The 72,089-nt window shown below is 38.2% G+C and overlaps 2 protein-coding genes and 1 long non-coding RNA gene across 6 annotated transcripts in view; 2 read left to right on the top strand and 1 right to left on the bottom strand.

Annotated features, from left to right (window-relative positions):
• Nucleotides 1-608, top strand: part of LOC132128999 (uncharacterized) — a 12,844-nt gene extending 12,236 nt beyond the window's left edge. The window contains exons 15-16 of the mRNA XM_059540409.1: nt 73-220; nt 341-608. Coding sequence (XP_059396392.1) covers nt 73-220; nt 341-608 — 416 coding nt within the window. The remainder of the gene's footprint in view (nt 1-72; nt 221-340) is intronic.
• Nucleotides 609-36,200: 35,592 nt separating this feature from the next.
• Nucleotides 36,201-64,528, top strand: LOC132129414 (regulator of G-protein signaling 20-like). Of its 4 annotated transcripts, XM_059540993.1 has the most exons (7): nt 36,201-36,339; nt 42,882-43,035; nt 44,680-44,785; nt 56,995-57,134; nt 60,209-60,292; nt 60,472-60,706; nt 64,340-64,528. In XM_059540993.1, exons 3-7 carry the CDS (start codon nt 44,771-44,773, stop codon nt 64,526-64,528), a joined length of 663 nt encoding a protein of 220 aa, XP_059396976.1. In that variant the 5' UTR covers nt 36,201-36,339; nt 42,882-43,035; nt 44,680-44,770. The 4 variants fall into 4 exon arrangements, with proteins under 4 accessions (XP_059396976.1, XP_059396977.1, XP_059396975.1 ...); XM_059540994.1 differs by lacking the exon at nt 42,882-43,035 and having other exon boundaries at nt 36,212-36,339; nt 44,675-44,785; XM_059540992.1 differs by lacking the exons at nt 42,882-43,035; nt 44,680-44,785 and having other exon boundaries at nt 36,215-36,339; nt 60,221-60,292.
• On the bottom strand, nt 58,609-64,400 carry LOC132129415 (uncharacterized). Its single transcript, XR_009428513.1, has 4 exons — nt 63,960-64,400; nt 62,641-63,867; nt 60,089-60,619; nt 58,609-59,436 (listed from the first exon to the last, which is right to left on the bottom strand). It is a non-coding gene; the product is annotated as an uncharacterized LOC132129415 (long non-coding RNA).
• Nucleotides 64,529-72,089: the final 7,561 nt, after the last annotated feature.

Below are 72,089 nucleotides of genomic sequence, written 5' to 3'. Positions count from 1 at the left end.
TAATTGACTGTCTGCTCCAGCCCCCTGTATTAGCATTCCCTGACTTTTCACAGTCTTTTGTCCTGCATACAGATGCGTCAGCCAAAGGCTTGGGTGCAGTATTGTACCAGAATCAAAATGGAAAACTTCGTGTGATTGCCTACGGATCTCGTACTTTATCTGCTGCTGAGAAAAATTACCACCTACACTCAGGCAAGCTGGAATTTCTTGCTCTGAAGTGGTCAGTCACTGAAAAATTCCGTGATTACTTGTATTATGCCCCAACCTTTACCGTTTATAGTGACAACAATCCCCTTACATATGTCCTGTCAACTGCTAAATTGAATGCTACAGGCTGCAGGTGGGTGGCTGAATTAGCAGATTTCCACTTCACAATCAGATACCGCCCTGGCCGAGAAAATATTGACGCTGATACACTATCCAGAATGCCCCTTGACATCGGAACTGTGATGAATGAGTGTTCGGAGGAGCTGTCATCAGACGTGATAGGTGCAACAATTCAGGCAGTAGAAGTTCAAGAAGGACCCAGCATTCCATGGTCAGTCTCGACAAACTGTTCCTCATTGAAGTCTGTTCAGCAGTTCCAACCATCACCCCGTTGCCTGTAAATGAGATAAGAGAAGCTCAAATAAATGACCAAGAAATAAGTCCTGTATACCAATGCAAGTTGTCTGAATTAAAACCACAAGTGAAACAGCTCAAGACGTACAGCCTAAAAACAAAATGCCTTTTTCGTGAATGGAGAAAACTTACCATTGATAAGGATGGTGTCCTCTGCCGAACCACTCCCACCCGCACACAGTTGGTCCTGCCTGAGAAATTTAAAGAAACAGTCTTGCGAGAGCTTCACGATGAAATGGGCCATCAAGGTACAGAGCGCACTCTCTCACTCATTCGTGAACGTTTCTTTTGGCCATACATGCAGGCAGACATTGAGCATTATGTCACAAAAACATGCACATGCCTAAAGCAGAAGAAGCCCTGTTATGAGACAAGAGCCCCATTAACAAACATTGTTACGACCCAGCCCTTTGAATTGATCTCAATTGATTTTCTACACTTAGACAGCTGTAAAGGAGGTTTTGAGTATATTCTTGTGGCAGTGGACCATTTCACCCGATTCGCCCAAGCATATGCCACTACCAACAAATCAGGTAAAACTGCTGCAGATCGCATCTTTAATGATTTCGCCTTAAAATTTGGCTTCCCCTCTCGCATCCACCATGATCAAGGTGGGGAGTTTGAGAATCAATTGTTTGAACAGCTCCAAAAGTACTGCGGCATCACAGGCTCAAGGACAACCCCATATCACCCTCAAGGTAATGGCCAAGCCGAACGTTTTAATAGGACACTATTACAGATGCTCAGAACACTCACAGAAAGTCAAAAGTCTAACTGGAAAGATTCCTTGAATAAGCTGCTGTATGCTTACAATTGTACCCGCTCAGAAGTCACAGGGTTCTCTCCTGTTATATGGGAGGTCTCCGAGATTGCCTGTTGACATGCTGTTTGGGTTAAATTCAGAAATGCCTTCCTGTAACCAAAGAGAGTATGTCGAAAAATGGAAACATGGAATGGAAGAGGCATATAAAATTGCCAGAGAGTGTGCTAAAAAATCTGCAGACAGGAGCAAAAAGAACTTTGACAACAAAGTGAGGAGCACCACACTGCAGCCAGGTGATCGTGTCCTGGTAAAGAACTTAACACCGCGAGGAGGCCCGGGAAAACTTCGCAATTTCTGGGAAGATAGCATCCATACAGTTGTGCGACAGATGGGTGGTGAGCTTCCAATTTATGAAGTTAAGCCAGAAAGGGGAAAGGGACGATCCAGAGTTCTCATTCGCAATTCATTAATGCCTTGTGACCACTTACCTCTCGAAACTGCTCAACATCCAAAACCCAGACAGAAACGTGAGTTGTCAAAGCCTCAAAGTAATGATACAGAGTCTGATGAGGGGAGTGAAGATGAAATGGACTTGCATTATGTGTCTCCACAAGTATTCCAATCAGACTTTGCTAATGAACCTGAAAACCTTGAACCGCTACTTACCTCAGAGTCCGATGAGCATCCAAATGAGGTCCTGGCACGGGTCCCTGAGTACATGTCTTCTGTGGAAAATGACCAAGAGGAACAAGTGCCACCTGCAGAGACTTACAGTACAGAACAAGAGTTTAATTTACCGGCTGATGAACAAGTTCCTGCTCCCATTTCACCTGCTGAAAGTGACCAAGAGAGTCAAAGCGTGCAAACTTACCAGCTGCCTAAAAGAGAAAGATACCCACCAAGAGTATTAACCTATGATGAGCTTGGTACACCGTCTTATGATGTCAAGCAACTAAATGGAATCTTGCAAACACCACAACAGAACTTACTTTACATGCCTGCACAGTGCCTGTCGACATGGTTGCCACCTGTTCAGCAATACTGCTACCAGTTGCCTTTGGTGTATACAATTCACTAAATAAGGACCATGAACAGTAGTTCATACGAGACTGTGTACTTGAAATCTTGAAGACTCTTTGCATTGTAGACTGTTACAGTCTGGCACTTTGAAAAAAAAAAGATGGACTGTTTTGTCTGAGGATTATTGCCTTGAACAGTTTTGAACTTTGACATTTTGAAAAACTATGGACTGTTTGCCTTATGGACTGTGAGTTTGAGAGGCTGTTGAATTCCTAAAATCAAATAGAAATATGGACTGTTGTTTCATGCCTCTTTAAATTTTTTTTTTTTTTTTTGCTCTGTGATACACTCATGGACTGTTCTTTCTGAGAAACTCTTGTTTTTCCATAAAGTGAACTATTAAGTCCGGAACGAGGCATGGACTGTGAAAAGATTGAATAGAAAATTCTTGCACAAGAAAATGTATTTTATTTTATGCAACTTACAAAAGGTACTTAAGAGACTCTTTAAAGAGAATGTCGAGACGACATTTATTTTGTAGGGGAGTGTGTGACAGATTGAGAATGAACATGTACATTTAAATGCATAAGTCTGTGTACACTGTGATATATAATTATATATAATAAAATATAAATATATTCACTATTTACAATACTTAGAAAAGTCTATAAAATATAAATGTTACTTTCTAGTTATACTTAGTTAGTTATACTTAGTTAATCTGTGATCAGTTTATGGGCACGATAAGTTGGACGATCGATTGTTCTGGTCTGCACTAGGGGGAGAGCTCGCAGTTTTTTCCATTCTACATAAAGCTTCCAGTGGAGAAACTGCGCGAGAAACTGTGTGCATTAATCTTCTCCCCCTTTTCAGGTATTAAATGTGTGATTATTAGTTTAAAATACTTTATTAGGATTAATAATATGTTTGAGAGTATAGAGACGCGATTATTATATTGATTGTGTGTCCGAAATGTTTAAAATATGTAGTTTAGAAATGCGCGAGCGCAGGACTCCATTTTGTGCGCGTTGAGAATAGCGTTAGGTCTATATAATGGCGCGAAGCTCGTGTATGTTCAATTTGTGTATTTTATGTGTAATCCTGTTTTTATAGTGCTGATTTGTCGACTTGTTTCAAAGATGTGTAGAGTAAAAGTGACTTGAGAATGTTAGGCTAAAACATCTATCTGAAATTGTACATTTACATGCTTATAACTGATTTGCCATAGAGTTAATATGCATAGATGACTAAAAAGAGTAAGATTTAAAAGAGTTGAGTCTCAGGTAACCGTTAAATGCTTTAAAATGCTTTATTGTATTTCTGTATGCACTTTATAGTGTCATGAGTCTCAAATAGCCTTTTATATAAGAGTGTACTCATGTAATGTATATGGTAAAAACTGCTGAATACTGATATGAAAGATGTCAATGAAGTTCATTTGTAATAGAAATGTTTAATTGTGTGTATACAAATGATTAATTTTGATTACATTCTACATAAAGCTTCCAGTGGAGAAACTGCGCGAGAAACTGTGTGCATTAATCTTCTCCCCCTTTTCAGGGGTACAACAATACCACGTCCTTGTCAGCCATGTCGCGTGAAGTGCTTTTTGCAGAGCTGGTCGATAAGAGAAAAATAAAACGTTATGAGCATTTGTGAGCCATACCATATATCACTGCTGCACACAAACAGACACAAAGAGTGTGTACAATGACACACAAGAATACACAAAAATGAAAAATTGCCATATAGAAAACAAACGCAATGCATAGGCACAACAAGCATTGTCTTTTTAGTGCACTTCTAATGGTTTTCATGCACTGAAATCATTTGATTTATAAGACACCATATTAAAAGAAACAGACAGCTGCAAGGTGAGTTGCAAGGTCTGTTTGTGAGAGTTTTTACACGTCACAAGAGACGCCATAGATGTGTCTTTTGCCTGAGCCGTCAGCAAAGTTAAGGGACATTCACAAAGTATTAAAGACATCCATCATCCATGGTAAAACGCACAAAGAATTTAAGATCATCCAAAACGAGGGGTGTGTAGCAATCTATAAAGCAAACCTATACAAGAAGCCTCAAAGTGATATCTAAAAAGCCACTGTTTACATCAGAAACACAGACACAAACACTGTCCAATTGAACTCTTTTTGTGAAGAGCGCACTTGCACAGTAGGGTGGAAGATGAAAGACAGAGCGTGATTTATGACCAGATCTCTTGACAGTGTGTGATGTTATTGCATGTCACTTATCAAAACTAAACTGAGACTAAAGGGCTCCAATAAATAGACTGTCTCCTAGCAACACCTGGACTGGTGACCCTCCTTCTCTCACTGGTTCACCCTCAGTCAGGCACTATTGGGTGGCATGGGGGAGAATGGATATGTACTTGCTCCTCATGTGTCTCCTATTTTGAGGCAGATGAGATGTGTCCGTCCACAATGAAAGCGAGAATCCTCTGTGACATGACACAGTTACAGCCATTCAGAATGTTTTTTCAGGATTTTTAGACCGATTTTCACAATAGAAATTATAGATGCTGTGAAATACAAATTCTGGTCACTATGATAATACAGTAAGTATGTTTAATGTTATGGCTGAAAGTCAATAAATGGGCAATGTGAACCAAATCAACCAGTTACGTAGCCTAGAAATCTAGAAGCACCCTAGCGGCAGCAAAATGTATTTCGCAGCCTAGAGTACAGTCTAGCAACTCTCAATACACCTTCTAGCAGCAAAAACCCAGATTGGGTCAGGCCAATCACGTCGTGTATAGAGCAGGCGGGGCGGGGCGGGCTTAACATATGACGACAGAGAGTTGCGATGGCTGCCACTTGAAAACAAAGAATGGCGGCTGCAGCTGTCGAACAACGATCTTTTGAATCGGCTTTGGCCGCGACCAAAGTTTCTCTTTAAGAAAAGAGCAAAGAACGGCACTTAAGTCATTTTTAAAAAAGGAAGATGTGTTTGGAGTTTTGCCGACTGGATACGGAAAAAGTTAAATATACCGCTCTGACTACGTCACCTTCTTCGTTGCTCTGATTGGTTGTAGCGCTATCCTATTGCGTGCAGAGGGATTTTGAGAGACAGCCGTTTATCCCGCCCCTCGGAGTAAGCCTTGTCTATGGAGAGTTTCCAGACTAAACATCTTGATGTAAGTCTGGCTGGCCAGGCTACCAGTTACGAGGTTAATCACAAAATTACAAATTAGCAAAAACTATTTGAAAATAAGACAAAAAGGTGCAAATTTGACTTTAGGGGAAAAGAACCACAACCCCATAAAGCACTGCGAAGGACAATCAAATTAATGTAGAAATATAAAACTATTGATTTATTGATTTAAAGATGTTGATTATATAAATAAATAATATGTTTCATTTACAGCTATATATAAATGTGACCCTGGTCCACAAAACCAGTCTTAAGTCGCTGGGGTATATTTTTAGCAATAGCCAAAAAAAACATTGTATGGGTCAAAATTATCTTCTTCTATGCCAAAAATTATTAGGATATTAAGTAAAGATCATGTTCCATGAAGATATTTTGTAAATTTCCTACTGTAAAAATATCAAAACGTAATTTTTGATTAGTAATATGCATTGTTAAGAATTCATTAGGACATCTTCAAAGGTAATTTTCTCAGCACCCTCAGATTCCAGATATTCAAATAGTTGTATCTCGACCAAATATTGTCAGATCTTAATAAACCATACATTAATGGAAAGCTTATTTATTCAGCTTTCAGATGAAATATAAATCTCAATTTCAGAAACATTTACACTTAAGACTTGTTTTGTGGTCTAGGGCTCACAAATATTATATATTTTATATTATCATATGTATTATAGGGAAGCACAGTTTGCATTCTAAATATGGATGCACTTCCAGTCTCTGTACGCCAACAATTATTTTTATGATTAAAAAAATCTAAAAATTATCAAAACACATCATTTTAAAACACATTCATATAAAACATAACACATACAATAATATCAATATAATATAATTATCACAGATCAATGTTATAGAACACAAAAGCGCATGCAGACTTAATATTTAATAATTCCACATGCAAATAATCCTCAAAAGAGTATCCAATATTGAAGAGACCCAACAACAATGAACAGAAACAGAGCAACTTTAATACAAAAGCAAACAAGGATTATTAACAACACACACCTGAACAATATGACAGCTAAATGTGTATTGTATAGCCAATATTGTAACAATAAATCAGGCATCCATAAGCGAAACCAAGTAAAACATGAAAATTTATGACAAGAGAAACAATAAATCACTGTGAACCTCTAGAATTTCAACACCTCCATGATGCGCATGAGCCTCTTTAATAATTACCACATACATTAAAACAAACTTATAAAATATCTAATTATTTTCATGTAGATTTATGAGTCATCAATAGTTTAAGAGATCGGAAGCTGAAAAAAATCCTTAGACGTGCCATGAAATCAAACATAGTGCAGGTGGAAAGGCTTGTCACTGACATTTAGCTTGTATTTATACAACTCTACTCTGCAAATCTGATGGATGGAAAGAATGAATTAAGACGAGAGAGGGAAGAATCGCTGTGAGGAAGAGATAAATGATAACGTAATGCAGCAGATGGCTGACTGACAGAATGAAAAGATGATTGAAGTTAGCAATGCGTTGCAATTTTGTTTTGACAAAGAAAATGCTTTATGTCCATGGGGTGCCATCTCATCTTCAATGGAGAAATTCATTGGAGAAATTTTGTGTGCATTAATTGTGCATTGATTATAGCTAAAACTTTTACAATTTTCATTCACGCTATTGCATGACAGATCAATTATAGCAATTAACTGCATGTGTGGAAATTGTACACTGTGAAATGTCAGATTTGGCATCTATTTACTCTGTTTAGGCTTTTCCCAGCCATTGGCATCTCTCTCTGGCTCTAGTCTTTGCCTCCTGTGAAGTCCACATGAGTCTTCTCTTTAAACACCCACTTTGCAATGTTTCATTTCAGCTATTTAAATTTTTTCTCAAGCACAGAATAACCCACACATCACACAAACAATTATCGCTCACAATGCTAGATATCCAGCACAAAAAATCCATCAGCAGTCTGATTGTTGCTTGGGCTGTATCTCTTGTTTTAGGCATCAAATTGGCTCAAACTGGCCTCTTCTCATCCATGAACAACACGTTTTTATTTTCAAAAGTAATGGGCGTTATTAAAGAAACACAAACAGAGGAAGTTTCAGTGTAATTTTCCACTGAATTGAATACATCAATTTATACTTTTATGGATTTATGTAAGACTTCAAACAGAATTTTTTATCATTTCACAAACCTTCCCAATGGGGGTTTATGAACAGGTTTCCCAAACACTCTGAAAGTCTTCATTTGTTCCACAAAGAGACAGTCCCAATCCAATATTAGATCACTGATTGAGCCAATGTTGTATTGTTGAACAATGGATTGCAGTGGATAGCTCTGTTAGTGTGGTTCATAATGAATAAGTGTGAATACTGCCATCCGGCATTGGTGTGCAATAAACAAGTGGGCTGACACCTGAATTTTCTCAATCCACTTCCAAACTCTGGTGCGGTCCAACTACATGAACATAACACGCAATAAAGGTATCTAAACAAACCAAAAATAAGATGTGATGTCACAAAACGTGTCCCTAAAAAGGACAGAGTACACAAGCTGTTTTTTTTTCATAATAAAAGATACAGTATGTTGCTAGTTACAGTGTGAACGCTAACCAAAACAAATGAACCACAAGAGTTGAAGTACCCTTAAAATTCACAATGAACATTTCATTATAACTGCATTCTCAAATTGCTCTTGGGGATCTAACTGCCTACTTACTAGAGTTCAGACCCATATCTAATCGAACACACATGAATCAGCTAGTCAATGTCTTTGGGTTTGCTTTTAAAGGGTCGGTGTGTTTAATAGAGGGGGATTGCACGTTAGCAGGAAAGAAGCGTGGCTGAGCACCCTTGATCTAGATTCTAGATCATAAGTTTGGTTGGATCATTGAGCTAATGTGTTTGTTGAGAACATCTGAAGACTGAACAGTGCTCAACCCCAGGGAACTCTAAGGTTGTACAAACCAGACAAGCAAATCACCTCCAGATCGATACCTTGCCCCTGAAGCCTGACAAAACGCTGAGAGGTAATATAAATCATTAAAAGCCACAAATGGTAAACATGTGGGAGGACCAAGGGCCAGCTCAACCGTGATCCAGCATTCCTGATCCTTAGAGTTCAATCATAAAACACAAAAAACAAGTTAAAAAAAAAGACTCAAAGTCACTGTTTAACAGTTCTGTTCTTATTTATTCACCATCCTGATGATCCAAAGGTATGCAGCCCTCTTTCTGTGGGACACAAAAACTACATATTTGAGGAATAACCTGCCCACTTTTCGATAATGATAATGAGAAAAAAAGTCAGTTCCAAATTGACAAAAATGCAGTGTAATATTCTTGCACAATATCCCAAGTCTTCTTTAACTACATCCCAAGCCATACGGTAGGTTTGTGCAATGAAAACATCAAGACTTAAGTCCTTATTCCATGAAAATGTTGACTTACAGACTAGCTCTCCTTGCTGAACTCTCCAACTTCATTTTATGATCTGATCCAGTGTTGTGACAAAATGGATCCTCTCTTAAAACCAGGTCTCCGTTAACAGGTAGCTACAAAATATACGGATAATATATTTATTCAAAATATGTATATGTCTATACAGTGCATGATAAAAAAATAAAAAAATAAAACAAAAATTTACTTATTGTATTTAATAGCAATATTGACAAAATGTGTGTAGGGTGTGATGTATAAACTACGCTATCTGGCTAAGGGAATATTTGAATGCAGTGCTAGTGCATAAATGGTCATTATAACATAAAGAGGATAAAACCAAAGCAATGATAAGGCCATCTCTGGCAACCAAATGACAGCATTATTGATCATCCAGATCAAAAACATGTATAACTATGTGATTCCCACACATTCTGTTGATTTAAAGGGAAATAATCAGATTTTAACCATACAAACCAGCTACAAGTTTGATTCGAAACCATAACTGTATTTTAAGCAATCAGGCTTACTACTTCCAGTCAGAAAAAACAGGGAAGCCAATAACAGGTATATGTTTATTAAAAGCTTTGTACAGTGATACTCTAACGATAGCATCAACATCAGCACAGTGAAGCACCTGAGCAAAATTTGAACTTTGCTCACTGACGCTGGGTACAGCCAATTAATCACTGCACACCCAGTCATTATAGAGCCTGTTTTAGACAAATAACTACTACAATTACATGGCCTATGTTTTATATTTGTCAGAAAGGTTATAAACGTATTATCTGGTTTTGGAACAGCAGTAGAAAATCATTCTGCGTTCTAATCTTTGTGTAATAATCTCACTCTATTAATCACATCACGCTGACACACACACGCATGCACAGGCAAACAAACAGACAAGCTAAAAGATAAACAAGGAGCAGCTGGCAGATAGAGAGAGTTCTAAAGTCCAGACAGTTCAGGGTGAAAGAGGACACAGCACATCATCTTTTCAAATTTAATTTTACAATCTTAAAATACCTTTGTGTGCCACTGAGACACTGTGCTACTGCTGCCCTTGTTTCTGCTATTCAAATTCTCCCACTTTTCTGATCTATCCATCCACATAAACAGCTGCTCAAAAGGGCAGGATGCAATTACAGCAAAGCCAGGCATAATGTTGAAGTGAGTGTTAAGACGATGCAAAGAGATGCCCCAGGCTCAGTTGAGTGCCACTTGACCGTCTTTACATCTTTAATAGTAAGCTATATCAAGATGCTTTATAAATATAGAAAGAGGGGAAACAGAGACAGTGATAAGGCAAGACAAGTTTATTTATATAGCACATTTCGTACACAATGGTAATTCAAAGTGCTTTACATAAAAGAAAGTAAAATAATCATGAAGAAAAATAATAACAAAGATAAAACAAGCAATTTTAAAACTTTTAAAATGATTAAAACATTTACTTAAAATGAATTTAAAAACAGCTAGAAAATGATTTTACATTAAAAAAAACAGTGAAAATATAGTGCAATCAGTTCGGACATTGCACAGTGCTCATTCAATAAATGTACGGCTAAACAGATGGGTTTTGAGTCTAGATTTAAATGTGACTAGTGTTTTAGCACATCTGACCTCTTCTGGAAGCTGATTCCAACTGCGGGCAGCATAGTAACTAAAGGCGGACTCCTCTTGCTTTGTGTGAACCCTTGGTATTTCTAACTGACTCGATCCTTGTGATCTGAGTGGTCTGTTAGGTTTATATTCTGTGAGAATATCTGCAATATATTTCGGTCCTAGGTCATTTAGTGACTGATATACGAGTAAAAGTACTTTAAAATCAATCCTAAATGTAACTGGAAGCCAGTGTAAGGACCTGAGGACTGGTGTGATATGCTCAGATTTTCTGGTTCTAGTCAAAATCCTGGCAGCAGCGTTCTGGATGAGGCATGAACAAGTTTCTTCAAGTCTTGGCTGGAAACAAAACATCTAATTTTTGCAATGTTTTTTAAATGATAGTATGCTGATTTAGTTACGGCTTTGACATGACTACTGAAACTAAGGTCTGTCTCCAGAATCACACCAAGATTCCTTGATTTTTAGTTGTTTGACCCCTAGAGTCAAGGTATGCATTCACCTTGAGAACTTCATCTTTGTTTCCAAATGCCATGACTGTTCCTTGTTTAATTAAAGAAAGTTCAGGCACATTCAACTATTAATTTCATCAATGCATTGGCAGAGGGAGTCAGTGGGGCTGTAGTCATTTGGAGATAAGGCTAGGTAAATCTGGGTATCATCAGCATAGCTGTGATAGGCAATTTGGTTCATTCTCATTATTTGACTTAGTGGAAGCATATACAGGCTAAACAAGAGCGGTGCAAGAAATGAGCCTTGTATAACTCATCCTGCACCATCTTTGTTAAAAATATGAACGATACCACAAATTCCAAATCTGATTATCGTCTCGCAGGAGCAGAACGTTTGAAAGAACCCACAATTACCCTCCCAACTTTTTTTTTTTTTTTTGCCTTGCAAACTTTTTGAGTTCTTTTAACTTGAGCCTGCAGCAAACACATTTTAACCACCCAGCAAGCTATATAGCAACCACCCAGTCATACCTCCCTAGAAACTGCATAGCAATGTGCTAAAACCATTTAGAAGACCTTGGCGTCTACATATCAACACCATGACAATCATTCAGAACACTCTAGAATCATGCTAGCAAAATCAACAGACATTTTCTTTTACAAAACATACCCCATATACTGAATACTTCAAGCAATACAAAAGCATGATAAGGAATTCACATTACTTTAAGCAATTGATTAAGTCATTGTCTCCATTAACTAGAGAAAGTGGTGAGGGTGAGAGAGTGAGAGAAAGGCCCAAGGCTGGCAGTTATTGTGTGTGTTGTGTCTGCACTCGCTCAAGCAATGGCAGACCTTGTCTGTCCTCATATTTATCATCACTTGCATTCAGCAGCAAATGAAAAGAGAAAACTGGACACATAGCTTTTGACTGCCAAGGCCAAAAAGCAGTTGGAAATGGCTTTAATTGTGTCTTGTCCAGTCCATTTTTCCAACCTCCTTTTTCTCACATATTTGGCAGGCTGGTCGTTTGGAGTCTACAGCAAGAATAAGCCAGAGAACAGAATTACTGTGGCAAAGCCACTCGTTGCTTCTATCAGGGTCACATTTCACCTTAAGGGGATCAATTTGCACATTTTAAATTTACATTTTACATCAGTTTACTGGCATGCTGCTGCTTGAAGGATAAGTGAAGTAATTAAGGAAACAGAAAATTAAATAATAGATCATTTTGAGTGGAATTTGCTTCTCTTAAATACAATAGACAACTGAACAAGTTTAAAATGCTTGTCTTCCTCCGCCATTTCATATTTTCTGCATCCTGTAGTCTGTAAATCATTACCTATCTCTGTTCTCTTCCTGTTCTCTTCCCGAAGGTCAATGGACTAATCAGGAGGCAGCCCATTAAAACAGAATAGGAGTTTCTGACATTTAGTCCATGTTTAGCTGCGCCATGCAATTGTTTTTTTGTTTTTTGTTTTTTTTACATCATCTTACATTTCATAGATTTGACTAGTGACAAACATGCAGGGCAACAACTCACTGCATAATGTAGCCTCTAAAATGCAGTTAGTTGCCCTTCAAATTTAATATAGTCTCATTCATAAAGAGTGCCATTTACTTCATTCCTGAATGAATCAGCAGTTTGAATGAATGAATGAATGAATGAATGACATCCTCGTAAAGACTTTTAGGGTACTGACACCTACTGGCAGTTTTAGATTATTGTGTATTGTATCATTTCATTAAAATAAATAAATAAACATAAAGTGATAGCTAACCAAGCTGATTTGGTTACTAATTACTTTTATCTTATGAACAAAAAATACTGAGATATTTCTAAAATGATTTTCTTTTATACAATGGTCTGTCTGAATACTCGATTCTGATTGACTGGAAGGTATGCATTACAACCATTTAGTTCTTAACCAGTGAGGACTTTCCATAGGCGTATTGGTTTTTATACTGTACAAACTGTATTTTCTATCACCATACACTACTGACAATTTAAAAAAAAGAAAAAAAGAAAAAAATGTTTTGTATGTTTTAAAGCCTTTTGTTTTGCGGGGACACAGGAAGTGTCCTCATAAACCATGTTTATATTGTAGTACCGTGTCATCAGAGGTGGAAAGAGTACAAAAATATTCTACTCAAGTAAAAGTACCATTACATTAATGAAATTTTACTTAAGTACAAGTAAAAGTACCAGTCTAAAAATCTACTCAAGTAAAAGTAAAAAGTAGCTCATTTAAACTTTACTCAGAGTAAAAATTACTTAGTTACATTTTAACAGTGGGAGGGAGTCAAAATGGGACAGGCCAAGAGTGTCAAACTCACTTCCTGGAGGGCCACAGTCCTGCACAGTTTAGATATAACCCTAATTAAACACACCTGATCCAGCTAATCTAATCATTTAGGTTTATTTGAAAACTACAGGATATGTGTGCTGGAGCAGGGTTAGAACTAAACTCTGCAGGGCTACGGCCCTCCAGGAACTGAGTTTGACACCCCTGGGATAGGTCTATTAATCTCAAACTAGTTGTTTTTAATTAAAGGAATCAGTTATTTAGAATAATAAAACATTTGGGCTGTTACCAGGCAAATCAGTATCAACAAACTCATCTTTTAATGCAGAGGAAATGCAGAAGATTCATTGGAAGTGGCATTTAGATGTATTACACTGTTTAGTGCAGGACAAGAATGCATTTAACCTGCAGTTACAAATGCTTGAATAATGTTTTGATATACAAGACATAAAATGTTGAATACTCATTTGAAATGATAAGAAATTAATTATTAAAAAAAATCAAAAGATACTTTAAATGTGAAATTAAAATGGCCAGTATGTGTCAGCTGTTAATAAGTGAGTCATTGCGATTGAACCGAATCATTTAAACGGTTGATTCATTCAGGAACGAAACACTGTCACGTTGCTCAGAGACGCAAAACTGTGCTTTGGTGGCTGTGTTTGGAATTATTTTCTGTTGTAGAAATAGAGCTAAAAAGGCAATATGGTGTCTAAAACGCAAGTCTCTTAATTAACTTGTTTACTGAACTGTTATATATATGTATGTATATATTCATGATGATTTTTGGAGGAAACGATGGCATTCTTTGTGTGATTTTGATTTAATATATGAAATTATATAAATATGTGAATTTTGTACCAACTTGGCAGTTTGCTGAGTCTAACTGGCGGTCTCTGCACCATGAGGTGAAGAGTTTCCACCTCAGGGCATACAGTTTCCTCGTTGAGGGAGTTCTGGATTGGAGGAGGGTCTCAACAACCTCGGTTGAGAGACCAGCTGCTAACAGTTGTGCCCCCTCAGGGGCCACACCCACAGCTTCCACAACTCCGGGCGAGGGTGAATTATCGTACCCTGCACCTGTGAGAGTAGGTCTGTCCTGATCGGTATCTCCCACGGAGAGCCATTGAGGAGCGAGACTAGATCTGCGAACCATACTCGGCCCGGCCAGAACGGGGCTACTAACAACAGACGGACCCCGTCCCGGCGTACTCTCGCCAGAACTCCCGGGAGCAGAGCAATAGGGGGAAAGGCATACAGACGAAGCCTCGGCCAGGTCTGTACCATAGCGTCCAGTCCCAGAGGAGCTGGATGAACTAGAGAGAACCAAATGGGACATTGTGATGTCTCTTGAGTCGCAAATAGGTCTACTTGAGCCCTGCCAAATACTCTCCATATCTGCTTCACCACCTCTGGGTGAAGTCTCCATTCCCCGGGCCTCGGCCCCTGCCTCGACAGTATGTCTGCTCCCACATTTAGTTTCCCAGGAATATATACTGCTCTTAATGAGAGGAGTTTTCTCTGGGACCGAGCTAAAATCAACCAATTGTTGATGTAGTTGAGAATGCGGATGCCCTGCATGCGCAGGGGAACCAGAGCCGCGTCTACACATTTTGTGAACGTGCGGGGTGAGAGTGCAAGGCCGAAGGGAAGTACTCGATATTAGTAAGCTTCGCCCCCAAAAGCGAACCTCAGAAACTTCCTGTGTTGTGGAAGGATGGATATGTGGAAGTATGCGTCTTCGAGATCTATTGTGACAAACCAGTCCTCGGACCTGATCTGAGCTACAACATTCTTGATTGTGAGCATTCTGATTTAAGACCCTCAAGTCTATAATCGGACGCAGCCCCCCATCCTTCTATGGAACTATGAAATACCGGCTGTAAAATCCGTACTCCCTGTCCTGAGGAGGGACCACCTCGATGGCCTCCTTCTCTAATAGGGTTTTCACTTCCTGTTCCATAACCAGATCCTGCCTGGGGCGGACTATCGTCGGGATGACCCCGTTGAATATTGGCGGCACGGAGCCGAACTGAATACGGTAGCCTTTTTCTACTGTGTGCAGGACCCATTGAGATACATTTGGCAGTAGTTTCCACGCTGCTAAATAATCTACTAAGGGAAAGGGCGGCGAGCGTGTACTGCGGTGTGTACCGCTCTACCCCAGCAGAGGCTGCCTTCTGAAACCCTGGGCTTTTGGCGTCAGGGTTTCTTGGCCGAGGACTTCTTAGCTTCAATAACTGCCCTCAGATCTTGTTTAGGCTTAGAAGACCTCGGCCGAGAGCGAGAGCTCTGTTTTTGGGCATCGCGATACGAGGAGCTAGGGTGCGGCTGGGGCATCTCCCGCCCAGATGCCCCGAGGGAGCGACGAGGAAGGAACTTATGGAACGCTGCCGCCTGTTTACGGGCCTCCTGAAACCTGTCGACGACAGAATTGACTGCGTCACCGAACAGGCCAGTAGGCTGAATCGGGGCGTCCATGAGGCAGACGCTGTCCCGCTCTTTCATATCGGACAGGGTCAACCATAAGTGCCTCTCCGCGGCCACCATAGCTGCCATGGACCGCCCAATCGCTCGGGCGGTCTCCTTGGTGGCGCGGAGGGAGAGATCAGCAGTCCTTCTTAGCTCTGAGATATCATGGGACTTGATCTCCTCTCCCTCGTCTAGCTCTTTAAGCAGGTCGGCTTGGTACGCCTGTAACACCGCCATGGTGTGCAGAAACGCACCAGCCTGACCTGCAGCCGCATACCCTTTGCCCACCAAAGCCGAATGTGTTCTGAGGGGCTTTAAGGGCAATGCCAGGGCCTTGAGAGACGATGTCGCGCCGGGGGACAGATAGCTCGCGAGCGTCTGTTCCACCCGGGGCATCACTCTATAACCGTGCTCTCCCATCCCCACCACATTTCCATAAAAATCAGATGAGGGGATGTAGAGGCGGGCCAAGATTGGGCGTTTCCACGACCTGGTGATCTCTTCATGCAGGTCGGGAAAAAGTGGAAGGCCCCGGCTGGGAAGTGGCTGACTCGCGCGCAGGAAGCGTTCATCGAGCTTGCTTCGCTGCGGTTTGGTTGTCTTTTCGGCGGGCCAATCAATGCTTAACTTATATTAAGCCACCGCTCGAGTAACCACCTCCAAGAGCTCCTCATATTGCGGCGAATGGGGTGGCAAATCCCTGTCCACCGACTCCACATCAACCTCCTCGGAGGAAAAGAGGCGGAGCGTCGACCCCTCTCCCTGAGTGGAAGGAACCGCAGAGCATGCTTCCGACTCTAGGGATTGGGTGCCGGATCTGGCGGAAGTGGAAGGAGATAGGGACTGGCCCGTCTCCATTCCCTCAACCAAATCCACTTGCGAACCCCACGAGTGCAGCCACCGTTCTGCCTCGGCAGAAGCGGGACCAGCACTGCGGGGAATGCTGGCGAAGGCCCCCTCCTCGAAGAGGGCCCTCCGGGAACGAAGCAGCCGCACCGACATTCGCTCACAGTGCGGACAGTCGGCCCCCTCGAGAGCCGACTCAGCGTGCTTCGCTCCCAGGCAAACCACGCATAGGCTGTGTGTATCCCCACCCATTATATATCGCGGGCAGGGAGGAACACACAACCTATAACATGATTTGGAATCGCCATCAGAATACTTTACTTTCGCCTTGCTCTTTGGCATGTCTAGGAGCTCTAACTGGACAGACAACAGTAAATAAGACTCACAAGACAAACAATTGACATTCACACACAGAGCGCTTGCTGAAAGACGCGAAGCTGACGCCAGCTGCGCAGCACGTGCTTTTATAGCTTCCTGGTCGCTTACGTCACCCCGCCTGTGACGTCACGCTCTTCCATTGGACTGATTACACACAATATTCAGAGTTGCTCACACTGGGTGCGTTCCCCAAAGCGCATTTGACGCAGCTCGAGTTCCTGAAGAGGAACAAAATATACTAATTATATAGCTAATTCTGCATATGTAATTATATACAGTTATTTTCCTTTTTAACCAAAAAGCTGACGATGTCATCTCGACTGCATGGTATATACAAGATTTTGTCAAATAAAATGCTCTCTGGAACCACATGTTCCCATAGTCCTAATTTCCACCAATAATTTGGTTGCTTACATGAAATAAGGAAATGATCCTTCCATCTGGACATGTGCGTCCTCCTATATTGCTGAAGGTGAACCTTCATCAGAACAGTCACCCTCACACTCAGGTTCCAATAATCGCAGGTTAATTTTCTTCTTCATCGCTCTCTGACTCTGGCAGGTCTGCGAGACGAAGGTTGTGGTGAGAAATACTCCACAGCTGAATGTTAATCTTCTTTGCTTTTCAGGGTACAAACTTGCCCTGCTGTGATGTTAACTACAGGCTAATGGCTATGTGTTTGTTTGTTTGTTTATTTGTTTGCTTGATTGTTTTTAAAGGACAAAAAATATATTCAATATTTACCATCCTAAATGCCCACAAAGACACACTCAGCGGTGCATAAATAAATGTCTTGCTGTTAAAGAGAAATATGTCATATTTCCTCCCTCTCTCACTCTATTAAATACAATTACTAAGCAGCATGAATTACACTCAAAGAGTGAGTGTGTCAGATTATTGCTGGAAATCTGCATGCACATTTTTCTACAGTTCATACTGAAAGTTAACTTTTTGTAATATATATATATATATATATATATATATATATATATATATATATATATATATATATACAGTACAGACCAAAAGTTTGGACACACCTTCTCATTCAAAGAGTTTTCTTTATTTTCATGACTATGAAAATTGTAGTCATACTGAAGGCATCAAGGGCTTTTTGACCAAGAAGGAGAGTGATGGGGTGCTGCGCCAGATGACCTGGCCTCCACAGTCACCGGACCTGAACCCAATCGAGATGGTTTAGGGGTGAGCTGGACCACAGACAGAAGGCAAAAGGGCCAACAAGTGCTAAGCATCTCTCGGGGAACTCCTTCAAGACTGTTGGAAGACCATTTCAGGTGACTACCTCTTGAAGCTCATCAAGAGAATGCCAAGAGTGTGCAAAGCAGTAATCAAAGCAAAAGGTGGCTACTTTGAAGAACCTAGAATATGACATATTTTCAGTTGTTTCACACTTTTTTGTTATGTATATAATTCCATATATAATTCCACATGTGTTAATTCATAATTTTTATGCCTTCAGTGTGAATCTACAATTTTCATAGTCATGAAAATAAAGAAAACTCTTTGAATGAGAAGGTGTGTCCAAACTTTTGGTCTGTACTGTATATATATATATATATATAGTGGATTTCCAAAGATTAATATAAGCATCCTTAGAGAGACTGTGAATCATTCCTTTCAAGAGCTTTCAGGGCATTGATGGGCTCGCCAAACAGAGAAAGCTCTTAGAAACACATTTTTCAAAACTGATGTTGTGAAAGAGATGGACAGGTTGTCCTCCCTGTACAAAGCAGTGATAGTTTCATTCAGGGTTACTTAAGTTCAATTGACTCCTTAAATAAAAAAATAAAAAAATTGTAAACTTATAAAATAAAAGCATTATTTGTACTTATTTTACAATGGTTAAATAATGATAATAATAATAAAACTATTCAACTAAAAGTGATGTGTATTTGTAATTCACACATAATGAAACAATTGACAATTACATAATATAGTACCTACAAAAAAAATTTTTATAATGACCATAAACACAATAACCATCTTTATATACCGACCTCATTCATTTGAAATAAATCCTTCTTGCGAGCTTTATTTGAACCAATTTGAGTTTATTAAAACTGTAATATCTGAGCTGTAAAGTTTTTATCATCAATTTATGGTTGTCATAGGGTTTTGTCCATTGTATCACCATGGAAACTAAGTTGTATAATGGTATATAATGTATTGCTAAGAATTTCTTTTCATATAGTTCACAGATTACAGCCGAGGTTCAGTGTGGTACCACAGGATCCATAGTGATGGAGAACATTGAACTTTGCACAGCATGCTGAGATCAATGTTAATCGCATGCTGACATGAGCAGCCAGTCCAGTTTGCCTATACTGTAGCATCTCATGCGGTGCACCAATTATAACCAACAGAGGGAGGTGAGAAAAGACAGTTTTCAGGAAGTGTGTGTATGTTTGAATTCCTGTCCTCATTTGTTTACTCATTAAAGAACATAATGTGAACAGACAGCATGTATCCCGTCCAGTGGCGGACTGGGACAGTAGATCAGGCCGGGAATTTGACTCCACCCCAGGCCACCTCTGTTGCTGCAGTCACCACCACCCAATTCATGTGTCCACCGGACTGCTAAACTCTTTGGCTCTTTCAGCTGTTTGAATTGGGTTATACTTAAAAAATAAATCAAAATCCTTAGACTGTGGACGGGCAAAATAATCAAATGAAGTATCAAGAAGTATCAAGGCATTCACTGTCTCTATCATCTTTACTTTAATCCCTCTCTCTCTCTCACTCAGCACATTGAGTTTCTCTGCAATATGAAATAAGCACTTTCAATAATCTATATTAATTATCCAGCCATCAATTGTATGTCCCCGTGATCACAGTCCTACTACTGATGATCTTATAAATTATAAAAGCACATATTTTCTAAGAGTATAGCCAGCATGTTTAGTTTTGCTAATAGCTTAAACTTTACCTGAAGGTTTCCTGCTCTGACTCAAATGCTGAAGTCCACCCCCTCTTGTTCAACAGCAGGAGCACTAGCAGCACTAGTCCTACTGTTGCTTCCTTCGTCACCTTCAAAATAAATACGCATTGTACTCTAGGCTACATATTGTAGGCTAGAAATGGAAAATCAATTTCTGGTCAATTTTGGCACTAAAAAATACTGTATACCCATATGTAAAACAGTGTGCTAGTTTGTCATTAAGATGCTCTTTTAAAACATCTATCATTATATACATTTGTAATATATATATATATACACATATATATATAATTTTTTTTTTTGTTTTTTTTTTTTTAAATAGATTTTGTCTATTGTAAGTCACTTTGAATGAAAGCGTCCATCTGCCAAATGATTATGTAAATATTAGGGTGGAAAAGTTAAACTTTTTCACAGTTCGGTTTGTTTCACGGTTTTAGAGTCACAGTTTCGGTACAGTTGTATTTGCTATGTTTATGGAAAAACGTCTCAAGGTTACGTATGTAACCCTAGTTCCTTGAAGGAACGAGACGCTGCGTCGAAACGCTTTTGGGGAACGTCCCTGACGAGACCGACTCTGAGTATCGTGTGCAATCAGTCCATCGGAAAGGCGTGACGTCACGGGCGGGGTGACGTAGCGACCAGGAAGCTATAAAAGCACGTGCCGTGCAGCTGGCTTCAGCTTCGAGTAGGGAAGCAAGCGCCGGCAGGGGTGCCGGGAGTATAGCTCTGCGACGCAGTGTCTCGTTCCTTCAAGGAACTAGGGTTACATACGTAACCTTGAGACGTTCCTTGAAGGAACGAGACGCTGCGTCGAAACGCTTTTGGGGAACGATGTGCCCACGCTGCCAGACTTCCAAATCCCTGCCTAGTGTGTAGTCAAAAGAGCACAGCTAAGACGAGAGAACAGAAGAGCCCGGCGTGGCTCGCATGTCAAGATCGTAAAATCGGACAAATGTGGAGGGCGTGGACCACCCCGCAGCGTTGCAGATGTCCAAGAGGGACACACCTGCTGAGAAGGCCTTGGAGGCCGCCATACTCCGAGTAGAGTGAGCCTTGGCCCCCAAAGGAGGGGGAAGACCAGAGGACTCATAGGAGACGTTGATAGCCTCGACTATCCAACGACTAAGGGTATGCTTGGTGGCAGGAGAACCCTTGTTAGAAGGACCGTAGCAAACAAGCAATTGGTCTGATTTTCTCCACAGGGCAGCTCTGTGGACGTATGCGTCCAGTGCTCGCACTGGACACATACAGTTTAGCTTCTCTTGGTCTGGCTCCCGAAAGGGAGGAGGACAGAAGGCCTGCAGTACGATAGGTTGTGGTGTAACAGAGGGAACCTTCGGAACGTAACCCGCTCGAGGGTATAAGAATGCTTTGGCCATACCAGGGGCAAAGGCTAAGTAGGTAGGGGCCACCGAAAGGGCCTGAAGATCTCCAACTCTCTTTAGTGAGGTGATTGCCAGTAACAGGGCAGTTTTAAATGTCAGATGTCTATCTGAGATATCTTGTATTGGCTCGAATGGAGCTTTACAAAGAGCTTCTAGAACCACAACCAAATCCCAGGGGGGAACACGGGATCGTACTGGAGGTCTCAGCCTCAGCGCACCGCGGAGGAAACGTGTAACTAGGGGGTGTCTACCCACTGACTGACCATTGAAAGGGACGTGGAAAGCAGCTATGGCCGCCACGTAAACCTTTAAGGTGGAGTGGGATAACCCCGCAGAGAGCCTGGCTTGTAAAAACTCCAGAACTGTACCAACTGGGCAGTCTGCTGGGTCAAGCTGGCGGTCTCTGCACCATGAAGTGAAGAGCTTCCACTTCAGGGCGTACAGTTTCCTCGTAGAGGGAGCTCTGGATTGGAGTAGGGTCTCAACAACCTCGGTTGAGAGACCAGCTGCTAACAGCTGTGCCCCCTCAGGGGCCACACCCACAGCTTCCACAACTCCGGGCGAGGGTGAATTATCATGCCCTGCGCCTGTGAGAGTAGGTCTGTCCTGATCGGTATCTCCCACGGAGAGCCGTCGAGGAGCGAGACTAGATCTGAGAACCATACTCGGCCCGGCCAGAACGGGGCTACTAGTAGTAGACGGGCCCCGTCCCGGCGTACTCTCGCCAGAACTCCCGGGAGCAGAGCGATAGGGGGAAAAGCGTACAGACGAAGCCTCGGCCAGGTCTGTACCATAGCGTCCAGTCCCAGAGGAGCTGGATGAACTAGAGAGAACCAGAGGGGACATTGCGATGTCTCCTGAGTCGCAAAGAGGTCCACCTGGGCTGTACCAAATACTCTCCATATCTGCTTCACCACCTCGGGGTGAAGCATCCATTCCCCGGGCCTCGGCCGCTGTCTCGACAGTATGTCTGCTCCCACATTCAATCTCCCAGGAATATACGCTGCTCTGATCGAGAGGAGTTTGCCCTGGGACCACAGAAGGATCTGGTGTGCCAGCTTGTACAAGGGGCGCGAACGCAGACCCCCCTGGTGATTGATATAAGAGACCACTGATGTGTTGTCGGTGCGCACCAACACATGGTGACCTCTCAGGTCTGGGAGGAAATATTTCAATGCTCGATAGACCGCTAGTATCTCTAGGCAATTGATGTGCCATGTTAGATGGCGACCACTCCACAGACCGCGGGTGGCCGCTCATGACCGCACCCCAACCGGTGAGGGACGCATCTGTCGCTAGCGTTACACGGTGACAAGGAACTCCCAGCACCGGGCCCTGATTCAAGAACCAAGGTTTCCTCCACATGTCTAAGGCACGAAGGCACCGCCGCGTGACCTTGATAACTCGACGTGGATTTCCCCTCGGGGAAAAGCCCTTGGACTTGAGCCACCACTGTAGGGGTTTCATGTACAGCAGGCCAAAAGGTATCACGTTGGACGCAGCTGCCATCAGCCCTAACAATCTCTGGAATTGTTTGACAGTGAGTGACTGGCCTTCTTTGACTCTCTCGACTGATGTGAGGATCGACTCGATCCGAGCAGGAGACAAGCGTGCCTGCATCGTGGTCGAATTCCACACTATGCCTAGATAGGTGGTTCTCTGAACTGGAGAAAGTACACTCTTCTTGGCGTTTAGTCTCAAACCCAGCTCCCCCATGTGTGCGAGAACGACATCTCGATGTCGAGCCGCCATCTGCTCTGATTGAGCTAGGATCAACCAATCGTCGATATAATTTAAAATGCGGATGCCCTGCATACGGAGGGATACCAGAGCCGCATCCATACATTTCGTGAACGTGCGGGGTGAGAGTGCGAGGCCAAAGGGAAGTACTCGATATTGATAAGCTTTGCCCCCGAAAGCGAACCTCAGAAACTTCCTGTGTTGTGGAAGGATGGATATGTGGAAGTATGCGTCTTTGAGATCTATTGTGACAAACCAGTCCTCGGATCTGATTTGAGCTACAACCTGGTTGACAGTGAGCATCTTGAACTTCAGTGACATAACTGAGCGGTTCAGGAGACGTAAGTCTAGGATCGGACGCAACCCCCCATCCTTCTTTGGAACTATGATATACCGGCTGTAAAATCCGGATTCCCTGTCTAGAGGAGGGACCACCTCGATGGCCTCCTTCCTTAATAGGGTATTCACTTCTTGTTCCATAACCAGAGCCTGCTGGGGGCCGACCACAGTCAGTGTAACCCCGTTGAACTTCGGTGGTGGATGACCGAACTGAATGCAATAGCCTCTTTCTATTGTACGCAGGACCCATTGAGATACATTTGGCAGTAGCTTCCATGCTGCTAAATAATCTACTAAGGGAATCAGTCTCTCGAGACTGACCTCTGGTGTAAGAGGCCCCCGAAGGGGCGGCGAGGATCCCAGCTCCGCTACGCTCACGGGCGGAAGTAACTGGGGGTGGCGCTCGCTGGAGGCCGCTGCGCCCTGAAGCTCTGGCAGGGTTGGCAGACCGACCTCCTGAGGGTACTGAGGTGAGACGGGCACCGTGTAATGAGGTGAACCGTGCTCTACCCCAGCAGGGGCTACCCTCTGGATCCTGGCGTCAGGATCTTTTCGTCGAGGACTTCCGGGCTTCGATGACAGATCTTAAATCGGTTTTCGCCCTAGAAGCCCCCGACTCAGAGCGTTGTTGCCCTCGGTCCCGACGTGGGGGAGCACGAGTGGCGACGCTCTGCTTTTGCGCTTCCCGGTGTGAGGTCATCTCCCGCCCAGATGCACCACGAGAGCGACGAGGGAGGAAACTCTGGAACGCCGCCGCCTGCTTGTGTGCCTCCTGGAACCTGTCGACGACAGTATTAACTGTGTCGCCGAACAGGCCCGAGGCTTGAAGCGGGGCGTCCAGGAGGCAGACCCTGTCTCGTTCTTTAATTTCTGACAGGGTCAGCCACAAATGCCTCTCCGCGGCCACTAAGGCTGCCATAGACCACCCAATTGCGAGAGCGGTCTCCTTAGTGGCGCGGAGGGAGAGATCAGCGGTCTTTCTGAGTTCTTCAATATCTTCAGACTTAATCCCCTCCCCCTCATCGACATCTCTCAGCAGGCCAGCCTGATAAGCTTGCAGGACTGCCATAGTATGAAGGCACGCCCCAGCCTGACCTGCTGCCACATAACCTTTGCCCACTAGCGATGATGTAACTCGAAGCGGCTTAGTGGGCAATGTCGGAGCCTTTAGAGACGAGGCCGAACCGGGTGACAGATAGCCCGCGAGCGTCTGTTCAACCCGTGGCATCGCTCTATAACCACGCTCTCCCAGCCCCATCACGTTGCCATAATATAGTGAATCAGGGCCAAAGAGGCGGGTCGAATATGGGTGATTCCACGATCTCGATAACTCATCATGGAGATCGGGAAAATACGGAAGGCTCCGACGTGGAGGTGGTTGCTTCGGCCGCAGAAAGCGTTCGTCTAATTTGCTTCTCTGCGGCTCAGTCTGTTTTTCAGCAGGCCAGTCGATTTTTAATTTATCTACTGCACGCGTGACCACCTCCAAAAGCTCCTCATACTGGGGCGACAGGGGTGGCGAATCCCCAGCAACAGTCTCCACATCGACCTCCTCGGAGGACGAGAGGTGAAGAGCTGATCCCTCACCCTGGGGGGAAGAAACCGACGAGCGTGCTTCCGAACCCAGGGCTTGGGCGCCGGATCTGGCAGATGAGGAAGGAGATAAGGACTGGCCGGTCTCCATTCCTTCTGACAGATCCACCTGCGAACCCCACGAGTGCAGCAGCTGCTCTGCCTCGGCAGAAGCAGGGCCAGCACCGCGAGGAACGCTGGTGAAGGCTCCCTCCTCGAAGAGAGCCCTCCGGGATCGAAGCGTCCGCATTGGCAAACGTTCGCAATGCGGGCAGTCGGCCCCCTCGAGAGCCGACTCAGCGTGCTTCGATCCCAGGCAAGCCATGCACAGCCTGTGTGTATCCCCGCTCGTAATGTAGCGAGGGCAGGGAGGAACACACAATCTGTAACGTTGCTTGGAATCGCCCTTCAAATGTTTGGTCTTTTGCTTCTGCTTAGGCATATTGAGCTGTTTTAGCGATCTTTTTAAGCTAAGGGACAGACAACAATAAATAGGACCAACAGGACAGACTTTTGACATGCACACACAGAGCGCTTGCTGACAGATTCGAAGCTGAAGCCAGCTGCACGGCACGTGCTTTTATAGCTTCCTGGTCGCTCAGTCACCCCGCCCGTGCCGTCACGCCTTTCCGATGGACTGATTGCACACGATATTCAGAGTCGGTCTCGTCAGGGACATTCCCCAAAAGCGTTTCGACGCAGCTCGAGTTCCTGAAAAGGAACTATACTTTCAAAAAATATATATATATTATCATATTATAAAGAATATTACTACAAGCAACAGCACAAATAAATACAACAGAGTAAAGATACAAATAAAATAAACTGACTTCCAGGGGTTTTTTTTTTAGGTATTAGGTATTGCATTAGTTTTTATGTACAGAAATTAAATAAAGTAATCAAATGTAAAACATTGCATTTTGGACTATAAATTAAAGATTATTCTTTATTAAAGTAAAAAAGTGTTTTAATCAAGAGCAGTGAGTGATTTCTTTGTTGTTGCTGTTCGATTAATATAAAGACTGTCACATTAAGAGAATGCACTGATACAGTGTTCGAATTAGAATTGAACAAGAGTGAATTTTTGAAGAGTGAAGTGTTTTTTTTTTTTTTTTTTTCATCGCTGTTGTTATAATGTCTGGGAATCCAGAATGCGCATCCATCAACAGAAAAATATATTATTTGAACCCTGTTTGTTTTACGTGTTATTTATAGTAAACCATATTGCAGATGCTTTGTCAGATTTAAGTTGAACAGCAGTCCCAGCGTGTGACGAACCGTGTGTGGACTGTGGGGAACTGAACTGTTCGGTTTTTTCAGTGAATCGTCCCATCCCTAGTAAATATAAATGTAATTCTGACCGACCTGGGGGGTATTCCAGAAAGCAGGTTATGTGACATACCCGGGTATGTTTAAGAGTAAGTAAATGGATAACCTCAACTTTCGGTTCCAAAAACGGAGGTAACTTTCAGGTTATGTTAGTTGTCATAGCAACTCACTCTCTGAACATAACCTGCTCCAGAGCAGGTTATGTTCCAGGATTAGTTCACTTCAGCGAGCCTTCAGTGGGTGTGACAGATACCGCACAACATTATATAATATTAGAATATGAAATATAGCCTATTATATATATATAATATATATTGTATATGTTAATGAGGAAGCGCCAATATAAGTAATAAATAAGGTAATATATTATTCTAATATGATTATTTGTTTTATTGGCATATATAAGAGTTATCTGTAAATTATGTATTAAGAGGTATGTATAAATTATAAAACACTATGACAAGGTAATGTTTAACTTATATATATTTATATATTTTATTTATTATATGTTATATCTCACTGCATGGAGTGGCATTTTTCTATAATGTCTAAATTCTAAATCAAAATACATATCTGATATGACTTAATGTATAATTAGCATAAAACAAACAATATAATTCACATTCTCAAGTATTAAAGATTAAATGGAAAAAAATAAAAATGATTGCACAGCCATCAATTAGGTGGCGATATGCTCTAAGCATGTAAACAACTAATTAACAAAAGAAGAAGAAAGAAACAGCTTTTTCTTAGCGCCCGTTTCTATAAATTACTCCCGGACGAGTTTTTGGAACCACATACCTTGAGTAAGCAAGGTTTGGGGTTAATCAACCGAGAGTTCAGGTTTTAGTTCACGGTAAGTTAACCCTGCTTTCTGGAATACCCCCCTGCTCCCTTAAGGCTGGTTCACACGTCAGGATAATTAGGCCGATTTTAGCCCCGATTGACACCTTCCGACAATCTTAAGGATGCTCCGATTATCTTAAAATAATCTGATCAGATATTCCTCCCGTGTGTGGTGTGTTAAGACTGCTCTCCTCTGCTCGGAAGGATGTTGGTACCGCTCCGATCTCAAATCGATCTCAAATTTTTTTGGCCCGATTTCTTCTCGTGTGTGGTGTCCCCCCAGGACAAATGATCATGCAGCCTGTGGACTGTGGCGTGTAGCCAATCAGAAAGTGAGGTGACGAGGCGGCGAGGAAGTACCGGGAAACAAAATCAAAACAGCCGGCGGCATGGCGCACCAGAAAGTCCGGTGGACGTCGGAGATGGAGGACTTTGTCTCCACTTCTTTGACCATCGCCTTTTCTTTTTTTTCTTATGTTTTTTTTCGGTTACAAACAAAGGACAAACTATGGCCACTGCATCCTCTTCGTCCGCCATGATTGTTTACTCTGAAGCCACGTTTGATCTCGAGGGATTTTGCGAGATTTCCCGTCTGACCTGGGAATGCTCGGGAGTCGAATCGGTTCGTATGTGATGTGTTGATTTTGCCGTGTGGCTGCACACCACACACTGTAAGACCAACACTGTTAGACCCGTGATTTTTTATCGCCGTGTGTGGGGTCTCTCAGGTTTGGAAAATCGGCAGACAATTTTAAAATCGTCCCGTGTGAACCAGGCTTTACTGGCGAACATGGCTGGGATTTTGCAGCAATTAGCTGCGTCTGTGGCCAGGGCTTTTCTCCTTTTTATACGTTCCTTCTCTGCTCCTCCTTTGCATTTACGCTCCATTTTTTGCGCGATTTTCTAAGATAAAGCCTGCCTCTGGATATAGCCAATTAGGCAGTGCTTCGCTGATGTTTGGTCATGTGGTGGTGTTATTTTCACTCAGCGATCGCCTGATTCGTAGATTCATAAATCCGTCAATTAATTTGCAGTTGCATACATTAACAGCCTATTGCCCGTCAGCCTGATTGACTGCACAGCGGCAGCCGGCAGGACAGAATGATGGCCAGTCCGCCCCTGATCCCGTCTCTCATCTTCTAAGCACCTGTCATGAGGAGGAGCTGGGACGTGCCAATCGTCTGCTCCTCCCTTTACAGAAACATATTAACCAGCCAAGTATCTAACACACATGCAAATTACTATTATTTGTCTATTTTTGGATGCAGTTATTGTTCACTTCATCTGTTTCATAACTTAGTTTACCTTAACATATGCCATATAAAATCACTTAAAATGTAGTCCCTACTACTTTGGTACCGTGGTGTCAAATGGGAATACTTTTATAAATAACATGGTACTGAATGATTAGCAGTTTCAAGTACCATGATGTGTATCCTCACTGTTCAAAAACTAGTGATAGTTGAACATTTCTATTTTATTTTTTTAATTTTAAACAACTTTTTAATCATCTAGAATTCCTAAAGAAGTATCACAGGTTATAAAATAAATATTAAGCAGCATTTCCAACATTGATAATAAGCATATTCATGGATCATGTGTGGCTGATCAAAATTCAGCTTTGCATCACAAAAATAGATTTTATTTTAAAGTATAGTAAAATTTAAAACTATTATTTTACATTGTAATAATATTTCACATTATTACAGGTTTTCTTTTTTATCAAATAAATCCAGAGTTGATGAGCATAAGAGACCTCTAACAAAAACATTAAAAATAGTAAGGTGTCCAGACTTTTAACCGGCACTGTATAAGTAAAAATATACAACATTTAAAATGAACTGTATAAATAAAAGGGTTAGGAATCAAGTGTTTTTTTCTGTGGGGGGTCTCCAACATGAATTTTGCCTGTAGGGTCTCCGAATGTCTAGAACCGGCTCTGTTGAACACTATAATATAATGTCTGCACGTGCAAGCTATTGTTTAAATGAACTAAAAACGCGTTTCAGACTGTAATGGGATCCGAATACTACAATATCATTTCACACACTTTCATGATACAGAACTCGTTCATTGCTTTCGTCTACAAGACAAAGATCAGGTCACCATGACGACTTTAGTAAACAGCAAAAGTTTACTTCTGTGACAAAAGGGAGGAACTCCTTTGGGTTTTGTGAGGTAAAAAGTTTTAAATTAATCTTAAATACAATTCACACATCCTATATACAGCAGTTTTATGTTTTATTCAGAAACCTGGGATGTTTATATCTAGAGAAATGAGCAGAGATGCATCTAAACATGTTTGCTTAAAATGTTACGATGAGGTTTTTAATTGATCTCAGTTACTCAATCTTCTGAAAAAGTTCACCAAAAAGATTCTTCCACTGGCCTTTCTGCAAGTTATATTCGTTTCGCCAGCAGGTGGCGAGAAGAGTATCTTTTGTGCGTTATGAATGATTGATTCATCGAATCGCCGCCTTATTCAACCACATTATTCGTTTTTACTAATTAAACGTTACATTTAACATTTTAGAAACATTTAAGTCCACAGTGTTTATAGTGTGCAAGAGAGAAGTGAATGGGTATAGGCCTACGCTGAAAAAAAAAACAATCTGGCGGATTAACCTAGGCCTACTTTAAAACCGTTTTCACTCTGTACATTTCCTAAATAATTAGAAATAAACGGCAAGTAGCAAGTAACAAACCATAATAAAAGAGATATTTTGAAATAGTATAACCTTGAAAAGTGCACTTCAATAATAGTCTATTTGTTTTAGCATAAAAAAAGTGAACATGATAGGCAAACCAAGCAAACAACATTCTTAGAATTTTGACTAATGTTCCTTCAAAGTTACGTTCTAATGTTAATACAATGTTCATTCAGTAAATAATAATAATAATAATAATAATAATAATAATAATAATAATAATAATAATAATAATAATAATAATAATAATAATAAAATGAATGTTAGCTGGACGTTTGAAAAGTTTGTTCGTTTGTAAAGTTTGTAGCCTACATTTTGTTATTGTTGTGTATGGAAAAAAAAAAAAAAATTATATATATATATATATATATATATATATATATATATATATATATATATATATATATATTACTATATTACTATACACTGCTGCTGTGCGTCATAATCAACTCACAGCGCAAATAAAAGCAGCCGAGGCAAGGAGTCGTGTGAGACAACTCAGACAATACTACCAAGTATACTACCACATTTTATTATGTGAAACACATAAAGGTGCACTCAGTAATTCCATTTTAACGTTAAACTGGCCAATAGCAGCTGTTTTAGCTGTATGATTTTTGTGCATAGTCAGCCATGATTTAGGCTATTTATTTCTTACACATGTAATAGTCATATTTAGCTGATCGTGTGATCTTAAAAGTTCTACCCCATGAGGCCATACACATGCAAAATAAAACTGCTTCGCTGGGTTACTTGTAATGCATACTTTTAAAAGTGGCTTCTTATTAGGAAATACTAAAAAAGATACTTAAGTGAGACTGAATCTACTTTAATATCATTTCTACTGAAACTTATAAGTCATGTATTTAAATATATTTATAATTATATATTTATAATGATAAGGTTGCAGTTAAGGACATTTAAAATATAACAACAGATAAAATGTATTGCAAAATACACTTTTTTTTTTAAGTGTACTAAAGTGTGTAAAGAAACATAGTCATGCAAGTGTACTAAGTAGCCTACACTGTAAAAAAATTGTGCCGTTAAATATATATATTTAAAATAAAAATTAATAAATTAAAAAAACATGACCCCCACAGTTAAGTGTGAACAAATGAATGATATAAATCTCACCCAAATCTTCGGAAGGAAATTCAATACAGCCTTTGCCTCCTTGATGCTTCCCTAAAAGTCTAATCTCTCTCTCTCTCTTCTGCAAATGTTCAGGAGCAGGAAATTAACTTAATGATTTCATGCCAGTCTAATGCACAGAGGGCTGTGCACCTGGAGCAGCTACTCCCCATGAGAGAGAGGAAGAAACAACACACAGACTGCACCTATTACAGATGGACATATTTGCCTAAAACGTCTTAAAATCCCATAGATAGCCAATACTTGTATTATAAATGAAGCAAGGTAAATGCCAATCAGGCCCTAAAATGTTCTTCGACAATGGAAGGAGGAGCAGATCTTTGCTTCATTTCCCCTTTCCGTCTGCTGTAATGTTGTAGTAACGATAAGCAGCTCCCAGTTGACAATTTCTCATTGACCATCACCATCATGATGTGTATCTCCTAAATTAGCACGACCAGAGAAAAAGAGAGAGGATCTGCTCCAAATCTCCACATATTCTAACAGGTGGAGGAATGCATTCCCATTATCTCCCTCAGCAGGTGGATATTTAAGTGACTACTTCTGTTTTGTCTAAACCTTTATTTTTCCCTAAAGGGTTCCTCAATGAAAAAAAGAAAAAAGAAAAAGCATTTATGAGAATCATGACAACAAGGGTCCTAATATGTCCTTTCAAAGTCATGTTATCTTTAGATGGAAAATGTCAATGGAGTGTCAAGTGTCATCTGTGTAACATTGGGATACTTGGTTCAGCAGCTGCCATGTGAGACTCTACAGTGATGGGACTGACATTACTGAATCATAACATTCAGTGTGTTCAGAGATTCAGAACAAGCTATTGTGTGATTGGCTAGAAAAGTGCACACTCAAATATAATGTGCCTGAATCATTGGTCTCTATAAGAACTTTGGGGCTTCATCAGCTGTTGGTTTTACATTAATGACAAGTGACATCAATGACATCATATGTACTAATTTTGTATTATGTTCCAACTCGTTCCAAACCTGTACGACTTTCTTTCTTCTGTTGTGCATCTTAGTGATTGTTTGTTTGTTTTGTTTGCACCCACAAAGCAGTTCTATTTATTATTATTCACAGTTTATTCTATTATAGTTTTATTTTACAATTTTGAATAAACTTTTATATTTTCAGTTTACGTTTATAATTAACTTTTGTAATTTTGTTATGCTTTTGTCCTTTTTATTTTGTATTGGTTTTTAATTTTAGTTTTTAGTAAGGTTTAAGTTTAGTTTTCAGTTTTAGATCAGTTATTTATTTCCAGTTTTTAGTTATTCAACTTTTATTATTATTATTATTAGTTTTTTGTTTATATTTCTTAGTTAGCTTTTTATTACAGTTTTACTAATTTTAGTCCTTCAATTTATGTCAGTATACTAAGGCAACGTTTAAAATTTTCATTCAGGTTTTAAGTTCAGGTTTTTCTATATGCATTCAATGTAAAATGTATTGTATATATATTGACCAGGAACCTGTATACAATATCATGTATTCTAAATTCTGTTAATTTTTCAGAAATATTCATTCATATTTAAACAGTATTAGATTAGAAAACTAGGACTGCTATATAAAATACATGGTGCTGCAGTTCCAATAACCAGAAGTCTAAACCTCTGATCTTATTATATTGTATTTTATAGTTTCTCCTATGCCTCAAAAGTAGCTTTTGTTTCATGTGGAAACCAAAGGGGGATGACAAAGTGGAGACTGGATGTTCAGTAATCCCATCTCAGCAGATTATGATCGAGAGCAAAAACCCATCTAGACAAAATGAAAGTCTTCAGCTGAGGCACAGAGGTTTCCAGGGTGAAAAAAAGCCCAGACTGACATTACCGTCAAATAGAAGTGAGTGTAAAGAACAGGGCAGCTTGCCATGTCAGTAGCAGTCAAACACAGATTCCTGGCAGCAAGGCTTTTTTTATGTGTGAAGTGTCTGTGAAGCATCAGGGGGTGAACCTGGCAGCAGGAGGTCAGACTCTGAGCAGATGATGAGTCTGTATGTGTGAGTGTCCGAGGAATAGAACTGCCCTCTAATAACCTTGCAGATTGCTTATGTTATGATAGAAAGTGAGCTCATAATATCCTTGTGAATCCTTGTGAATGGGCCTTTGTCTTTATACTCTGCAATTCTTATAACATAGTAAAATTATAAACTTTAGGTCTGTTCACACCGAGAACAATTAACTATATCTACACCAACATACAATAAAACTAAATTGTTGCCTCTGCTTCAAATTCTAAAGCTCTTATAAAGCAGGATAGATTCAGATTGGCTGTCATTTTTTTCATGCAAATATGGTTTCCCTGTGCTGTTAGCTGTAGTTATGTTGTGGACTTTCCCAGCAAACACTGAATGTTCCCCCAGTGATTCCCATTTCTGTTTTATTTTTGTCATTATGTTCTCTGTTGGTTTATAGTTTTCATAAGCAAAAGCTAATCTTGAGTTTTTTAAACCTGAATAGAAAGTGCCCTAACTAAACCAAATGTGGAAAAAAAGAAAAAGAACAAACGATACAGTCTTAAAAATAAAGCTGGTTCATGATGCCATAGAAGAACCTTTTTGTCTAAATGGTCCCATAAAGAACCTTTAACATGTGAACAACCTTTCTGTTTCACAAAAGCTTCTTTGTGGCGAAAGAAGGTTCTTTGGATTATTAAAAAAAAGTAAAAAAGAGGTGTTTTTAAAGAACCTTTGACTGAAAGGTTCTTTGAGGTTCCTCTATGGCATCACTTGAAGAACCTTTTGAAGCACCTTTATATTTAAGAATGTAACTTCAGATAACTTTAGTGTTCACACCAACGCATGATAACACTTTGTTTACTGTATGTGAGCATTGCATTTCTTATTGTCTGCCACTTCAAATGATCTAAGACTTTAAGTGAAAGTGAAGTGACATACAGCCAAGCATGGTGACCCATACTCAGAGTTTGTGCTCTGCATTTAACCCATCCAAAGTGCACACACACACACAGCAGTGAACACACACACACACAGCAGTGAACACACACCTGGAGCAGTGGGCAGCCATTTATGCTGCCGCGCCCAGGGAGCAGTTGGGGGTTCAGTGCCTTGCTCAAGGGCACCTCAGTCATTGTATTGCCAGCCTGAGACTTGAACACACAACCTTAGGGTTAGGAGTCAAACTCTCTAACCATTAGGCCACAGATTCTGATGTCCTGTCAATGAACAAATCATTCTGAAAGTGCTTCCAACTATACATCTCTGTGTGTCGTTATTGTTATAGTTGTGTTGTTGACTCTCCCAGAAAACACAGAATGTTCCCCTAAATTTTTTATTAAATTTTGGTTATTTTTTTGTTTGTTTGTTTTGTAGCCAAAAGCTAACCTTCCCAGAACATAAGAAGGAGTTCCCTAGAGCGTTTCATTAATGGTTATTTTTAGGTTTTATTTTTATAATAATAATAAAAATAAAAAAAACCTTCCCAATGTACTGGGAGCCAAAAATTGTTAGTGGGGTCATTCTTTTACATTTAGAACTGTTTTGAAAACTATATTTTGATATTTTGTTGTGGTTAAGGCCTGTTCACACCAAGAACGATAACTATAAAGGTAACCAACTATATTAGCATCCACACCAATGCATGATAATGTTCTGTTTTTATAAGTGCACTGCAGTTATGTCGTTTGATGCTTTAAATGTTCTAACACTTTAAAGCATTGTGGATTCTAATTGACTGTCAATAAGAAACATGTTGTGAAAGTGATTTCATTAATGCTGTTACTTTTAGCCATTATCATTATAGTTGTGGATTATAGTTGTGCTATTCTTTTAAATTCTGAATTATATATATATAAAAAAATAAAAAAAAACCTATCTTTATCATTACAGTTATTGTCCTTGGTGTGAATATACCTTTTCACTCTGAGTGAATGTTTCGGTTCTCCTCATCAGAGGCAGGTAAACTAAACCAGAATTCGACCTACAGTAACTGTATGGTTTAAAGTCATTATGTCAGCATTGCAATTAGAAAGGAGGGAGGATTAAATTATTTAATTTACTTCAGGTCAATTTCATGTCTTATATTAAAGATGGGGATGAAGCCAAAGATGACAGGAAGCAGATAATACAATTAGCTGAGCTGCTACTTAAAGGAAAGAAAATTTCCTGTAGCCTTAACAACATAGACTACAATTACTTATACCTAAAAGGAATTTAACTACCAAATGCTTTTTAAAGACATTCTTATAGCTCCCACTAACGAAATGCCCAGCAAAGTAGGTGCTTTTAGGAGGGATAAGCATTTAATCTTATGATAAATCAAACTGGGGGCATCTTAATGGTGTATAGGGTTTCAGCCAAAGAGCCAGAGAGCTTTACTGACACCAAGTGGCCATCACACAGATGTCCCCTCGCAACCCTCAGCCATCACCTAAAGGAGGCCTATGCTTACCATGTAACTGCTGAAGTAACTGGAGCTTTACCAAGAGAGATACAGAACTTCATGCTTTCCAGTATCTGGTGTAGCAATGCTGCACTCTATCAGTAAAAGCATGCGGAATCTTGCAATGAAACTACTGTCGATTATGTAAAGCAATGACATGTGAGTATTAACACAGCTGAGTTGCATTTCTTTGATAGTGAACAGTTCTATCTTAAAGAATCTTGCAGAAATGCTGTTGGGGCAACACCTTAGTGTTTGGCGCCCCCTGCTGGATATTTACAAGATTTGTTTAAAGACATGATTGTGAACTATGAAATACTGATCTGGCTACTGATGATTAGATTGAAATAAATTATATGTAATTTAAACCCTCAATAAACTGTAATGTTCCTATAAACATATCATAAGCAAGTTAAGTGAATGCTAGGGTTGTTCACATGTATTAGAGAGAGAGAGAACACAAAAGGGAAATGATTGTCAAGATATAGGCTGCATAAAAGTCAAGTAATACAAAGCCTTTATACAAACACTTTTGTTGTATTGTTTTAATCAAGACATTGTGTGCTAATTCAGCTGCCTGATTAAAGGAAGATCAACTTGAAAAGTTCCACTGGAAATGACTATTATTGAGGAAGTCCTTCGTCAATCGACTGAGTAGAACTGTCTAAATCAGCGCATGCGCAATTCATCCCCAGCCTGTCTCAGTAAGGGTGTCGATTCTCAAGCTGGAACATTGGAGGAAAACATCTACTGTATTCTATCCACAAAACAGCCCCAAAACAAACGGATGTGCTTCAGAAAACGAAACGGCTACCGCCCTCCAGATCATTTTAATGCCAAAATTGTAAGTATTGTCATCCTTAGCGTTTTCCAACAGCATGAACGTTGAGTTCGCCAGTGGATGGTGGGTTCTTTCCCGTTTTTCTCTCCCGAAGAATGGGGTCGTCCTCCGTAAATCCTAATCTTCTGCTTCTGCTTCTGCTTCTGCATTTGTCTTTTGTACAGTCTAATGGGCAGGAACTTACTTCTATAGCTTGGTGAGAACGAAGCTTTCCTAGAAATAAAGCGCTTGAATGTTTTCAAGATAGATAACAGCGCGTATTCGCAGTCGAGGAGGGAATGCCGCTTATCTTCGCGTCTCTGTTTCTGCTCGTTTCGCTTTATCAGGATGGGATAGACGTGTGGTTGGAAAGCTAAACTGAGTTGTCATCTGCTGTAAGATGTATTTAGTGAGCCCCGTGTAGCAGTCGTGCTCCGGGAGTGATGTGTTTTCAGGTTACAGTTATTACAGGAAGACCGAGTGCGCCCGGTGTGTGTGTGTCACGGGCTTTACGGGCTTAATTCTTTCATCAAAACAAATAAAAATAAATCATAATAATAAAATAAATCATAATAATAATATAGGCATTGCGACATATTCTAGTTTCACCTCAGTCGATGTTTTAATTCGCTATACGTTAAGCAGTAGGCTAGCTATGGCTGTTTATTTTTTGATGGTTCGGGGGTATTTCGGTGCACCGGAGAGTGAAAGCTGATGCACGGATTATATCGTTGTATGATCGGAATATTTTCAAATCAAACATCTAGGAAGTGTGGGGGGGGGGGGGGGGGGTAAAGCTCAGGTTATCATCTGTCACTGCCTTGATGTTTTTATAAAATAGCCGCGTATTTTTGGTAAGCAATTAGAATAAATCCCGAACGCCTTTGTTGTGTGTGTTTGCGTGTTTTCATTTGGAAAGATGATGTTCTTTTTTTCCCCTTTAGCTGGCTTTGTAGTAAAGCGCGTTCGCGATGCACGCGCGGGACCTTCGGGTGAATGAATTCTGAGTGCGCGTACTGGTCGCCGCGTTCGGGAGGGAGGGGTTGAGGGGGCGGGGCCCGCGGTGTCGCGTGGCGGCGTAGAGCTTTGAACGCATTCGCGCGTGTCGCTGCGGAAACGGAGGGGAGACACAGGGCTCGAGCAGTTCTGACGTCAGAGAGAATTCCCGAGGTTTAGAGATATTTATGTCTAATCAATGACTATACGTGACCTTTTGGTTTCTCTGAGGAAGTCAAGTCTGGATTTTTTTATTTGTATTTTTTGACCGCATCCCAGGCATGTCTGACTAGAAATCATAGTGTAAGTATGTAGCCTTCTTAATTTGTGGTGACAACAATAAGGTCTATATTTAGTATAAAGAATGACATGTTTTTAAACACCAAGCAAGCTTCCACGTGGGCATGCCAGTCAAACTCCAATAGCTTTGATATCTTCACCACCTCTGCTGCACCAGGGATGAGATTCAGTGAACTTACTTCGTTTGTTCACACTCTTTAATTTACAGAGAACCTTGTGTTTGCATTGTCTTTCTTGTGGTGCATTTGTCATGAATTAAATCAGACTGTCTGTCTCATGAAAATGTGAGCAGAGATAGAGTGCCCATGACCAGTAACTTTGCTCTTGTTAGGGAATTAAAGCCTTAAAAAAAAATCGGGGCCCAAAGAGATTAATATTAGTAGTAGTAGTAGTAGTAGCGCTTTATGGAAAAAAATAAATAAATAAAATATTTGTTTTTGTTTCCTGTGCTGATGCAAGTTTAAGCAAGATAATTGGACGGACTTTTTCTTTTCTTTTCTTTTCTTTTCTTTTCTTTTCTTTTCTTTTATTTCTTTTCTTATCATTAATCAGTGTACTTTTATATAGAGTTACCCTTAACCAATAAACCAGTCATAAGGGTAAATGTTTTGAAATTGAGATTTATACATCATCTGAAAGAAAAAATAAGCCTTCCAGTGATGTATGGTTTGTTAGGATCGGACAATATTTGGTCAAGATACTATTTAAAAGTCTGGAATCTGAGGGTGTAAAAAATGCCTTTAAAGTTGTCCAAAATGAAGCTCTTAGCAATGCATATTACTATTAAAAAATAATGTTTTGATATATTTACAACAGGAAATCTTCATGAAAACATGATCTTTAATAACATAATGATTTGTCCAATCATTTTGTCCATTAAACCCCATCCCTTCAATCTCACATTCATCTGCCTCCACTTTCTGAGTGCAACACCCACATCTCAAATACCAATCAACGACTGATGCGCAACGCCAAAGAAAATGTCTGTGCTGCTTCCAATTCATTGCGATTTCAAAAGATTTAGCTCATAAGAGTCATTTGAATCAGACTACTCTGGTCATGTAGTATGTTTGTTTTGCATGCAGCCCAAAGAACAGCTAAATAGAAAGATATGTTTTCTTGATGTTATTTCATTTTATCAATTTATAAAGTGCATATATAGATGCCCTCAGAGTTTATAGGCATCAAGTGAAAGCCACTAAACTAAAGTTTGATTTTGTGGCATTGTTGCACTTTTCTTTTCATTGCTTGTAATGCTTTCATTGCTTGTAATGTCTCATTTTTATTTACAAGGATGTGTAATGTAGACAGGAAATCATGCATTGTTTCTGTTTACACACAAGTACATATTGAGTACTTTGGTACTCAAATCTCTGGATTGAAAATACATGTCCAAATATAGTTAGACCTTTGTTAGTTTAGTATAATTTTACAGTTACTGTCTATTAAAGACAGTGTTTAATTATCTACAAATGTGCATTGTTTTTGCATATTTGCATATTTTTGCAAAAAAAAAAAAAAAAAACTATGAGTTCCAGTAAGGTTTGCAGAGATAGACATCTTAAACCACATCCTATTGCAAAAAAAAAAAAAACTCATTCTGTCTGCTGTATAGGCATTATTCAACAGCAGTTCCTGAATGAACAAAACCAGAGAAAATAGAAAAGCAATGTGACCAGTCACTGGAGCAGAATCCTGAATAAATGATTCCCTTATTCAAGGCCTTCAGGGTTGTGTAGGGTTCATAAGGGGCCAGTCGTCCTCTCTGAAGCCCTAATTCAATCAGAACACTGTTTAGCAAACACAGCTCATTTTGAATCCAAACGGAGTCACCATTGCAAGTTGCAAATGTGCCATTTTTACATTATATACAAGAAGCTAAAGTTAAACAACTGACTGTAGCATACTGTAGCTTTTGTGAGTTGCTATTGATCAGAGACCGGAAACTGTTATTTATGTATTTATTTATTTATTCTGCAGGTAGTATTAGGGTGTGGGACATTCTCGTTCTAGAGAACATTTGGTTGGATAAAAGTATGTGTACAGTAGTTTAGTCATGACCTGTCTTTGTGTTGATTTTGAATTCAAATATGATCCAATGTGTTGTTTAGAAGTATAATAAGGTAAAAAGATAATGAGCACGTCTTTCTATTATCTTTGCTGAATGCAAAAACAAACATACAGAGCGCTCTGGCCAGGGTAGTCGATTCGTCAATGAATGACTCTTCTGATGTGTTGAACTTTGTGAATAACGGGTGTGCCAATGTGTTGTAGTTTTTAAATTGCACACGAATCACCATTTTTTGGCTTCTAGATAGACTGTTAGATGCATTTTTGTATTTGAGAAAAATGTCAGTTAAATGATGAATTACTTAGGTATAGTAAAAGTGTTTGGTATTTTTGACAAGCTTTATGTGTAAAACTGGTTATTGATCAATAAAGATAAAAAGGGGAGGATTGGGTTGTTAAATTGTCAGAACATTGTTAAAGGGACAAATGCTGTCTGGGAACAACCAAGATTGTTTTTCATGATGCTGCTTGTTTCATGATGAAACACAGTGCCGGTATCATTGCCTGGCAAAACCTAGCCTCGACATGAACCATCTTGCTTGTCAAAATAATTCATTGTATTCACATTATATGCCGGGGTAAAACTTGATGTTGGGAAAGTGACGTCATTTTGCCAAAAGGTCATCTGTGAAGCAAACATTCAAATAGTTTAACAGAATTTAAATTAGAAGTTGAATCAGGACCCATTACTGATAAAGACAGGCATCGTGCATAGTTTTGTTAAAGGTTTTCAAGAATGAGGTCATGTAAAGAAACTTGTGACTCAAAAGGTTGACTATAGCAAGTGAAAGACGGATGTGGGTCAAAATAACATCAAGTTTCATTGGATTTGACCCAGCGGGCACCTTTGTGTTGAAAAGACATTGATATCAAACATTGGTGTCAAAAAACAGGTCAAAAATTCAAATCAAACTGACATCAAAAACCATGTCCATTTGATGTCCATACACTGCTTTTCTTTCGAACATCAAAATAATGACACAAAAGCAATGCAATGAAAGAAACGTTTTATTCAACAAACTTTATAATCAGTAATACAATTATAAATTTAAAAAGAAATGCACCTATTCTGATTGTGAACAAAGATCACAGAACAACAGATGAACAGCTACTGACATTAGTCCATATCACCATCTGAATTTGATTTGCTGTGCAGCGCTACTTCCTGATTGTTTATTTCAAAATTGGCCAAATTGTGTGACATTTCGCATTATACAGTGAATTGTGGTTTTATGCCTGGATTTTGCAGTCCTTTCTGTGTTGTGTGCATCGCAGAAATCATATAGGTCTCTAGATATATGAACAGTGTTGCCAGGAAATGGGTTTTAACTGCAAAATGAACCAAGTGAAAAAGTGGTGTCTCGTATAAACCTCACACACAAAAAAGCGATTGTGTGTCATGCACATGCCAAACTGTGTCGCATGCATGCTTCAGTAGTAAATGTAATTTTTGTTCTTACCACGTAGTACACCCATGCATACTCTAAAACTACTAGAAATAGTCACAGCACAAAGTCGTTAAAAAGTTAAAGCGTTAAAAGTTGCAAAAGAGAACTTGTCTAACATTACATGACATGCCCCCCCACACCTGAGAGTAGAGACACAAGGTCAAGGTTTGTTTTATGGTTGTCAATGCTTTTGAAGCAGACCGTCACTACTAGCATAGCGCCATCTACAGGCGTGGTGTTAAACAGCAGAGAAAGCTTTGTCATTGAATGGGCATTAGAAAGGACACAAGTATGTGGATGTAAAATGGACATCAAGTTTCTGACGTCAGTTTGATTTGGATATTTGACCTGTTTTTTTTTTTTTTATGTCAATGTTTGATGTCAATTTCAGGTCTTTTGAACTTGATTTGCCCACATGGACATGTTTCAAAAAGTGATGTGGCAAATTGATGCTGTCTGAGACCTCAACTCAGAAAAATAATGCTATTAATAATACGATGGATGAGACCATTCAGTTTACAACTTGTAAACTTCAAGTGTACAAAAAAACAACCTGTGTGAACAAGAATTTATTTCACCATTGTTGCTTTGTGGGTTTTGGTTTGATTGAAAAGTCTGGAGTGCAAATCCCCAAAAATTAGCCTGGTGTTGTTGTAAGAAAAAACTATTTTAAGGAGGAACCATGATTCACTTTGTCATTCTGTAGGTGTAGACATTTCTCTCTCTGTCTCTCTTTCTCTTTCTTTCATCATACTACTCTTTCCGCTTTTTGTCTTTTTTCTCTTTCACAATCCTCATTTTTTCACTCTTCTCTGTCTGCCACTTTCCTCCGTACTTCCTCTTTATGTTTCTCACTTTACACTAAATTTACTAAATAATTGCAACCATTCCAATCCATCATGTCTTGCAAAATGATTTACTCACCTCTCATGTCCTAAAACTGTATGACTTCATACTGATCACTATTTTCCATGCAATTACGATAATTAAGCTTAAGAAAGCTTAAGAAAAAGGTTGCAAAAAAAAGGGTCCAAAAGTGGTGCGTACAATTCTTTTGTAATACTCCAAGCCTTCTGAAGTCATATGATTCCATTGTGTGAAAAATAGGTTGAAATTTCAGTTGTTACTCAAAAAACAACTTAAAATCCCACTCTTTTCTTACTCATGCATCTGATTTCTGAACAAACCATAAATTTGAGTAGGATCATTTCAGAAAATCGGTTGATTCTGTTCACAAATCAGTCTGAATGGTTAGTTTATGAAATTGACAGATTCTGTTTTAGAATTTAACTCACTGACTTAATGATTCAGTAGCAGTGATTCTCAAATGAACACAAATTTGTAGATTAAAATGTTAATTATCTCATGTGTGTGCGTGTGTATATATATATATATATATATATATTTATATATGCTCCACAGAGGAAAGAAAGTCATACACGTTTGGAATAACATAAATGAAGACAGACCAAACAATTCTTAACTGTTTGCTACTGAAAAAACAGTTTGGTTATGCCGTTTTTCAAGTTTCCAAAATGCCATTGCATAATACATCACTGAAACATCACATTGTGTCTGTAGAGGCTGGCTAACAGAGACCAGTGCCTCCTACTTTAAGCGCTCATGTTTTTGCTTTCCATCTCTGCTTTTTCTTACGCATGTCCTCGCCAATGTCCGCTTTTCTTCCCCAGTCTTCTGTTGACTGTTTCCTCTTTTCATGTTTAGCTCCCCTTCCTCCTCTCTCCTTTACAGAGTCAAAAGGGAAGTAGGTGATTTTGGCCATAGCAGATTCAGCAGTGCCTTTAGTTCCCTATGTAGTCACAAACCCCTCTCCAGAAGATCTAGTAGAGGTTAGTTGACAGCCCAGAGATATTTATCTACCCCACAAAACCTGCAGCCATTGTAAGTATCAGTCTACCTGATCTATAGTGAGATTAAAAGTTAATTGATTTTTAGAGAGAATATGGGGGAAGTAACATTATATTTGTCCTCCTTACAATGATATTAGTAGTAGTTTTTGTAGAAGCACTATTATATGCATTAATAGTGACATAAATATTAAAGGAATATGATAAATATTAATAAAAGTAAAAAAAATTCTGTCATACCCAAGATCATATGCCAGCTGGCTGAACATCTGGGGCTGATGTAATCTTGATTTGTTTCCGAATTCTAGCAGATCTTTATTTCACATTTTAGACACATTTAGACAAGTGATGCATGGTGATTTAGAAATGCTCGATAGTGGTTTAGTTCTCAATATGTATTAGACCGTAGATGTACTAGACTTTGATGTTTAGCAGAGTAGATTTGATTTCATGTCATTTGTATGATTTTTTTCTGTACAGTATTGGTTTAGAGGATTGGGTGCCATATTTGATTCGATGTGAATTTAATAAAAGGCTAATGTGCACATTGATGTAAATAGATCAACCAACAAAACATTGAAATTACGTTTAAGCAAAGCTTTCCAAATATAGAAACTCCAGAAAGCACTGGTTGTGAAAATCAGATGTGACCTATGACATTGAGATGCAACCTACTGAACAGACTGTACTTTATTTCCCGCATTCCCATGGTCCTGGAAAACATGGAAATACCAAGGAATTAAAAAAATAAAAATAAATAAATAAGTGTACATTTCCAGTCCTAGAAAAGTCATAGAAATTAATAGAATCATTAAAAAAACCCATTGAAAAATCATGACATTATATATATTTTTGTAATTATGCTCAGTATTGCTTCAATCTTTGTGAGTGCAGTCTCTATAATGTGATTTTAACATTCCTCATCTAGTCATCATGAACATGAAAATTAATTAAGCAGCACAACTGTTTTCAACATTTATATTAGTAAGAAATGTTCCTCGAGCAGCAAATCAGCATATTAGAATGATTTCTGAAGGGTCATGTGACACTGAAGACTGGAGTAATTATGCTGAAAATTCAGCTTTGCATCAGAAATAAAATTTTAAAACATTCTCAGATAGAAAACAATTATTTCAAATTGTAATATTTCACAAAATTACATAATAGTTAATGTTGAGGAGGGATTTGGAACAATGGAAGGCAAGTCTAACCGTGTTGCATTATTGCATCATATTTAGTTAGGACACAGTGTGAAATATTTTTGTAAGTTTGAGAGTTTTGTAAGGCTATTTTTTCCATGATTTATGCATTTATATGATAAAATTCCCATGATGGACTGGCCATCCATCCAGAGTGTTTACTTGCCTTGAATTTATTTAGTTGAAAAAGTTTTTATTTTAATCTCTCCCTTAATAATTATTTTAAGTTTCACATTCTGCTACCAAATGCAAATTTTAGTAGATGATTAAACTTAGCATACCAGCCTGACTAAATTAGCCTAATTCATAAAACACAAAGTCAAAGATTTAATTGTGAATATTTGCTTGATACAGTATAACTAATATAAAGTCTGTTTTTCTTTTTCTCCCTCTCTGTGTGTCTGTGTGTGTCTTAATGTTGCCCTATCTGTGTGGTCCTGTGTATTCTGGCCTGTGCTACATGTGTTTGTGTGTGAAGGAGAGATCCGCAGCCTGCAGGGGGATGACATGCATGTGTCCAGGCATTTAACATCATTGAGGACTTTAAGACTAGTAGGCTGCCCTCCGCCAAGCCATGATGGACATTCTGGTAACTGGCCTTTTTCTGTCATTGCTGTTTGTTTTTGTGGTGGTTTATTTGCATGTGAATGAATTGAAGAGTGTTTTGATGTGCACTGCTTTGTTCATTTTGGTTACTGTGATGTCCTGATAAGATACTGATGAAAACTGTGTGATGAATCCATGTCCACATGGAACTGCACTCTTAAAAAGAACCTTTCAGTGAACAGTTCTTAAAAGAATCTTTTTTCTTAGAACATTTAAATAATCTAAAGTGCCTTTTTCCAATATAAAGAACCTTTTGTGAATTTGAAATGTTCCGTGGAGGTTAAAGGTTCATATATACCAAAGAAACCAATAAAGAACCTTTACTTTTAGAGTGGAATTGGAATGCCCATAATTCACAAGTCCCTTTGCTCTCATGTCGTTTCAAACCTGTATGAACTGTGGAAGTTAAAATATATTCTGTCAAAGGTCACCAAAATTTGGTTACCAAAATTGTTCAAAATGTCTTATTTCATGTTCCGCATAAGAAAACAACATGAAGGAGAATAATGTTGAAGAAATTTTCATTTTTGGGTGAACTATCGTTTTAAATGTTTTGGATAATTTGATAAAGATACCAGAGTGAAACACTTCCAGCTCAGTCTGCTGCACTAAGTTTAACTCCAATCCAGAAATTTCCCTCCAAAATCATGGCAGAAGTGTCATACATTTTTGCACTCAGACTACGTCTGTTCCTGGATAAATCCATACATCAGCAAACCTACTGATTTTTAGCATTATTTGTGTTTTTTTTTTCTTAACTGGCGAAGCGTTTGGTATATAATACTTGAGAGAACAATTCTGATTGCAGCATACAAACTCCTCTTTTGCTCAAGTCTCCTTTCCTCTCGGTTCCTCAACTTTGTTCTCTTCACCTCACCTCTCGCCTAATCTTTTCTCATCTCCTCACAACCCATCTGGTCTCCTCTGCTTTGCTTTCCTCTCCTTTGTCATCTTTTTTTCTTTCCTTTTCCTCTTGCCTCCTGTCCTTCCCTATTCCACACACACACACACACACACCCCAATTTATTAGAACCTCCCATAAACTTATTTTAAGTGAGCCTAAATTATGCTAATTATAATTAATGCATCCTCGAAGACATATTTTGACATGTTTGTATTTCAATTTAAGCTCTTGACAGTTTCTGACTGAGTTTTCAGAAATGTGTCACTTCTCAAATCACACATAAACAAATCACACACATCACAATCAAGAGACAAAGACTGCTGGAAAGCTGAGACAGCATGAGAGACAGAATGGAGAAGTCAGCAGAGGGAGGGAGCGATAAGTCACATGATTCATGGCCAGTCTGCCATGGCATCTGGATAAAGTTAGTGGAAAGCAAGTTCTAAAAACAGACAAGCAGACAGACATTCATTCAGTTTGTGTGTGTGTGTGAGAGTGTGTTCTAAGGGAGTTTTCCTCTTGTCTTTAATGGCACAGAGAAGCTAACTCATATCTCCAGCAGTTTATTTTATTCTCCAGCACGTCTTTCTGCAGAGCTCCTCCCAGCTCCATAGACTAATGATTGACTCATATATTTATGTATAAAGCTGAACATCAGTGCACATTCTCTTTCTCCCTCCCTCCTCCTCTGCTGGGTTAAGTTTCTTGCCCTAAGGAGATCCCTGGGTTTCTCACGCTGGATGCCAGGTTGGGGGTGCTCTGTGCTAGTGCTCTCAAGCCAGTTGGTTTTTATACTCCTTTTAGAAAACAACCAGCTATGTCTTTTTAAAAGGGATGGAGGTGGTGTAGCCTAGTGGATCTGGGCTGCTTTCCAAAAAGCTAAAGGTTCCAGTCTTACAAGGATTGATTAACAGTCGCCGTGCTGGTGTGCTGTAGTGATCATGCATGAACTTTGTGGGCTATGTTTGGAACAGAATGCTAGTGTACTCAATACTGTGCAGTATACACTGTATACTGAGAGGTTCTTTTAATAAAATCATGTTAGCATGACCCTGTTAGCCCCTGCAGCTAGATATAGGGCCCTATGAAATGTTTTTGTTTGTTTGTGTGTTTGTTTCCCCACATGCTTTTATATTATTATTATTATTATTATTATTATTATTATTATTATTATTATTGTTTTTTGTTTGTTTTTTCAAATTCGGATTTTTCCATAACAACATACGATTTTCTGGATTCCGTTTGAAATTTTCTGGACTAAATTCAATTTTATTAATCAAGAGCATGTACAGTTTAAGTAATTAAAATCATGAAACTTACATAATTTAATAACAATTTAAAACCCATACCTCCAACATATTCATATTATGACAATTGTGGGCGTATGTAAATATAACCATTAATGACTTTTGAATTATGTTGCATATAATGATAAATAAACACAGCAAGGTCAAAAAAGCTCTTTTTTCATTTAAAAATATACATTTCATTTCCTTGCATTTGTGTCACGATTCATTCAAAGCACTTCTACAATTCAGTCTCTCTAAACCCCTCCTTTCCATGAGTGTTTCTGGATTAGCAGAGCATAAGGCGTCTGTTATATAGAGAATTAAGTGTATTTTGAATGATTGTTGGAAAATATAAACATCAATTATTAATTATACTTAAAGAGTTTTTAGAGGAGCAATCTTGTCTAAAGTGGGCACTGATCCATCTTTCAAGAGCAAGCGTTTTGTGAATCACAGACAGCTATATTACACATTGCATGAAAGGCAGTAATTGAAATGGCATGATAGGGGCACTTTAATAATGCAAGGTTAATCTCAAAGTAAAGAAAAGACATACTATACAAGTTAATGCAGGTAGCACAGATTTGGATCTAACTAATGTCTAATGTCCTACTAAAACAACTAAATAAACTTTAAAAGTTTATCAATAAAAGTTTTGTCTATTGATTACTCCAACGTCTAGGTTGTCATCAAATAATTACGGTAATTGTGTCACGGCATGAACGCATGTTAAAGCTCCTGTTGTATTCTATTCAGTGACATCTTTATTAGTAGTAATGCATGTGCTAGCAGCTAACCGTTAAAGATACTCTGTTAAACTTTAAAAATTTGGTTTCATACTGAAAAATGAACTGACGTCACCAAAGTTTTCCCAGTGGATAGTTGGGTGAATTTGCAGTGCGTGTGATTCTGCTCAGCCTTATGCTGTAACCACCAAACAAATGTGATAGTTTAGTCATGTGACAGAAAGAAAGAGCAGCTACAAATACAGCTCTGTGTTGCTTTAAATGGCTGCAAAGTGTGTTTGCAGTGATTTAAGACCAAAACATAGCCAGTTCTAGGTGGGCCGCTGCTCTGTTGCGGTTGCTCTTCAATGAAACCACTTCCTTTTCTCATTGTTTCTGTATGGCAGCTCCTTCTTTTCTGAACTCTTACTTTCATAGACCACTAATGCTCATCTGATTGTTTCACTCTGTTTTGTACATCTTAAGTCCTTGTTTTTGCTTTTAACTAACAAATGTGGAGTGGTTTACTTCTAATGTCACCAGTTAAAATGAATTTCAGTTCTCTTCACATGTTGATCTATTATATGTGCCCAGACATGGGACGCCCTAAAGCTGTAGGACTAGAACAGATTGCTAGAATCACATAGTGTATCAGTGATCATGGGATGCCATGTGAGGAGTTCATCCACTATTGAAGGGAAAAGAGGATGACAGCACTGTTTCTCAATTCCCATTGGAGTTTCCCAGCAGGAAGTTGAAACACTGTTAGTTTTATTCAGAATGGTGGATCTGAAAGACATTTACAATAAATTATAAAAGATTTTAATTGTAGATAGTTATTTTGTTTCTGTTTCTCAAAGAATCATGAAAAAAAGTATGATGGTTTCGACAAAAATATTGAGCAGCACAGGTGTTTTCAAAATTGATAATAATAAAAAAAAGTTCTTGAGCAGCAAATCAACTCATTAGAATGATTTCTGAAGGATCACGTGGCACTCTAGACTGGAGAAATGATGCTGAAAAATCAGCTTTGACATCACAGGAATAAATTACATTTTAAAATATATTCAAATAGAAAATAGTTGTTTTAAATTGCAATAATGTTTCACAATATTAAAGTATTTACTGTATTTTGATCAAATAAATGCAGTCTTGGTGACCCTATGAGACCTCTTTAAAAAACAATACAAATTAATTCCAAATGTTTTAATGGTATTATAATATTATACAAAGTATAAGTGACTTACATTGTTTTTTTTTGTTTGTTTGTTTTTTAAGTTACATTTTAAGTTTAACATTATTGGAGTATGTTTTACAAAAAAAACGAATTAGTCTTTCTACTTCATTATGTAACATTTAATCCAGTGTTACTTGGTATTTATTTTAAATGATTTGTAAAGTTCACTAGCCAGTTCTGAGTGAAATTTGTTTCAAAGTAAATCCCGAAGTAAAAAGCCATTTTTTTTTTCAGTGTATTTGCTGAAATTTCCAAACCTTCATCTTGATGCTACAGGACATTAAACCGGATGTGTTAGATGATCAAATAGCCAACTCATTGAGCTGTGTTGAGCCAAGATGTTGGTGTGCATGTTATCTGATGAAGGGCGCATGTGCGATTGTGCACTGATGTTAGCATGAGCGCTCCGTTATTTGTGGTGTTGTGGACTCACTGTTTGTAAGGACATCCGGTTTGATCTGGTGAGAGGTGAGTGTCTAGAAAGAGGAAGAGGTGGCGGCTGACTCATTAGATTTCAACCGCCGTGTGCCACTTACAACATCTGAAGAGTTACAACACTTCCTCTCCTCTCCTGTCCCTTTATCTCTCTGTCTTTTGGGCTCTTCACACTTGAAATTTATCACTGTAAACTCTGGGTAAATATAATGTTGTGTTCTTCTGTACACATTTTTTTATGGTAAACCCTGGATTATTGTTTTATTTGCATATTTATGAGGTCAATCATGGTGGGCACTCTGTATGGAAAAGTGCTAAATAAATATTTAACTTGAATATTTAAAGAAATAATTACGCAATTAAAAAAAATAAAATAAATAATATATATATATATATATATATATATATATATATATATATATATATATATATATATATATATATATATATATATATATTGATTGAATTTTAATTCATATTTAAATAAATATTTAATATTTGAATCGATGGGCAGTGTGCAAGTTCAATGTGAAGCACTATGGTGTTCTTGATGGTTTTTATAGTTGAGGTCTTAGTTTCCCGTGTGACTGTACAAAATGAGCCGAAATTTAAAGTGGGATCTCCATACAAGGACATCAAACTACAGCATAACTCCGGCGGATACTTACTGCAGCTCCTGGTATTAAAATATCTATTGAACAAATAAACTATTTGTGTGTGATAATACTATGTGGCTGTTATTTCAAACAAGGTTTTTGACTTTTCAGTGTTAGCTGATGATTTAAGAGAGAATGTACTTCTACTCTTAGCTCACAAATCTTTAAGCTGACGTAGATTAGTGTGTGTGTGTGTGTGTGTGTGTGTGTGTGTACATACAGTGAGTGAAGTTATGAGAACTTGTTCTCTTTGTTCAACTGGGAGCTTGAGTTTCAGAGCCTGTTAGAACAAGATCAGAGTTAGCGAATGCTCTTCTCTTCTGTGAAGTTTTCTAATAGTTTCTCTGTGTAACAGGTAACTTAACACCCAGTCTGAATGGCTGGCCTCTTTTTGAGAATCTGTGACCAAATCCACTTCACCAGAGCTCCAAGTTTGGACCCCTTGACCTTTATCAGGAGCTTTAAATGCTCATTTTGCCTGACATCGCTTTTATGTGTGTTAAAACGTTGAACAAATGCTGGACAGAACCAAGTTTTTAGCCTTATTCATACTAGTGAAAGACTGATATTGCCTTGACCAATTACTTATTTTATTTTAGTGTAGTGTATTGTAGTGTAGTGGTTTCTATTGTATTGTAGTGTAGTGTAGTGTAGTGTAGTGTATTGTAGTGTATTGTAGTGTAGTGTAGTGTTGTGTATTGTAGTGTAGTGTAGTGTAGTGTATTGTAGTGTATTGTAGTGTAGTGTAGTTTTGTGTATTGTAGTGTAGTGTAGTGTAGTGTATGGTAGTGTAGTGTAGTGTATTGTAGTGTAGTGTATTGTAGTGTATTGTAGTGTAGTGTAGTGTATGGTAGTGTAGTGTAGTGTAGTGTATTGTATTGTATTGTAGTGTAGTGTAGTGTAGTGTATTGTAGTGTAATGTAGTGTAGTGTAGTGTATTGTATTGTATTGTATTGTATTGTATTGTAGTTTAGTGTAGTGTAGTGTAGTGTATTTTATTGTATTGTAGTGTAGTGTAGTGTAGTGTATTGTAGTGTATTTTAGTGTATTGTAGTGTATTGTAGTGTAGTGTATGGTAGTGTAGTGTAGTGTATGGTAGTGTAGTGTAGTGTAGTGTAGTGTAGTGTATTGTAGTGTAGTGTAGTGTATGGTAGTGTAGTGTAGTGTAGTGTAGTGTATTGTAGTGTAGTGTAGTGTATGGTAGTGTAGTGTAGTGTAGTGTAGTGTATGGTAGTGTAGTGTAGTGTAGTGTAGTGTATGGTAGTGTAGTGTAGTGTAGTGTAGTGTATTGTAGTGTAGTGTAGTGTAGTGTATTGTAGTGTAGTGTAGTGTATTGTGGTGTAGTGTAGTGTAGTGTATTGTAGTGTATAGTATTGTAATGTAGTGTAGTGTATTGTAGTGTAGTGGAGTGTATTGTAGTTTATTGTATTGTATTGTAGTGTAGTGTAGTGTATTGTATTGTATTGTATTGTATTTTAGTGTATTGTAGTTTAGTGTATTTTATTGTACTGTATTGTATTTTAGTGTATTGTAGTGTAGTGTAGTGTATTCTATTGTATTTTATTGTAGTGTAGTCTAGTGTATTGTAGTGTATTGTATTGTATTGTATTGTAGTGTATTGTAGTGTAGTGTATTCTATTGTATTGTCATTCAGTTTAGAGAATTTCCACTATTACACCTTTCCATTTGCTGTGAACATCGGTTGAGAGGGAATTCCTCTGAAGCAGTGTAAGGGATTTTTGCATCAATAAAATATCTGTCCGACATTTGCCCTAATACATTTAACCTTTGACCTTCCTTGTAATGGACACCAAATTCCCCCCTAAGGTGCGGCAGTTCTGACACACCAAAAGTACCAGCATTAAAAGTACTGCTTTTATGCCAAAGTGAGGTTCCTGTCTCAAATATCAGAGAGTGTGTGTTTTCACTTGTCTTATATGTAAATTACATATACATGTCTCTGCCTGTTTGAGGAATCTTGCCAGCATTGCATTTTAGTGCAAACTGCTAAACATCTTTCAATCAAAACCTCATCAAGCAGTGTAGTGATTATTAACTTTTTTTAAGCAGCCTTGGAACTACTGAATATTTCCCATTCATTTTCCTTTTAGGCATTTCAAAAGGTTTAAACCTGAAACCATCAATTATTCACAACAGTACCAATTGAGATGAAAAGGAATGCTGACAGAATACTTTCTCAAGATATATTAGAACTCCTTGAGACTCAATTACGTCATTTGTGTTAGGCAGACTCGCAGTCTAAAATGGTTGCAAATGTGACAAGAAATTAAAATGTGCAAAAAAAGTCTTTTTTATGGAATATTGCATGCAGCAACAAACAGCACAAGCAGAATGTCAAACAAATATGCAAACAAATGACTCTTATGAACTGGTTCTCCGAAATTTTCACAATACAGCTTCAAACTCATTGAATCATACTCTGTTGTTCACAGCTGATCCCTGCAAATCATTTTGTAGTTATTTCCAATTCAAACCGATAGCAGAAATGTGATGTACACTTTAGGTTCATGACTGGTTGTTCGTATAACAATGTGTAAACTTGTAACTATGAAGCTGTTTAGTTCTTAAATGTTTCTTTTTTTTTTTTCTGAAGACAGTTAGAGGAGGGCGGTCACAGCTTTCTCTTTAACTGTTGTGCAATCATGTTTACATACTGTATGTGTGTGTTTTAGAGCCTGTTTTCATTTGTCTACAATATGCTTGAATTGCCTGGCATTATTTAAACAAGCGGTCCTTGGTCCTCTAGCGCTGATCTGTGTGTGATATTATGAGGGAATAATCACACAGATTAATTCTCAAATGAGCTCTTAATTGCTTTAAGCCCCAGGGCATAAACAGCAGAGCTTCATTCAGTCCTCCAGCACCAGAGCAACGTTACCCAGAGAGACACGTCCCAGTATGCCTCCATTCTGGTTCTCACTCTCAAGAGTTTCTGCCTCTGCCATGTGCTTTACAAGGGCCCTGATGACACTGGAGCTCCCAGGGGCCTGTATCACTTTTAAACCATATCCTGTCTCTCGCTCACTCTATTAGCCTCTCCTCTATTTCTCATCTGCAGAAATAGATCTTCTCCAGGTTGTATTTCTGTATTGTATTACTTCAAGTGTTTTTGTTAAACTAGACATTAATGTAAAACAGTGATTATTCAACCTAGATTTTTATTTTATTTTATGAGGAAGTTGTCAGTGGTGTTGGTCACCACTAACAATCTAACAGGATTGGAGGGAGGGTTAACAAGAATAGAAAGGACTGAGCTGCCACTACGCCTCAACACTGGACCAACACACTCATTTGTGTATTCATATTTGGCCGAATCATGTATTAGACCCATAAATACATAAAGTGTGTTATGGCTTACATGCCATTGATTCTGCAGTTCTTAACGCAGTTTTGTACATTCATGTTATTTCTCTGTGTGTAGTCTGTCAAGGAAACTTGTGAGCCTTTGATTTGCAGTGAGGGAAAAAAAAGAGGAAGAAGAAAAAGACGCAGACTAAACAAAACACAAATGTTTACAAGACCTCATTTGAGACTGTCATTGAGCAACTCTAAAAAAGCAAACAGGAGAGGCGTTTAATACAGACAGAATTTCTGTAGGGAAATACAACACCACGCGCCGTGAGAACGAAGGGATGGGGGAGGATTTATCCCTTGTTTGCTTCAACAGTATTTGTGAAGTGTGGAGTGTGTTGTCAAAAGTTTTGGCCACTGCTGACCTCGGCACAGAAAATAGCTCTCCAGCTAAGAAAAAGAGAGCTGGAGAGGGGAGGATGAATGGGGGTCTGCCAAAATCTAAAAATACCTCAGGCGTCTGTAGCCATCTTTACAGCGGAGAGAATTTCACATGCGAGGGGAAATGAGGAGAAAAGTTGTGACATTTTTCATTTTTTCATCAAATGAAAGTCAGGAAAGGAAAACTGCGAAGTAGGTGTTGAGGGGATGTCTCCTCCTGCCTCTTTTACAGCTCACTGAAGGCTGAGAGAAAAGAAAAAAGAAGATATAGTTAATTGTAGCTGCCTGGTAACTTGCCTTCTTTAGAGAATGATAGAAACAACATAGACACCTTTGGCTAATACATTAAAGGTGCATATATATATATATATATATATATATATGATTAATGCCAATAATTATTTTCTCACGCGTTAATAGAGTTTTTATTTTTTTTATTATTATTCTCACTTTTTCATTATTATTATTATTCTCACTGGCTCTGAATTTAATGTTTTATTTTTATTTAATTAGACAAAATAATGTATAATTTTTGTCATGAAATTTAAATTTATCCTGTCTATGTTTTAAAAGCATGGCCATGTTGTTGATCTTATTTTGAACAATTTTAATGTTTCATTCACATAAATTTGACCTTGTAATCTTTTCTGCCAATAAAATTTTTATTCTGGTGAGATATGCTTAAACCCTGCCCCCTTCTGCCTCCATCCAATCCATAACCATTGGATTGAACGATTGAAGTGCCTTCTCCAATTTTTTTTTTTTTTTTCTTAATTTGTTAATCCATTACACTTCGATTTACGTCACTATGTAGCAAAAAAAGACATGTCGCTACTTCCTTTTCATTATGGTTCTAATAACTACCATTTATTAGTGGGTTGCCAGCATAAAATTATTCAGAAAAATATTCAGTTCTTCATAATATTCAGTCACTTATTCGTAGCAGTTATCTTTAACGTTTTATACTGACACCTACTGGTGTGGATGAAGCATTACAGACTTTAAAAAATAAAGGTTCTTTATTGGCATCGCTGGTTCCATGAAAATTTTTTTAAAATCCATAATTTCCATTTTACAAAACATTCTTTAAAGTGGGAATAGTGTCTTCTGATTATTAAAACATTCTTCATACTAAGAAAATGTTCTTGCAGCCATCACGAGAGAATGCCTGGCCTCAAAACCCCATAAAAGGCTCTGTACTCCCAGTTTTTTTCCATGAAGGCAGACTCACAAGGAGAGGGACACATTCCGCCATGTTGTACTGCTATTTTGGGTGTAAAGCACTACTTCCCTGTCACCCTCACGCATGCTTCCTCTTGCCTTTTTAACTTGCGTTTCCTCATTACAGCGAGCAACTTTTCCTCACTTGCAGACAGGCGCTCATTTCAATCTGTAGACACTCAGGGGTTTGTTGTTGGATTTGCAATAGACTGTGGATGTTCTTGAGACTGTGGAGCAGTTGTCTGTCTGTGTGTATGGAAGATTGGATTTTAAAACACATGCATCTGAATATGACCGTTTACTCTGAAGTTGTCATTAAACAACACAAAAGCCTTTTGTTTTAATGCTGTGTGATTTTTCTTTCCCTACCTCAACACACACATGTATGATTGTGTGTCTGTTGTGATGGCATTAGAGATGTTTGGTATGCAGTGGGACACGGCCTCTCTATTTAAGACAGCTGGCCCAAATGTAATTTGAAAAGAATTATGGCCTAGGCCTTTTAGCGAATTAAAAATAACCTTTGAATTGAGAAGGTCATTTGGGGGAGGAGAGGAGAGTTTAAACACAACACCCCACTCCCTGTTCCACTTTAAAGGAATGTTCCAGGTTCAATACTCGATCATGCTATCGATTACCAGAGAAAATCATTGTCACTTAGTTTGTAAAAACACAGAGAAATCATTTATTGGAATGCCCATTTCTGGTCAAAGTGCTTTTTGTTAAATTGTGATGAAAAGTGTCAGTGTGTGTGTGTGTGTGATTTTACATATTTAGCTTGAATTTAGTAATTTATTATTATTATTATTATTATTATTATTATTATTATTATTATTGAGAAAGAGAGAGAGAAATATGAGTACATATGATCGAATTTGTCAAAGAATACATAGAAAAAACGTACAGAAACAAACTGCACATAATAAACATGGGTAGTTGTGTTACATGTATCGTTTTCAAGTTTTTACTTTTATATATTTTAGATATTGATATGAAGAAACACCTAAATATCACATCAGCTTCTACAAAATTAACAACAGTCCTAGCTTTTTTTATTTTATTTTATTTTCTCCAATAAATTATTTTAAGACATAAATTACTAATGGTCTCATAGGATTTTTTTTTTTTTTTAAACACATCTTCCAGTTGAAAGATTTAAACCATTGAACCGCAAGTGATTTGACTGGGTAAACTCAATGGAAATTATTATATGAAACCTTCATTTTATTTGTAATTCAATACTTGTGAGGCGTCATCCAAATTTTACTCCAACCAAACCGTAAAATACAATTTATGCCACTGAATGCTGTTGAACTCAATACATCAGTTGAGATATCGTGGGAATTTTCATGACTTTCAGAAAAAAAGACAATTCTTCTCTGAAGTGCAGTGTGTAAGTGGACAGATTAATCTAATGGTAGTGAAAAGTGTGTTTCTTTTCTAAAAGCTCATGAACCAAAATTACCCATGAAGTAATTGAAGAAGAATTCTTATACAGTGGTTGGTTGATACATTTGTTTATTTGAGTTCCTCTCAGGTTATTCCAGTCAGTTTCTGTTTGCACTTGTGATGACAAAAATCAAGCTACTCCCATATCGCATAATGGTCTAATAGACTGTGTCTCTTTTACATGCTCCAACTCATTATCGCCACTCACCAGCTCCGTGCCCAGACATCTGAAATGTGATTGGTTCGATCAGGGCACATGCTCACTGATATTCTCCAGTCTTCATTCTGATTGGCTGCGTTAAGTGACAGGTTGAGTCTTTGCCCCCTTTAAGGATGGATTGCTGGTGGAAGCTAATATTTGTATGTTTGTCAGAGGATTATGACCATGTGGGGTTGTTTAGAGGGACTGATTAGGACCTCATGACCATGTGCATGTTCATTTCCAAACTCAAGTCACCAGATGTAGAGGATTTCCTGTGTGTGTGTCCGTGAGAGGGTGGGTATTTACTCTAATGTGTATCAGTACACAGGCCCTGTCCCGGCAGACCGCGAGTCTCCAATGACGCGGAGCGAGCCGTCCCCCAGTCGTGCCCAGCATCCCTCGCCCACACAGAAACCCAACACCTGCTGCTTCTGCTGGTGCTGCTGCTGTAGCTGCTCATGGTACGACCCACTCAACTGTCTCCACATGGTACATTCCACTCATCTCCACTGCTAGAGTTACATTCCACCAATCCTTCACTGTGATTATATTCACCTCCATAAAGAGCACTGCAGTGATGAGTTAGTGTCACTTTAATTCTCTGCAAAAACTCCATAGGTTTCTTCTGTTCGCTTTTGGATTACTGCAGAAAACAAGCTTTGTGATCAGCTAAAATTTGTGTTTTGTTCATTATGATAATCTTCCCAAATGAATATGGAAGCCTGAATACAATCATCAGAATTGATTTATTGATTCATAAATTATTATTATATATATATATATATATATATATATATATATATATATATATATATATATATATATATATATATATATATATATATATATATATATATATATATATATATATATATATATATATATATATATTTTTTTTTTTTAGAAAGGGTAATGTAATGAATGAATTAATTGTGCAATTCACTCTTACTTATTTACATGCAAAGCTATTTAAATAGAGGTCTTAAAAAGCAATGAAACAAAAAGAAAACTGTTAATTTTTAAAGAAAATGATAATGAAAAACTGAATCAAGAGTAATAATATGTGTGTGTGTGTGTGTGTTTGATTTCTATTTAAAGTCAACAATAACTAAAAATAGACCTTGTTTACTTTCTTAAAACATCTTCCTTGTTTTATGGTGCACAAATTGTCATTGCATGTTATCCCAAAGAATTACAATTTTTGTTTTCATAATTTTTCATCAAACCGTAATACAATTTCCTAAATGCTGGTTGGGGAAAGATATAATTAACCAATACTATAATAGCCTACTTTTTATGATACAATCAAATCCCTGAGGATAAAATCAATCCTGTGTTATTTCCGGCTGGATATTCAGTTTCACTCGTAAATATGCCACATTAAGTTGAATATGCTATGAAGCTCTCCCTCCTACTGTTATATCAAGATCCCTCAACAAAACACTCAGTTATTTTTATATGTGTGTAAATGAAATGTTTTTCAGTGTGAAATATGTTATGTTTATGAGTACAGGTTTGTACATGCTTCTGTGAGCATACACACACGTTAATATCTGTGTAAGTGTGTGTGCTTCTCTGGATGAGTGAAATTCAAGTGTACTATGAGTCAGGAGAGTAAATGTGGTTAAGTTTGCTCTCGTTACACCAGAAGCCCTGGAGGAAATGGAAGGCATATTCACACCCACACATCTTTCACACACTTATGCACTCACACTCATTCTTCAAACACACCTGCTACACATAGCTATTTACAGTGACCACTGAGATCCAAACTCTCATGACTTCTTAATGACAGAATTTCATTAATATAGCTCATTCTGTAGATATTTCAGAAAACAGTTATTTTTAGTGATTCAAAGCTTTTCAATCAGTGTGGTCCAAACGATTCCCGAATGAGTGATGTATATGAACCAGTTCTTCAAGTGTGGTCCAACAGATTTGTGAACAAATTATGAACAGTTGTTTTTAGTGATTCAAAGCCATGCAGCGCAACTAATGTAGTCCAAACAGTTACCAAATGAATGACTTTTATAAACTGGTGATTTCTGGTGAATGAAAACCATACAGCATGACCAGAATTGTCCAACTGATTCAGATTTTTTGGAGTTTTTTAGTCAAGTCCATTGACCTTTATTTATATAGCACTTTATACAATACAGATTGTGTCAAAGTAGCTTTAAACTGTTAGACAGGAAAAATCTGTGCTGATAATGCAAGAGGACAATAGAAAGCAGTCAGTTTATCAGTTAAACTCAATTCATTGTTGAATCAGTGATGTCACCGTCCAGCTCAATTCAATTATCTTCAAATAGTGACTGTGCAGTCAAGTCAACAATGTTGCCAAAAAACTGTTCCCCAACTAAGCTAGCAAGCCAAAAGCAACAGTGGCAAGGAACCAAGACTCCATCAGTAATAGAAATGGAGAAGAAAAACTTTGAGAGAAACCAGGCTCAGTCGGGGGGCCAATTCTCCCCTTGCCAGACCAAACCCGCATTGTGTGGTTTAATTCCAGGTTGCAACGCACGCCAGATTGCGCAGAGGACTCGTCTGGTTCTCCTGGCCTTGTACCAATGGCCAACAAGGTCTTCAAATGGGATCTGTCTCAGGGACTCATCTAGTTGACATGGTCTCCAATGACATTCAGGGCTATAGAGGTCGCCTCTAGGTGCTGATCCACCATCTTGACTGGATACGGGCTGGATCCTGGTGGCTGCAATGACCATCTGATCTGGATATGGACTAGATCTGGGTGGCTACGGTGACCTTGAAAAAAGAATGAAACAGACTTATATTAGGCTCTAAATATTATCAAATGGCCAGAGTTTTGAGATTGCAATGGATGTGATGAACTATAATGCGATAAGAGCTTGCTCAAGTACTGAGGAGATAAACCATTCAGGGATTTATAAGTAATAAGTACGATTTTAAAATCTTTCAATTTCAATGCCATGAACATCAATTCCATGTGATAGTATTAGATCTAAAGTATGATTATGAAAATGAGTAGTTCCTGACACGTGTTGTCTAAACCCAATAGAGTTTAGAGTGTCTATAAATGCTGATCCCAGTGCATTTTTTCATTATCTACATGGATTAAAATTACCAACAATTACAATTTTATCTGCAGCCAGCACTAGGTCAGATAAGAAATTAGCAAGTCCCGAACAAATAACTCTTATGAACCAGTTCTTTTACAAAATTCAAATTTTGTATGACTAGTGTAGTCAAACCAATTCACACACACACACACACACACACACGCACAAATACTGTTATGGACCGGTTCAAAGCATTATGGTGTGACTAGAAAAACATATGAGTTCATAATTAAATTAGAAACTCAATTAAGTTTCTTGAGTCATGAAAGTGCAAAAAAGAAAAACAAAAAATTCACATGGGTTTCACATGAATTCACCTGAACATGAAGTTGAAGGGCCTTTCATATTGTATGTGAGAATGTTGTGTGTGTGTCTAGATTGTTTTGTTTTGTTCAGGCACTGCTGTTATTTCTCAATGCCATTTTACCACCTTCTAGTCTCACTGTTAGGAGTGAAGATGACAAGCGCGAGCAGAGGAAAGCCCAGGAGACAAGGCTGGAGCCCTTTCCATGTGAACCTTGGTGAGAACACACACATACATTGAATACTGTTTTTATCATGAGGGTTGAGCTGTTTCTCTCAACCAAGTCATCATGAACTATTATGTTTGTTAGGAATGTGAACGTACCTAATGTCTCTCTCTCTCTCTCTCTCTCTCTCTCTCTCTCTCTCTCTCTCTCTCTCTCTCTCGCTCTCTCAGCCCCAAACCGACGATAGAAGATATTAAACAGTGGGCGCAGTCTTTCGATAAGCTGATGAAGAACCCAGCAGGACGGAACAAGTTCCGTGAGTTCCTGCGGACGGAGTACAGTGAGGAGAACATGCTCTTCTGGCTGGCCTGCGAGGACCTGAAGAATGAGATCAACAAGAGTGCCATCGAGGAGAAGACTCGTTTGATCTATGAAGACTACATCTCCATCCTCTCGCCCAAAGAGGTACTGATACACAGACACGAACACACACACACCTTAATCAACACACACACACACACACACACACACATAATACTGTTAAAAATACTGTTAAAGGCACAATATGTAAAATATCCAAAAACCACTAGAACAGTGCTATATATTTTGCCGACTTGTGTACTAACATTATCCAGAGAAATAAGCAATTTTAACTAGTGACACAGACCGTGTCCATAGTGTCATTGTGTCGCCTGCCAATGACGTCATAACTCCTCGATTTCCGGTTTTGTTTTTTTGAAAACATATGCAAATGCCAATAACGCTTTAATATGTTATGCGTTTTAATAGACTGGTGATGACCGCACAGAGTAGCATTATAATAGAACTTTCAAATGTATCTAGTATGATAAAACAGCGCTGCTTTTTTTCCTCACATACTAACTACCGGAAGGAGCGGAAGAGGTCGTCAATGGCATAATAAAAGCTCCACTGCTTTCGAGCCATGTGTAGCGCTCGTTCAGCGCAATCATTTCACTTCGACAACTTTCAGCCTTACCCTGCTTCATTCTACTATGCTGATAAATCATTAGCTCATCCATGAGCATGATTTTTGCCCGAGTCCCATTAGATTGCATCAGCTGTAGGGATGAAGACCTCTCCCACAATTCCACACTCAGTCACGGTGTCATCAAACTACGCTACCTGGTCTTTGTTTATTTTTAATATGCGCCCTCTAGCAGCAAAAAAATTACATATTGTGCCTTTAAGCCTCTTATATATGCACTTTTGATAAAAAAAGCAGGTTTACAAACAATCTAAATCACAGATGTAAAAAAAAAAAACAGCTACTAAATGTCACCTAACATGCAATAGGGGATGTGTAACAGTGTTTGGCAGATGAGCGAACTCTGCACATCACACGACAATGAAAATGAGTAAACTTATATCAAACTTATATCAAATGCTGCTGATGCATTCTTTTTATCAGCCCAGGCTGTAGCACTAAAAAGAAATAGGAAAAGTAAATGACTTTGTGTGTACTGGAGAGGCATCCAGGGATGTACTTATTTTGAGAATACATTCATAAATAAACCAAATCAAGTTTCAAATTAAGTTAGATTTTTTTCTGTTGGTTTGAGTTAGGGTTGGTCTAAAAGTAACTGACTTTACAACAGATCTGAGAGTTGAAGACTTGTCTGAATTGCTGTTGTCTCTGACAACACCTGTCTCTGAGGAATATGTGTAAAGCAGTGGTTTTCAACCGGGGGGCCAGACTTCAAGAGGGACTACAAAATGAAAAAAAAATAAATAAATAAATAATTAAAAAAAAAAAAAAAAATTATATATATATATATATATATATATATATATATATATATATATATATATATAAAATAATAATAATGATAATAAAATGAAATTCATTTTCCCCTCTCAACATTTTTTTGTTTCTATTGAAGAGAATTCTTCTACAGTATCTCAGTAGAAATGTTCAAAAATTATACTTTTATGGGTACAACATCTTGTCACTGGAGCAGCACCCTTAAACTGACATACCTTATTTACCCCTGAAATGTTCATAGTAGTACCTTAAAGGTACATATTACTACTTTAAGGTACTAAAATGCATTTTTAGGACCAGATAAGGTCCCTTTAATACTACTGCCTCAGTGACTGGCTGTTTTACTTCATCGGGCACAGTATTTACACAATTATTCTGATCGTGTGATTCAGACCTTTAGTTATTGTGTTTACCAGTGTGGCGGTGGGGGGCTTCAAGTTTAACAGGTTGAGAATCACTAGGTTTAATACAGACAGATATCTGTATTCTATCTGGAGAGGAGGAGGTTTCATGCATGTACGTTTGCAAATCTATTCTAAGAAAGGCGCAGAATATTATATCCATTAAAAGACCAGTTGTAACTGCAGCGGAAAGATTGGTAGCTGTTCTTTATCACCTCTGTCTTGTTTCTCCTCCGTGGAATGCAGATTTCAGGCTATGTGCAGGTCTGTGATTGGCTGCATTCTCACCAATGAGAAGCGACTGGGGCCTTATCTTAAAAAAAAAACTTATTTGGATGCTTGGCATGAACTTCACACCACTAAATGTTAAGAAAGTAAACATTTAAGACTTTGTGTGTGACAAAGAAACGAGGCGTGAAGGAATTCTGCCAAATGTATGATTGAAGCTTAATGTTTTATAAGGCTCATTTCCTGAGATGCAGGCATCTAGAACCATATGTGGCGGTTGATTCTGCTATCTATTATGATTTTTTATGTTTTATCTCCTGTCGATGTGAGACAGCAGGGTGTGGATGTATTGTACACACTATCATTGTGTTCTCTGTGCGCACATGTGCTGCTGGTATGCTGTTTAATTCATTGTGTTGACATGCTGAATGTGCCTCTTGGCTTTTTCATCCTCGGAGCCAGAACTCACACCTTCAAACTCCACAACTTGCAAGAGGCAGCTGAGGAAAAAATAATTTATAGAAGTAAATAAAGGAGCAAAGGTTGAGCAAAGGAAGCTATAAATTGATCCCTGCCGGACTCTACTGTAAAGCGGTTATATAATTGGGCCGTAGAGTGAAAGTGGGAGTCAGTAAGTTCAGATGGATGAGCTCTATGTTGACCTCAGCTCCTAGTTCCAATACTTGTACACTTGTGAGTGTCTGGTATGAGAATGAAAGGAATCCTTATATAGAGTCATGAAAGAAAGTAAAAGAGAGGTCCGCAATAGTCACGTCCAATAGCGTACAGGCTTCATAAAGTTTAAGAGATTCATGGGACTGAAACTTGAAAACATATCCAAGAATTGTTTTTTTAGGTACATTGCCGTTCAAAACTGGGATTAGAATTTTTTTTTTTTTATTAAGAGATACTTTTATGCTTGTTCTCTTCTGCTCACCAATGTTGCATTTATTTGATTGCAAATACATTAAAAACACTAATATTGTGGAAATATTGTTACAATTTCAAATAACTGATTTTTATTTTAATCTATTTTAGAAATGCAATTTATTCTTGTGATGCAAAGCTGAATTTTCAGCATCATTACCCCAGTCTTAAGTGTCACATGATCATTCAGAAATCACTCTGATATGCTGGTTTGCTGCTCAAGAAACATTTCTAATTATCATCAATGTTGCTGTTAGGTTATGTTGCATCATATTTTTTTGTGGAAACTGTGTAGTACATTTTTAGGGTTCTTTGATGAATAGAAAGATCATAATTTATTTGAATATCATGAATGATATTGAATGAAAGAAAACGTCACTGAAATTTGTTGGTCAAAATGTCACTGTACAACATTTTTATTGTTTTCCTGAGCTGCTGAAACTAAACAGCTTGTTAACAATTCTGCAACTGTACAAAGTGCATCAATTTTCAGTAAAGGCAAGCGTGGTTCAGTTTCTGATTGGTTAACCGATTCTAGCATATGAAATTCGAAGCAGACCTTCACAACTCAGGATTAAAAGCACCTTTCAAAAGTCTGTTTATCCCAGGCTTTAAAAAGTCATTAATCATAATTCTACATTTTGACCTTCCTAACCTTGAGCATTATCATAAAATGACTAGCCTATTCATTAGCATTTGAATTAATATTATCCTAACTATGTTTCTTGGCATTCACAATGCTGTCTTTATGTCTTTTAGGTGAGTCTGGACTCTCGTGTAAGGGAAGTGATCAACAGGAGGTTGCAGGATCCCACCCCTCACATATTTGAGGACGCACAGCTGCAGATCTACACTCTCATGCACAGAGACTCTTACCCACGATTCCTCAACTCCTCTGTCTACAGATCACTGGTGCAGGGGGGCTCACGCTCCTCATCCGAGTCATAGACCCCCGACTCCCTCCTTTTTCTTTCTCTCACTCTCTCCACCCAGTTTCTCCCCATTTCTCAACATTGCACAACCACTTGAGGAGAAAGTACTCCTTTTTTGTTGTTGTTGTCATGGTTGGATTACTTTTTTTTTTTGCTTATTCCATGTTCCGCTTTCATTTTAACGGGAATTCCTCATTTTTGGGGGTGTTTCTCCTGAACCTGGACAGACTGAAGACAGCAGTTGTCATTTTTCAAATCTTTATTATTATTCTGTACCATCATTCCAAGTGTATGTGGCAGCAGCATTAACTACTGATTTTCACAACCATCTTTTTTTACGCAAACATGCTACTTTTATCTCCTGACACCTCTAGCTGAAGAGAGTTGAGAGGGCCTCTGCAATAACATACACTGGAGGGGCCTGACCCCTGACCTGTCCTCTGTCTCTGTGCTCTGATTGGCTCTCTGAGGCGAGGGGTCGAGACGTGATTGGCTGCATCGTAAAGAGAGGAATGGCACTTTTTCAAGGTGCTAGACAGTTAGGTACAACAATATTTACACATTATTTAGAATGGAAATCAATTTCCAGGCCCAGATGGAATTTTTCAGATTTTCTGCACTGATATTAAGGGAAAATCTGAGGAATGGATTTAAATATGATAAAATGAGAGCACTAAACTCATACTGGTAAATGAAAGCATTATCAAATTGGCCAAAATAATTTAGTAAACAAAGGCAGATGGACGTAAAATTTTGTAAAAGACGGCATAACTATTCTGTTTGAGATTTCTGCGTGTACAGATTTCATGTGGGCCTGTTATTTTCAAACATCAATATTGGTAACAGGAGAAAAACAAATTTAAAAAAAGAGGAGGACTGCCAATTTTATATAGATATTCTACATTAAACAAACATAAGAGAGATGAGAGAATGACATGGTCTTAATTAGACTGGTCACTCACATTTTAAAATTAGTATTTTAAATGTTATTTATTTTTTATTTTGTTAAATTGTGACCTGATTTGTTTTTCCTGTGCATATATGAAAGAGAATCTGGAACATACGCGACATACCGAGCAAGCTGTTAGTCGTGAGTGCTCAATTGCGCTGTATCTCTCTCTGGCCTCACTGTGTGTGAATGTGTCTGAGGGTGAAGAGTGTGGAACTCACAAGTCTCTCTGGCGCCTCCTGTAGGCAGTTTTGCAAGCCGCTTTTCAGTGTTCCCGCCTTTTCTTTAGGCAAAAGCAGACGATCTTAGTCACCGTGGAATCAAAATTAGCTATATTGGTCAGTGCACGTTATTCCACAGACAATATCGTATCTTTGTAAAGATACAATATTATGTTTGCAGTAATTTATGCAAACACAATTTATGTTGTTGCAGTAATAGCAGATGATAAATTTGAATTTAACTCTTTCATGTCAGCACAATGTTTTTTTTCTGTCAGTTTATCACACAACATACGTTTTAAAGAGAATGTCTCTCAAATCATTTGTCAGCAATTAGCATTAGCGAATAAGAAAAGCATTGCACAGGTTTTATAGTATTGTACAGGAAACTTTCAAAAAGAAGCCATGAGCTGCTGTAAAACCCATTTAAAAGATTTCACTGGTCCAGTACACTTCATTTATTCACATTCAATGCTCAGTGTTCGTGCTAAAACTCATTTTCTTTACAGATGCCTTCAACAGACTCTTACTCGATATTTAGAACTTAATAGGAATGTTGGAGAGCCGGCTGGACTGATGTTAACACTGTGAGCTGTGCTACCGCTCGAAACTTATGTATCATACTTATGTATCATGAAATATTTTATACATTTCATAACGTGAATCTGAAACCAACCAGTACTGTGCGAGTGAGTCCTCAATAATAGAGAATTTGTATTATAGAGTTAGGCTTTTTATATCAGTGCTGATCTGAAAAACAGATTTTTTTTCCTAAACGTTCTGCTTCCTTAAGCAGTTGTTTTAGTTTGAGCAAAGAAACCTTAATATCAAATGTGTCATTTCACATTGAAATGAGGTAAATCATTCACATCCGCTTGGTACATCCTGGAACTTTCAGGATTTGGTCCTTTGTAAATATTTATATGTACAGTAAATAAGTGTATAATGAATTAAGGACTCTGAAAGTTGGATTTCGAGTGTCACATGACAATTTAGAGGAACTTTATGTACTGTAGTACAAAAAAAAACTTTTTTTTATTTAGTTTGTTTCATCAGTTGTGCATGAAGATGTACATTTTGGAATATGTGTAAAATAGTTGTGTATAATGGTTATATATGTACATGAACATATATTTAGTATTGCTCTTATTGTCCGACATGATGTGACCAGTCTTACTTAAGCCAGATGTGTGTGTGTGTGTGTGTGTGTGTGTGTGTATGTGTGTGTGTGTGAGTGTGATAAAAGTTCAGTGAACTTTCTTAAGAGAATGGGAGATAGATGTCAATGTCATTGCGGCCTTTGACAGTGAACACTCAATTACACAGGGATACGCACAGTTACGCACCGTCCCGCTCTTTAAGACACACTCAAAGAGGGAAGCTTGCTGGTGGACCTCTCAATGTTTCACGTGCACTTTGCATTCACACTGAAAGCGATTAAGAGGACACTGTACTGTACTGTATCAGCGGATCACATGAGCTTCATACATGTTGAACTCGGCTCAGCTGTCGCTTACATTGCCTCAGATTGTCAACTCACACTGAAAGCCACTTCAGTTTGCTTTCAAAATCGCTATCAGTGCGAACACTTTGCAACCAGTGTGATGCAACAGATTTAAACTTTCCTATTATAATCAACATCAATGGTTCAAAATGAAAATAAGGCAAGCTGGATTTGACATTTACTAAACTAATAATAACATTTAATTTAAATTTGAATGTTATAATTTTCAACTTTTTAAAAATGCATTTAAACATTTAAATGTGTAATTATTTGCAAATTTAGTATTTATGCTTCAAGTTAGCGAAATACATAAGGATGCACTGATATAAAAAATTCCGGCCTGAAACAGTAAGCTGTTAAAACACTAAAGTGCCAAGTGAATTTAGGCATTACAAAATTATAATGTACAGTTTAAAAATGTGGATATTCATTTATGGATGTTCATTATTTTTGTGCTAAATATTACATTTTATTATTATTTACACATTTTTTTTTACAGATTATTAGTATTTTTAAAGATCAAGTTTAAGTGAATTAGATGAAGGCAGTCTACACAAAAGTATTTAGGCTCAAATTTATGATTTTTTATGTATTTTTATTGCATATTCGATATCCATTTGGATGACACAATGCATATTTGTCAGTCATACATAAATTAAACTAAGATTTCTGTACTAAAAAAAATGAATAAATTAAAAAAAATACAAAAAAATTATCAAGCCATAGTTTATTAATAATTATTTGCCCCAATTATTATTATTATTATTTTTTTTATAAATCATATTTACAAAAAAAATTAAAACTGTTTAGAATCAGAATTAATCTATTCACTGTTCAAACAATCAAATGTATTCCGTTAAAGCAGAAACGTGGTTAAAATATGGCTAGCAACATTCAATTAGTTAAAACAAATTGGATTTATTGATAAGAACAATCTTTTACACAATTCTTACCTTATTTCTTACCCGTTTCATTTATGTATGACTGACAAATATACATCACATTAAGTTTATAAGTTAAACAGTGATCCAAATTAATGAAAACTATATGCAATTCAAGTACATGCATATTAAATTCAGGCCTTATATTTTATAGTGTATATTATGTCAAAATATGTGGAATAAGCAGCACAATTAAATATACATTCTTTAATATTGACTGAGAACCAATATAGTACCAAGATATTATGCATCTCAACACATGCTTGCAGTGCAGCCAGCTTCGTTAATTCATAATAGGAGTGTTTTACTTCGTTGTATCACTCACTAGCAGTTGCCCTCATACTCTTTCAACAGCTGCACAAATCAAACAAACTTTCACAAACTTGTATTTGACTGGAGACAGGGACTGTGACCGAGAGCTGCTTATGTTTACATAAATGTCTTTAAGGTGCCAAAATGAATCTAGCCTTCTAACGGTCTCAAACTAAGGAGCTTTGTTTGGAGAAGGAGTGAATCTGTCAGTAACCGATGTGTTTCCATCATCAAATGCTCCCACTGCTCTTTGTTACAATATGTTTGGATTCAGTGTCAAGCGCTCACTTCACATGCTACATCCTCAAGGTTTTGCCATGTCATCTGTCTTCCCTCACTCTTTCTTACATTCTCACCGGTCGCTCTGTGAGATTTTCTCTTTTTGTCATGCATGAGATCTGCAGAACCATGACGTACAGCAGTGAGATCGGTCAATGACTTTTGGACTTCTATGGACACTTATTTATTGACATTAGCATTATATTTTGTATAAAAATAAATCAAGTTATGTTTTAAAGAGTATGTTTATGGATTTCTGGACCATTATTTTCTTTGTTTCCCAAAGTCTGTGACCATTAATGTGTGACCTCCCCTCATCCTCGGGTGCCATAGCAGGACGCCCTCTTCAGGTTGTGGTTGGGACTTGAGGTTCCTTTTTACCCAGAGTTGATTTCATCAAGAACTCTGTTATACTCCATTACTTTTGACTTGGTTGCAGATTTTTTTGAATGTTTTTTTTAAAGAGAAGATATGACTATAATGATAAAAATAAAGATGTTTGTGTTATTATTCATTTACAGCTTGCCAAGAGATTTACTGTGACCCCCAAAAGTGCTTTTCTCACTCTACTCAACCCTAACACCTTTAAGCTCAAAGTACAATTCAGTTTTGATGCGAATGCTTACACTGCATCTGAATTCACAAACTGTGTAGAACTACATCTGGTTTGAAATTTTACTTTCAATTTTTTTTTAAAGTATGTTCTATATAGTATGAATATGGGTAGTAATAAAATCACGTTGTTACTGTCACGTGACGTCTAGCACCAGTTATGTTGTTTCACTGCCAATCACTGACCTCTTTGGATTGTAAAGTGTCAGTTGAGTGCACGCTCTGTAGTAGATGTCCAATTACCCGGTACTTTTCACCTACTGTTTTTCGAATACTATGAATTTGGACATAAATCTATACTATATCTAAATAGTATAGAAGCAGACATATTCAGACACTGTATTCATGTATATGTTCAGCTGAACTCATAGCCTTTCAAAATCTACTACATTTTTTTTTTTTTACTTGTGTAGAGTTAATTGCATCTCTTAAGCCCCTCAAACAAACATTTATCATCAGGGGTTGTACTTTAACAAACTCCTCCTAGAGATTTATTCAGATCAACACCAAACTTGGTCAGTGTAATCTTAAGCCCTTTGCGATCTTAAATTGTGAAGATTTTGAGGTTTCGTTAAAGGGCGTTTCCATGGCAGCCTGACAAATTTTGATGTTTCGCCATGAAAGAGGAAGTTGCTGTAACTCAGACAAACAATGTCCAATCTGCCCCAAACTTCACATGTTAGATAAGACGTCTGCCCTTAACAGATCTACATGCCATAGCGCCACCTGCTGGAAACAGGAAGTGACATATTTTACGCTGCAACAAACTACTCCTAGAAATCTTTTGACATTAATGTATTTTTTGTGGTCAGTCTAATCTTAAGGCCTGTGCACATGTGAATGGCTAAAAATGTGAGACGGAAATACCAATACAGAGAGACATTTTTCCCTCCCCCTTCAAGTTCCACAAACATTCCTGCAGTTGAACTTAAAGCTCAGTTCACGCTGCCATAATAACAAAAAACTGGCAGTAGAAGGTTGTGCTGATGAGAGCTGAGACTCGTCATCTGGACAGAGATGATTTGCTCTTCTCAATAAAACACACAAATTACATGATGAAGGACACTAGCAGACCCTTAATAGACAAAGACATTTGGAACTTGCTCTGTATGACAGCATAACAATTGCTGTACTTAAAATTGTCATGCACTTAAAATTCACTCCATATATTTTGTACATGCATGTAGACGTTATTGTGACTTCTCCAATAATTTAGTCCAATTAACCCTCTGCCAATTTAATGAATGTATGTACTGTATTTCAGTTTGGAATTTTTTATTTTTTTACTTAAACTTGTAAATATTTAATGCTTTGGAGCGCAGAGTTTTTATTAAATAAATCAGATTACTTTTTAAAGAAACTATGGTATCAAGTATTTAAATGCCTGGGATAACACTTTACAGTCAGGTCCTATTAGTTAACATTAGCTAATGCATATAATTAACAATGAGCAATACATTTGTTACAGTGTTTATAAATCTATGTTAATGCAAGTTATTAAAAATAAAACCATGCATTGTTAGTTCATGGTAAGCCTTGTCCATTAAATCATGTTAAGAGTTACATCTTTTGATTTTAATAGTGTGTTAGTAAATGTGTTAACAAATGCTTTAGAATTTATTATACTTCATCTAACTAATGTAGTTAATATTAACAAATAACATTATTGTAACGTTTCCGAGTTTTGATTGAGGCACTGAATTAATCAGAAGCTATTGTTATTACAGTAGCTATAATTTGTAATTCTAACATCATTAAAATCTTTTCGTTATTCATAGTCTGAACAGCAGACACATTTGTGAGTGGTTTGAAATCCAATTAGAATTAAAATTTATGTTAATGCAGCTCAGTCTGAACAGATCAGATTTCATTTTCTATTTCTATATGTTTTGCACTTGACGTTGAGTCATTGTGATTTAAAGTTAGATGTTTCTTTTTGTATGTCTTGAGCCAATTTGTTTACATTTCGATATGGAGATTGAGATTTGTGATATCATTTAACCCAATGGGTATTTTACCCTGCTTTAGAACAACTCTTCATTTCTGGTAGCCTATATTAAAAAAAAACCCTAACTAAAAATGGTATCTCTGTAAAAATGTATAACTTGCCATTAGTTATCTTAAAGAGCTATCTATACCTTATTTAACATCCTCTCTCCTTCACCTGAGGGCTTTGATCCATGGTTTATTCCCTTGAAGGGCCTATAAACTTCCTCCAAACACTGAGCATTTTCATAAACCCAGCCATTCATTTGAAATCAGCAGATCAAATCCCTCGTCTACTGACCCTCTAAAGCCCCCATGACCTCTGTGGAGGCTCAATGGAGACAATTGTTTAGGAGATTTCCACCATGTTCCATGACAGGTTCAAATCGCTTTGATTTCTTAATGATCTGGTGGGACTAAACCCAAATGTGGTGTTATTTAGGAGCTTTCATGAGCATCTTCACTGATCTCCTCAATCCAAAACAATCTGACTGCTTTTATTTTCGGTCGCCATAATTAAGAAATGTTGTGATAGCTTGTAGAAAATTACTGCTCAGGCAAAGGCCGGACATATTTCACCAGCTGTCCCTTACACAAGTCACAAAGGGTCAGCTCTATTCTCAGATTTGATTAAGATCAGCTTCGCAATACAAAGATGTTAATGGGAAGTTTTCAAAGTATAGCAGGACTATTTTTCAAGTCCTCAGGATCAAGGAGATCAAACACTGGATTCAATCATCAGCCTCATCAGATCATGATACAAAGTTCAGTTA

The sequence above is a fragment of the Carassius carassius genome, chromosome 46 (genome assembly GCF_963082965.1).
Source record: "Carassius carassius chromosome 46, fCarCar2.1, whole genome shotgun sequence".
Taxonomy (NCBI): Eukaryota; Metazoa; Chordata; class Actinopteri; order Cypriniformes; family Cyprinidae; genus Carassius; species Carassius carassius.
The sequence above is the reverse complement of the archived record's forward strand: the minus strand, read 5'-3'. Positions and strand labels throughout refer to the sequence as shown.

What these genes read in the sequence shown, in the direction of transcription:
- LOC132129414 (XM_059540991.1), top strand. Translation starts at nt 36,283, where the DNA reads ATGTGCTTCAGAAAACGAAACGGCTACCGCCCTCCAGATCATTTTAAT. An exon ending in ATCATTTTAATGCCAAAATT is followed by an intron (nt 36,340 to 56,994) that starts GTAAGTATTGTC and finishes AATGTGTATCAG; the next exon opens with TACACAGGCCCTGTCCCGGC. An exon ending in CCATCCTCTCGCCCAAAGAG is followed by an intron (nt 60,707 to 64,339) that starts GTACTGATACAC and finishes TATGTCTTTTAG; the next exon opens with GTGAGTCTGGACTCTCGTGT.